The sequence below is a fragment of the Perissodus microlepis genome, chromosome 19 (genome assembly GCF_051167445.1).
Source record: "Perissodus microlepis isolate ML-2025 ecotype Zambia chromosome 19, ASM5116744v1, whole genome shotgun sequence".
NCBI lineage: Eukaryota > Metazoa > Chordata > Actinopteri > Cichliformes > Cichlidae > Perissodus > Perissodus microlepis.
In genome coordinates this window covers 6,947,945-7,016,578 of record NC_140479.1, presented here as the reverse complement: position 1 = coordinate 7,016,578, position 68,634 = coordinate 6,947,945, and the positions used below count along the sequence as shown (strand labels likewise).

Below are 68,634 nucleotides of genomic sequence, written 5' to 3'. Positions count from 1 at the left end.
AGCTGCTCGATGGTCTGATATCGCCTTCCTGTGCTGTTTATTATTGTGATTATGGTGAGAAACCAAGCAGGCTTTTAGCACACCAGCTGAAACCTTCAAAGTATTGATTCCTCTGGCAATCTCGTTTTTAAACCAGTAGCTATTAAAATATTTGTAGAAATGTGTACTCTCTTTATCAGTCTAAATCCTTGTCAGAATGACTTTCCTTCAAAATCTTCATATTCCTTCATAGGCTTGATGCACCTCTCAGTCTAGAGCACATTTTCCTTTGAATTAAATCCATGCAAAGTCATGAGGCTCCAGGCCCTGATGGGTTTCATATTGAGTTTTTTTTTTTTTTTTTTTTTTTAATATTTAATAATAACTGCCTCCTCTCTGGAACATGGTTCCCTGCCTCCTACATTAACCCGTCTCCAGGCCCCTCTTCTGTGGAACCAGCTTCCAGTTTGGATTCAGGAGACAGACACTATCTCTACTTTTAAGATTAGGCTTCAAACTTTCCTTTTTGCTAAAGCATATAGTTAGGGCTGGACCAGGTGACCCTGAATCCTCCCTTAGTTATGCTGCAATAGACATACGCTGCTGGGTCACAGCAGATGGCTCCGCCCCTCCCTGAGCCTGGTTCTGCCGGCGGTTTCTTCCTGTTAAAAGGGAGTTTTTCCTTCCCACTGTCACCAAAGGGCTTACTCATAGGGGATCATATGATTGTTGGGTTTTTCTCAATATTATTGTACACTGTAAAATCTAATATTGTGCTTAATTAACAAATATTAAGTAGACTGAAGTAAGTTACCAGTACTATTCATTCAAAAAGCTGTTCAACTCAATTTATTTGATTTGTCTTAAATCGGAAAAACTTAGTAAGCTGGAAATGTTGCTTTTCCGTGGTTGAATGTAACTAAGTACATTTACTCTATACTGTACTTAGGGTTAGGTATACAACTCACAGGTCGCCTGCTTTACTCGAGTGTTTGGATTCTCTTTATGTTACTTTTGGAGTTTTATATATAAAACATTCAAATTACTCACCCAGGTGTGGATATAAGTATAACTAAAATGGTTAACTAGTTCATCAATTTTTGATTTGGTTTTTGTTTTTAGACAAAACAAAGAACTAGATTGAGAGACGGCATCTGAGGTCATACAAATGGCCTGAAAATGTCAATAGCACCAGATGAAATGGTCATTTTATTTTGTTTTATCTCATTTTGTGTAAGTAAATACAAACAACCACAGTTTCCTCTGCATTTATTCAAATCCCACAAACTGACTGCACAGTCTATAGTGAAGCCTGCAAGTTTTTGGACAGTGAAATTTTCTTTGCTGCCCAAATTATTCTGCAGATCATCAGAATGAAAAGTTAGTGGCCACGTTTGCAGAGCCCCTTTTAAAAATATGCTTTGATGACATTATTGTGTGTCAGGTGGTGCTCAGAACTATCGAGACTCACAAACAGGGCGTTGAATGTCACCTCTCCGGGGGGGGGGGGGGGGGGGGGGGGGGGAGCCTGAGCCATGCATGAGGTTGAGAGATACTCACCTGAGTTGATAGCTGAGTTCTTAACTAATCACCACCTGGTGGTGAGTTGGACAGACCTGGCAGGCTGCGAGATGGTTGGTGCCATGGTGGTAATCATCATCAAGCTGAAGAGGGGTCCTTACAGGCTTGGTCAGCCATCAGGTGGTGCCATCCAGCTCTCACAGCATTTCACAGCTGAGTGTGCAGCGGCGGGAATGAGAATCACCACCTCCAAATCTGTGGTCCTCAGCCAGAAAAGGCAGAAAAGGGTGCAGTGCCCACTATGGATCACCTAGATCATTCAGGCCGTAACGCCTGGACTGGAAACAAGCCATCCTTTAAATATTACAGCATACCAACAAATGTGTTGTTTGATCTAGAGACTGCACTTGTGGCTGAACAATAAATACCTTTGATATTGATTATATCAGTAATGTAACTACAACAGAAAGTCATGGAAAGCCGAAACTTAGTTTAGAATAATTAAATATGAGACTATGTTTCTGTCATGGCCTCCTTGGCTGACCTAGTTTCAGGCCACATGGTGGCTGTGTCCAAATTCAGGGGAAGGATGCTTCAAATGCCGTATTTGTAGACAATGACGTCACAGCGACGCGACAAAGGTTTAAAATTCAAAGAGTCCTTCAAAAGTGGCGACAAATACCTTCTTCATTTCCCCGAATTTGAAGGATGGGTCCGGTGTATCCTTCGTGTCCTACCATAGGACCACGGGACCATAGGACCTATAGGAGTTTTTTTTTCCTGATAGCAATGGTGGTCGAAGCGGGAGAGGAAAACACTTTCAAATGTAAGTATCTGAAAATCTGGTGGTACAAAAGTTAAATTGTTATAGTGTTGTGTTTTTAAGCTTTGGGCATCTGCATAGACACTTTTTTTAAAAATCAAAATAACCCTAAACCAGCTTGTATCGTGGGTCCCACAGTTTTTTCAGGTTTTGCTGCTTACATACAGCTAATTTTGATTTTTGCAAATTAACCTTTTGGTGATATGTTTTAGGGAACAAAAACCAAATGGCTCTATTTATTATAGAGCCGTTTAGGCTCTATAATAAATAGGATTTAGGGATTAACATAGTTGCCATGGTTTCCACTCTTATCTTATTTGTTGTGTGTGACAGGAAAATTCTGGAGAAGAATTCTGGAGAAGGGGAAAGTCAACCCCTTGCAGGCCAGAAAGAAATGGGACAACTTAAGAAAACAAACAAACAAAGTATGTATGTGTGTTATCAAGAAGATAATTCATAAGAACACAGGTTAATAAATGTGCAATTACTAAGAGTTGTTGTGGTGTTTTTACTTGCCTGCTGTCATTTTTGATTTCCTCTGCCGTTAGGATTGCAAGTATCCAGACTCAGGAGAGGGGGTCAGTGGGAAGCCCACTGCTGGGTTAGGGTTAGGGTAACCCTTGCCCTCATGGATGAGGTGATAGGACAGAGGCATTCCATTAAGCCTCCTGTCCTAATTTCCTCTCTCCCTGAGGACACTCCAGGGCCAAGCACAGCAGTGGGTGACTAAAACGAAAGCAATGGCTGTATCCCAATTCAGGGTCTGCAGCCTTAAAGTACGCAGCCTCAACGATCCTCAAGGGCCGCGTACTTAAAGACCGCTAAGGCCGGAAGTGCGAGGCTTGTGAAATGGGACGGTCTAGCCTTCGTTGCGCTGCCCAGGTTGCCTAGCAACCATGATACTAAATCATACAGCTTTGTTTGACAGAAATGAAGGAGAAAATCTTTTGTTCATTTGCTTGTTTGTTTCTACATGAGCTTTGATCATTCTCTGTAAGATTAAGCTCAGCTATTGAACAGCGTATATTTTAAAGTAAAGGCTTTAAAACCAAGTTAGTACAAACGTCACTAATGTTACATAACTTTGCCGACATGTGGCCAACAGTAATGTTTTAATGTTCTTCGTTATTAAACATTTGCACATAAATAAGTGACATAATATTCAGTACTTACTTAAAGTTTACTCTTCGGGCGCCCCTCATCCGCCGTTTTTTTTCGGCAAAATTATCCACACCCACCGCCGCGCTATGCATTCTAGGATATGTTGGGCCACGAAGTCTACACCGCCACATCCTTAAAATTCAGGGAAATGAAGGACGCATTTGAGGACCGTATTTCGAGCAGCCTTTGAATTGGGACAGCCTTCGTCGCGTTGCTGTGACGTAATCGGCCTTAAAATGCAGCCTTTAAGGCTGCAGACCCTGAATTGGGATACAGCCATAGAGGAAGAGTGTCAGCCACCCACAACCTTGGCCCACGCACCTGGTTTAATCACCCACCTGCCACAGATCTGCCTGATTGCCTGAGCCACTATTTAACATGGTGGTTCAGTGGACTTCTTGGCTGGATTGTTGAGTAACTCTTGTCCTCAAGCAGAAGAGGAGGGCCTTCAAATCCAGAGACAAAGAGGAGTTGAAAAGGGTGCAGAGAGAGTTGAGGGGACTGATAAGGAATGGGAAGGACAGCTACAAGCAGAAGATGGAGAACCAGCTTCAACAAAACAACGTTGGTGAAGTCTGGAGAGGCCTCAGAACCATCTCGGGCCACAAACAGCAGAACTCTCTGCCTGGGAGGGATGTGAGATGGGCAAATGAACTGAATCATTTCTTCAACCGATTTGATTCAGCCATGAGGCAGTCTGCAACATCGGCTGCAGACTCACCCACCCCCACTGCTGCTGTTCCACCTCTGACACCTCAGACACTTCACACCTCCTCTATTCACCCTGCTCACTCCTCCCCACCCCCAACAACAGCATCCAATACACACTCAACACAAGGCTCCAGCCTGTCTCTCTCAACCACCCAGGTTAGGAGGGAACTGAGGAGGATTAATGGCAAGAAGGCAGCGGGCCCAGATGGCATCAGCTCGAGGGTCGTCAGGTCCTGCGCGGACCAACTGTGTGGGGTGATGGAGCACCTCTTCAACCTGAGCCTGAGGCTGGGAAGAGTCCCACAGCTCTGGAAAACCTCCTGTGTTGTACCAGTGCCAAAGACTTCACGCCTCAAGGACCTCAACAGCTACAGGCCGGTGGCTCTGACATCCCACCTGATGAAGACCCTGGAGCAGTTGGTCCTGGCTCAGCTTCGGCGCCTAATAAGCTCATCACTGGACCCACTTCAGTTTGCCTACCAGCCTGGCATTGGAGCGGATGATGCCGTCATTCACCTCCTACATCGTTCCCTCGCTCACCTGAAGACCGCTGGAAGCACTGTGAGAATCATGTTCTTTGATTTCTCCAGTGCCTTCAACACTATTCTTCCCTCGGTTCTGAAGGACAAGCTGGAGAACTCTGGAGTGGACCATCACCTCACTACCTGGATTTTGGACTACCTCACCGACCGACCACAGTATGTGAGGACTCAGGGCTGTGTGTCGGACAGGGTCGTCTGCAGTACGGGGGCCCCACAGGGAACGGTTCTGGCTCCGTTCCTCTTCACCATCTACACTGCAGACTTCTCCCACAATTCCACCCAGTGCTTCCTGCAGAAGTTCTCTGATGACTCTGCAATTGTCGGCCTCATCACTGATGGGGACGACAAGGAGTACAGAGGACTGACCAAAGACTTTGTGGACTGGTGCCAGCTGAACTACCTCCAGATCAACGCCAGTAAAACCAAGGAACTGGTGGTAGACTTCCGCAGGCACAAGCATTCTCCACTGCAACCACTGAACATCCAAGGTATGGACATTGAGGCTGTGGACAGCTACAGGTACCTTGGTGTTCATCTGAACAACAGACTGGACTGGACTCATAATTCAGACGCCCTCTACAGGAAAGGGCAGAGCAGGCTGTACCTGCTGCGGAGACTCAGGTCGTTTGGAGTGGAGGGCCCACTCCTGAAGACCTTCTATGACTCTGTGGTGGCTTCTGCTATCTTTTATGGTGTGGTCTGCTGGGGCGGCAGCATCTCTGCCGGGGACAGGAAGAGACTGAACAGGCTGATCCGAAGGGCCAGCTCTGTTCTAGGATGCCCTCTGGACCCAGTGGAGGTGGTGAGTGACAGGAGAATGGCGGCTAAGCTGTCATCACTGTTGGACAACATCTCCCACCCCATGCAGCAGACTGTGACAGCACTGAGCAGCTCCTTCAGTGGGAGACTGCGGCACCCACGGTGTGGGACGGAGAGATTTCGCAGGTCTTTCCTCCCCACTGCTGTCAGACTCCACAATAAAGACTTTAACTGATCAAACACACACATCCACACATGTGCAATAACACTAAGTGCAATAATCTTTTCTGTCATCGTTGTATTTTTACTCAGTTGTATATAGCATTTGTATTTGTATTCTATTTTTATCTTATTGTATATTTATTTTATTTTATTCTACTGTATATAGTATTTTATTTTTATTCTATTCTGTACAGTTGTGTACTGTATTTATTCTTATTGTATCCTAATTTTTGCCTCATAACTTTTGCACTGTCCACTTCCTGCTGTGACAAAACAAATTTCCCACGTGTGGGACTAATAAAGGTTATCTTATCTTATCTTTCTTATCTTGTCAGTACAGCCCGGTTAGCCTCTGGTTCCAGTGTGAAGTACTAGTCTGTTCTAACTGCGTTTCCTTGTCCTCCTGGACCCGTTCCTGTTTCCTGAGTCTGGCAGTGAGGTGTCGAAGAGGACTTGAAAGTGGAGAGTGAGGAGCGGATGTGTGTAGTGTGTTTTGGAGCCGTTCCCCTTCCATCCCTGGAAATCCCAGCCCCATACATTGTATACACTTTCACCTTTGAACCCATAAGAAAAAAACATCATGTGATTTAGTCACATTTAATTTGTGTGTAAACAAAATTTTAAAAAGTTAGCACCAATTGTTTTCTTAATTTAGTAGAACTTGAAGAGTTTCTTCAGTGGGTAAACAATTAATATATCTCTCAGAAAATTCATGTTATTCGTAGTACTGTGCACTTGCAATGAATAAGTTGTCCAACCTTAGGTTACTTTGTTCTGGGAACCAGTTAGATGTTACAGTGTAGGGATTTTACCTTACAGCATAAAGCACCTTGAGACAAATGTTGTTGTCATTTGATGCTATATAAATACAATTGAACCGACTTGAACAAAGACAAATATGCTACTACTACTTGTGAAAAAAGACCCTACTTCCTGTACCTGCTATATATATATATCTTGTATCTTCTTAATCGTGGCTAAAGTGTTAGCAGCTCATTTTGAGATGGTTCTTCCTGGACTTCTCTCACAGGAACAAAACTGCTTCATTAAAGGGCTTCATCTGGTTTTCAGTGTTCACACACTGCTGTCCTGTCTGAATTAGTTGTTTCGCTAAAACTAGAGAAAGCATTTGATTGTGTTGAGTGGAATTATCTCTTTGTTGTGTTGAACAGTGTTGAATGAGGTTGTGGGAAGTTGTTTAGCTGTTTCTTTATGCACATGACCTTCTTCTATGTGCATCCCACCAATCGTGTCTCTTTTGTAGAGGTTCGGTTTTATTTGCTCTGGCTTTAAGATTAATCTTGTCAAAAGCAAATGTGTTCCTGTTAATCCTTGAGCTCTAGCACTCAAACAAAATCATTTCCCTTTCAACCTTCAAACTTCCCGTTCTTTATTCTTTCAGTTTGGTTCCCTTAGTTGCCCAGATTAGAGTGTGTTGTATGGGACAGGTGATCATTTCCTGATAACATTTACATTTACAATAATTTACCCAGAAGTGGGGAGTAGACTTCATCACAGTAGATGTCTTTCTGAAAGTGCTGTAACTAATTCAGATTCAGATTCAGAAGACTTTATTTATCCCCGAGGGGCAAATGAGAAGTTTAAGAATATAATCCACCCACTGTTATCATCTTCAATGCCCGGTACCAACACAGAGCAGAGCAGCTATCTGAACACTACTCCAACAGAGGTCGATTATCTTGTTAATAATTTTACCTCCTCACTACGTACGACTCTGGATACTGTAGCTCCGGTGAAAACTAAGGTCTCAAATCAGAAGTACCTGACTCCGTGGTATAATTCTCAAACACGCAGCCTAAAGCAGATGACTCGTAAGCTGGAGAGGAAATGGCGTGTCACAAATTTAGAGGATCATCATTTAGCCTGGAGAAATAGTTTGTTGCTTTATAAGAAAGCCCTCCGCAAAGCCAGAACATCGCCAACTGAACTGCACCAAAGAGCAGCTCGAATCATCCCTCGGACAGAACGGAACAACGCTCGACACTATGTTCTGTTGTGAATAAACATGAATTAATGAGGTTTATGTTCTTTACAAAATTCTTTTTAATTATTTTTTTAATGATTCAGTGATAATAGTTTGCATTGTTTCGCCGATGCACAAACTAACAGAAACGTGCAGGAGATCCTTCACAGCACTAACATCAATGGAATATATGAAGGAAGTTTAAGGAAATGATATGAATACTCTGATCTGTCGCTGTGCCCCACACAGTGGAAAAGTACTGAATAGAATAGACTATAAATATCCTTTATTGTCCCTCATTGACAATGGTTAAAACAGCTGCTGGGAGGAAGGACCTGCGACCCTGCTACGTGCACCGTAGATGCACCGTGGTACTTTCCCCAGCTCCAGGTTCCTGGTGGACATGTATCCCATGATGCCACACAACACAACCACCTTAGGAGCCTGGAGCTGATGCCATGCTTCTTCCTGCAGATGTTTTCTCCATCCCTGATCTTCCTTCTTCAGCTCTCAGCTCCTACCTTATTTGATCTAATGGTTCTTTCTTCTCCTTTATTTTAGGGTTGATTCGGGGATTGTTATTGGAGAAACACCGTACCTTCAAGAGGGCGCAGTGTTGTCCACACAGAACTTAATGTTGTTTGTGATGCTGTCAGTGTCCTCCCATGAGGAGCACAGAGATCTCCCCAGACAGTGGAGCTGAAGCAGTCCCTCAGACCATCGCTGGTTTACCCACAGGCTCGAGATGAACCAGGCTGTGATCTGAGCCCCCCAGAGTCTCTGGTGTGGTAGGTAATGTGTTGGGTGAAGGTGAGCAGAGCACAGGACTAAGAGATATAATTCAAATCGGCAGATTGGAAAAGGCCTGGGGATGCTGTGTTTGGAGTCTGCTGGTAACAGATAACATCGCAGGCTGTTGCTGCATTTAGCAGAGGGTCGGACATACAAACAGCATGTGGTAGATAATACGGCCTCACTCTAACAGCTAGCAGCTCAGTGACGGGTCTGTCCCTTCTCCTTCGGTTTGCTGACGCAGGATCTGCGACTCTTCCTCCTCAGCTCACAGGGAACATCAGACCGCTCAGTGACATGCAGCACCACAGAGCTACGGAGACCGAATGGCACATCCCTGGTGTAAGTAACAGGAGAGTGGCTGCTCACAGTCTCCAAGCACAAGAACCATTAAAAAAACTACGTTGTCCACAAAAAGATCTGCTCCTTGTGTGTGAACGCAAACCGGAAGAAACAGAAACACACAGCACGTCAATGCCACTTGTTCCTTGTTCCAAGTTTTCGAGTTTCATGTAGTGTTTAGTCTTCCCGGGCGATCGTGGCTCGAGAGTTGGGAGTTCGTCTTGTAATCGGAAGGTTGCCGGTTCGAGCCCCGGCTCCGACAGTCTCGGTCGTTGTGTCCTTGGGCAAGACACTTCATGTTGCCTGCTGGTGGTGGTCAGAGGGCCCGGTGGCGCCAGTGTCCGACAGCCTCGCCTCTGTCAGTGCGCCCCAGGGTGGCTGTGGCTACAATGTAGCTGCCATCACCAGTGTGTGAATGTGTGTGTGAATGGGTGGATGACTGGATGTGTAAAGTGCTTTGGGGTCCTTAGGGACTAGTAAAGCGCTATACAAATACAGGCCATTTACCATTCCCAGTTTAGGTTTTGTTAGCTCTGTGTAGTCGCTCTTTGCTTTTGTTTATTCTTCAGTTCCACCATAATAAAGGTGTCTGCATTTGGGTCTTCATTTTCATCTCCACACGATCTGCCTTTGCAAATCGTGACAGTCATAAAAACTGAGTACTGAGTAGGAGCTGCTCCCTCAAGTCCGAGGACTTCATCCTCCATTGGAAAAGGGTGGAGCGCTCAGTTCAGGTCATGGACAAGTTGCTGCCTAAAGTGGAGGAGTTTAAGTACCTCAGGGTCTTGTTCACGAGTGAGGGGAGGGAAGAGCAAGAGATAACAAGTGACTCTTGATTTACCTGTCATTCTACGTCCCTACCCTCACCTAATGTCTAGGTCAGGAGTCAGCAACCTTTAACACCCAAAGAACCACTTGGACCCGGTTTCCACGCAAAAGAAAACACTGGGAGCCGCAAATACTTTTTTAAATTTAAAATGAAGATAACACTGCATATATTGTTTTTTACCTTTATGCTTTGTGTGAACAACTAAAGTAAGTAAGTAAAGTTTATTTATTAAGAGCTTTTCACAGACAGGCAGTCACAAAGCGCTGTACACAAATATTAAAATAAACAATACAATCAATAGACATTATACACAATGTAAAAGATCAAATGTAAATAATGTAAAGAATATAAAATACGTAGATCAACAAAAGGCTTGTTTGAACAGAAAAGTTTTTAACTGCTTTTTAAAAGAATCCACGGAGCAACTGAGGCGTGTTGCTTAAATCCATGAAGTGCTACAGAGAAAATTACATTTTATTTATGTAATTAACACATTTTGAACTCTTAAAGAAATATAACAAAAGGAAAGACGCTGAACTAAAAATGATCCAGCAAACAAAAACTGTTGTGAGCCTCCACCCTTAAATCGCCTTTGGGCTTTTGGAGCCTTGACCTGACTTGTAAAAAATAATTGGAAAAAAGCACTTTGCTGCTAAAAATGAAAAATAGATATTTGCAAAATTCTGCCTAAATATGTATTTTACCTGGTTAATGTGTGTGGCGGGGCGTGGTCTGCAGCGCTGCTGCAGGGGAGGCGGACGCACCCGCAATCACGCCTCGCCGCCTTGACGTCTGTGCTCTCTCTGCTGTTGTGTTGGTGTGTGTCGGGCTGTGAGCTGAAAATCTACAGCCGGCTGTATGTGTACAGCAACCGTGGGTGAAAAGCGGTCGATAAAGAGATGCTGAAAAGCGTGTTCATGCAAACATCGTCGGGTCTGCCGTGATATGTTTACAACGGGACTTCTGCTCCTGAACCTCTGCGCACAGCGTCTGCGTCAGGACTGTCGTCTGTGAGGCGTGAGCGGTGTTTGTTTTTAACATAGTTCACGGTGGAGCTGCTGACATAATGTGGATCCGAAGATCCATAACTGGCCTACCTGGGGTCGAAAGTCTCAATAAGTGCACGGCGTTTTGGCGGGTACACCGGCTTCCGCGAGTGTGACGCTTATTTTGAGCGATGAAAAAATAATAAGATATAATTTTTATTTTTGTATGTCAATATCACAATAATCTTCCAATGTAGAACTACAGGGAGTGCAGAATTATTAGGCAAATGAGTATTTTGTCCACTTCATCCTCTTCATGCATGTTGTCTTACTCCAAGCTGTATAGGCTCGAAAGCCTACTACCAATTAAGCATATTAGGTGATGTGCATCTCTGTAATGAGAAGGGGTGTGGTCTAATGACATCAACACCCTATATCAGGTGTGCATAATTATTAGGCAACGTCCTTTCCTTTGGCAAAATGGGTCAAAAGAAGGACTTGACGGGCTCAGAAAAGTCAAAAATAGTGAGATATCTTGCAGAGGGATGCAGCAGTCTCAAAATTGCAAAGCTTCTGAAGCGTGATCATCGAACAATCAAGCGTTTCATTCAAAATAGTCAACAGGGTCGCAAGAAGCGTGTGGAAAAACCAAGGCGCAAAATAACTGCCCATGAACTGAGAAAAGTCAAGCGTGCAGCTGCCAAGATGCCACTTGCCACCAGTTTGGCCATATTTCAGAGCTGCAACATCACTGGAGTGCCCAAAAGCACAAGGTGTGCAATACTCAGAGACATCGCCAAGGTAAGAAAGGCTGAAAGACGACCACCACTGAACAAGACACACAAGCTGAAACGTCAAGACTGGGCCAAGAAATATCTCAAGACTGGTTTTTCTAAGGTTTTATGGACTGATGAAATGAGAGTGAGTCTTGATGGGCCAGATGGATGGACCCGTGGCTGGATTGGTAAAGGGCAGAGAGCTCCAGTCCGACTCAGACGCCAGCAAGGTGGAGGTGGAGTACTGGTTTGGGCTGGTATCATCAAAGATGAGCTTGTGGGGCCTTTTCGGGTTGAGGATGGAGTCAAGCTCAACTCCCAGTCCTACTGCCAGTTTCTGGAAGACACCTTCTTCAAGCAGTGGTACAGGAAGAAGTCTGCATCCTTCAAGAAAAACATGATTTTCATGCAGGACAAGGCTCCATCACACGCGTCCAAGTACTCCACAGCGTGGCTGGCAAGAAAGGGTATAAAAGAAGAAAAACTAATGACATGGCCTCCTTGTTCACCTGATCTGAACCCCATTGAGAACCTGTGGTCCATCATCAAATGTGAGATTTACAAGGAGGGAAAACAGTACACCTCTCTGAACAGTGTCTGGGAGGCTGTGGTTGCTGCTGCACGCAATGTTGATGGTGAACAGATCAAAACACTGACAGAATCCATGGATGGCAGGCTTTTGAGTGTCCTTGCAAACAAAGGTGGCTATATTGGTCGCAGATTTGTTTTTGTTTTGTTTTTGAATGTCAGAAACGTATATTTGTGAATGTGGAGATGTTATATTGGTTTCACTGGAAAAAATAAATAATTGAAATGAGTATATATTTGTTTTTTGTTAAGATGCCTAATAATTATGCACAGTAATAGTCACCTGCACACACAGATATCCCCCTAAAATAGCTAAAACTAAAAACAAACTAAAAACTACTTCCAAAAACATTCAGCTTTGATATTAATGAGTTTTTTGGGTTCATTGAGAACATGGTTGTTGTTCAATAATAAAATTATTCCTCAAAAATACAACTTGCCTAATAATTCTGCACTCCCTGTACAAGTTAAAAAAAAAGAACTAAACACAAATGAGATACACTTCAGCTAAATACTTCTAATTTATTTTCCCAAACCACCCGGACCCGCAAAATAAAGACTAAAGAGCCGCATGCGGCTCCGGAGCCGCGGGTTGCCGACCCCTGGTCTAGGTAGTGCCCAAAAGAATGAGTTTACAGATACAAGCAGCAGAAGTCAGCTTTCTCTGAAGGGTGGCTGGCCTCTTCTGTGGAGATAGGTTGGGCCGCTATTCCTCTGGATCGAAAGTGGCCAGTTGAGAAGGTTGGTTGCACCTGGGTGCCTCCTGGGAGGTGTTTCCAAATGAGGCCCCAGGGCAGATCCAGGATATGCTAGAGAGATGAAATCTCTCAGCTGGCCTGGGAACACCGCACTGACACATACAGCCAATCGGATCCTATCCACATATGAATTACTTTTATATTACATATAACATGGCAATCAGCCCAAACTCCAGATTTACACAGTCAAGGACTCTCTTCCATAAAGGCAGTACCATTAACTTAGCTATGAACTTAGCAATGATGTTAAACTGCAGCAGCTCAGCTGTAAAAATGGGAATATCTGATCTTACACCCAACACTGTGCATCACACACACATTACAGCACGTGTGTTTTCAGCATGTCAGAGGTAAACGGCTCACTATCAGAGCTCCAGGTAACAGGCTCTGAGACGAGTTCCTGGGAGAGGAGGCATCTTTTTGGGGCAGACGGGCTCCACCTCAACACCTGGGGACGCCGTTTGCTGTCCGCCAATTTGGCATTTGGCGTACAGCACTCCCGCATACGGCCCTGTCATTACCCCAAACCGACATTACCTGCTGATCTGTCCGCCACTGACTGATGTCCCCCTGGTCCCAGCTCCTATATTTGTTCCACTTTTAACAGTAATACACAAAACTCTGGACTCGGACCTCTCTCTTCCACAGCCAACACAATACCCGTCATAATCACAAACAGAGAGCAACAGAATCATCATAAATCCAGTAACTCCAAAAACATTAATAACCTCCGGCCTCTTCAAAAATGTCAACATCCATTGAACTCTACTGTCAGATATCCACCAGACTCGATCAGTATGGCACTTTTAAATGTCCGCTCCCTGTTGAACAAGTCTTTTATTATTAATGATTTAATTTTAGATAATAAACTTGACTGTTTATTTTTAACTGAAACATGGCTGGGTTCGGATGCACCAGTTGTTCTCACTGAGGCCTCCCCACTAAATTTTAATTTCTCTTTTTCTATTAGAAGTGGTGGGACTGCATCTTTAGCCAACAACACACTCACCACCAAACACATTTTATTTAATCATTTTACCACTTTTGAATTCCATGCTATTGTTTTTAGCAGCCCTCCAGTTTTATCTGTCACAGTTTACAGACCACCTAAAGACAGTGCTGCTTTTATCAAGGAATTCTCTGAATTTTTAACAAACATACATTCAAAATATAACATGATAATTTTAACCGGTGATTTTAACCTGCACATAGATAATCCTTCTGACCCTGCAGCAAAAGAATTCTTAAACATTCTTCACTGTTTGGATTTTACCTGCACGTCACGCAGCCGACTCACAACAGAGGACACACTCTGGACCTGGTCATCACCCATGAGCTGTCCACCAGCGTGTGTCCTCTGTTGTTGACTTGGCTGTCTCTGACCACTACTGTGTGTCTTTTAACATCACCGGTTTTATTCAGCGGGAGACCTCGGCGCGAACTGTGAGGAGGCGCTATCTAACCTCTGAAGTGGCTGCAAATTTTACCAGGGTTTTAGACGAATGCCCCCCTGTGATTTTACCTGCACCCTGTGATTTGATTTTTAATCATTTTAACAGCAAACTGAAGAAAAGCCTTGACTCCGTTGCTCCACTCACCACCAAAAAGATTAACGTAAAACATGCATCACCCTGGAGAAATGAAGAAGTCAAAAAACTCAAAAGAAATTGCAGGACAGCAGAAAGGAAATGGAGGAAAAATACAAATGCAACCAACCATCAAATATTTTGCGAGCAACTTAAAATGTACAATAATACATTAAGGAATTCAAGAAATTCATACTTTGCCAAACTAATCAGTAATAACAAAAATAATCCCAAGGTCCTCTTTTCCACCATAGATCATTTATTTAACCCTGATTTTAACAGCTCCCAAAGAACCCCACAGACTCGCTCTGTGAGCAGTTTGCAGACCACTTCAGGGGAAAAATCAGTGCCATCAGATCTGATATTTTATCTTCTCGCGATATGACTTTAAACACATCTGAGGACTCGATTGTACCTGAGGAGACACAGGACAGCTTTGTCCTGGTTAACGCTGAGAACCTTAAGAAAGTTTTCTCCACAGTGAGACCCACCACATGTCTTTTAGATCCAATCCCCTTTTTAAAACACTTTATGGATTTTTTGAAGCTGAGCTTTTACACATGATGAATTGCTCTCTTCAGTTGGGTGTCTTCCCTGCTGCCTTTAAAACGGCGGTGGTGAGGCCCCTTCTGAAGAAGAGCAATTTGGATTGTAATGATTTTAATAACTACAGACCTGTATCCAACTCACCATTTTTAAGTAAAATCTTAGAAAAACTTGTTTTTACTCAGATTAATGATTTTCTGAATGATAGACAGATCCTGGAGATATTCCAGTCTGGATTTAGGGTGAACCACAGCACAGAGACGGCTCCCTAAAGGTTTTAAATGATCTTAGATGTAACTGGGACGCCCAAAAGCTCTCAGTCCTGGTGCTACTGGATCTAAGCGCAGCCTGTGATACAGTAGACCACGCTATTCTTTTAAACAGACTGAAACACATGGTGGGCCTCTCTGGTGCTGTACACAACTGGTTCACTTTCTGTCTCTCAGACAGAACTTTTATGGTGAGTATGGATACATGCTCCTCTAAGATCCATAGAATGACATGTGGTGTGCCTCAAGGGTCGGTTTTAGACCCTGTACTTTTTAATTTGTATATGCTCCCTCTCGGCGGTGTCATCAGGAGGCACGGAGTGAACTTTCACAGTTACGCTGATGACACTCAGCTGTACATCTCCGTGTCCTGATGACACCAGACCAATGGATGCCCTTTTTAACTGTATTCTAGATATAAGATCTTGGATGGCAGAAAACTTTTTACAGCTTAACCAGGACAAGACTGAAGTTTTAATCATCGGTCCTGAGGCTCAGAGAGAGAAACTCTTGTCTAAATTACAGGCATCTTCACTATGCCCTTCACTACAAGTGAAAAACCTGGGTGTTATTTTTGACTCTGAGCTTGGTTTTATCCCACATATTAAACATGTAACCAAAATTGGATTTTATCATCTAAAAAATATAGCCAGAGTCCGCCCTATTCTCTCTCGGGCCAACACGAAGATGCTGATGCGTGCTTTTATTACCAGTCGCATTGATTACTGCCCTGCTCTCTGGTCTCCCCAAAAAGAATATTTCACCTTTACAACTTTTACAAAACTCTGCAGCTCGTGTGCTGACGAAGACCAGAGGGCGGGCCCACATTACACCGGTTTTAGAATCGCTGCATTGGCTCCCCGTGTGTTTCAGGATCGATTTTAAAGTTCTTTTATTGATTTTTAAATGTCTTAATGGTCTGGGGCCTTCTTATCTCTCACATCTGCTTTTACCATATGAACCCTCGCGGACCCTGAGGTCCTCTGGTACTGGCCTTTTGACTGTTCCCAAAGTCAGGACACATACTCACGGAGAGGCAGCTTTTCAGTGGTATGGTCCTCGTCTGTGGAACAGCCTGCCGGAGGAGCTCAGGGCCGCAGAGAACGTACATGTTTTTAAGAACAGGCTCAAAACCAACCTTTTTAATTATGTATGTATCCATGATCGTTTATGTTAATGAGAGTGTGGGGAGTGAGTTGGAGGGCAGGGTGGGGTGGGCTGCTTTTAACCATGTAAAGCACTTTGTGCTACATCTTTGTATGAAAAGTGCTTTATAAATAAAGATTGATTGATTGATTACCTGCTCTTCTTCCTCTGCTCTTCTTTTTGGCCCTAAACACAGATGAAGTCACCTGGACACCAAAGGTCACATGAACAAATGTAATCCTTCTCTTCTCCTTTTGTTTATATGTAGAAAAAGGAAAAACTTAATAAAAAGTAGATCAAAAACTGAAGAAAACTCTGATCCACATATGAACATTACCTGATGCTGCTGAAGTGATGCAGAGCCCCGGCAGCGTGTCCGTGTCGTCGGGTGAACGATCCACGCTCTGTACATTTATATTTTAAAAAGTTGATTCAGGATTTAATGAATCGGTATTGCGTTTTTCAAACTAAATTCGATTTGAATCGGGAAATCGATTTTTTAAACCCACCCCTAGTTTGGTCACACAGGAGGAGCCTCACTCACATGCCCACTTTCCCATCAGGACATGGAGTAACACTGAGGAGGAGTCACAGTGGGAGTCACTCAGTCTGAACTTTGACCTTCAGGTCGATCTGTTTCTGAAATCTGGAAGAAGCGAGGAATGAAAGACACGTTTGGTGATCTCCACACCACGAGGTGGCGGTAAACCCCTCCGCTTCTGCCAACACCAAAGAAGAAGAAGGAGCAGGGGGAGAAGAGGAGGAAGGGGTCGCGGTGCGCGCTCAGTCGACGGAAGATGGCGGACACAGAAGGTGAGCACGAGGCTCGTCTCTTCCAAACTTTCAGCTTTTAGTTTTAATCAGAATCAAATTCACGTAAGAGACCGGACAGAACCAGAACCTCCGCGCCTGCGCACATCCGCTCGCTACGGGCAGCCTCTTCGACTGAGCAGAACTGCGTTTAAAAAGCGGGAAACACGTTTTCCAGAAAAAACCGCCTTTTGATCGTAAATGTTCTGAGTCTGTTTGTTGGGTTTAAGGTTCGGATGATCTGGGGACCGGTTCGAGCTCAGGTACACGTGACAGTGTGTGTCTGCGTGCGTGCAAGCGGCGTGTGTGCAGCACGTGTGCAAGTGCAAACTGAGTTTACCTGTTCAGGTGGATCGTGTGTTGATAGGATCTGATCAGTGAGCTGGATCGGATCAATCCGCGGATTTTAATCGATCTGCAGGTTTGGTTGAGCTGCTGGGAGGTCTCGGTGCCGACTGAGCTGGGTTTGAATCAGTTTCAGTCAGTCTCAGCTGGGATCGATCACTGATTGATTATTATGATTATTACGATTGGGTCCAGTTCACTGCATCGATCTGCGGCCGCGTTAAACATCCTGATTATTAATCGCCTGATTACTGATAAGTTGAGCAATTGAGCAAGGCCTGTTAGCTCGGTGTATTAGCCACTTCATGCTAACAACCACGTGTGGCAGGGAGGCCACGTGGTTGTGCAGCTGCGCACGAGGGAGAGAAGAATGAGCCGATTTAACCTGTGAAATAATTACAGTTCGTGTCGTCACCATTTTGGCACCAGATGATTTTTTTTCCCCACCTTTTGTGTTAGATCATCTTAAAGCAGGTCAAAGACAGAAGTCTGCCTGCAGACTGAGCATGCTCATTGTCACCCTGATGTCAGGTTTGTTGGTTTTTCAGCAACGTCAGTGAAGAAGAAGAAGAAAGTGAAGAGAGTCAGTGAAGAAGATCTTGGGGTGAGTCAGAAGGTCAGAGGTCGCCGTTTCAGCGCCTGGCACTGTGAAGTGTGTGAACAAACTTCTTGTTTTTGTTGTTCAGGAAGTCCAGCAGAGCGGGGACTTCTTCATCCGCCCAGAGTCCAAAGTCGCCTCATTGGACACGTCGCAATGGCCGCTGCTGCTAAAGGTAGGTCACCTGAGTCTGCCTGTTATTGTCACCATACTACTTCCTGTCAAGTCATGGTCGTGTGATGTGATGAACCTGTTTATCCATTCGCTGAGTGCTGCCTTTGAGTCGCAGTCGGTGCTTCTGCTCCCGTTCTGGGGGCGGAGCCTCTCGGTCGGGGTCCTGGCAGCGTCCCGGCGTTCTGCCGGACGACAGACGGAACCTCGCCAAGAGAACGGCGCAACTCGACCGCTGCCAAGACGACTTCCTGTTCTGATCATATGACACTGCAACCCATATCCAAGAGCCTGACAGTGTGCTGTGTTGTTGCTCTTCAAACAGGAAGTGACGTTCTGACGCCAAAGTTGTGTTTTTGTTTTTTTTTTTATCTGCAGAACTTTGATAAGCTGAATATCCGGACGGCGCACTACACGCCGTTACCGAGCGGCAGCAACCCACTGAAGAGGAACATCCACGACTATGTCAGGTACCGCCCCGCCGACACACCTCACCGATACGCCATCCCAGCGCCCCTCTGATTCTACTTGCTGTTTCCTGTCAGGTCAGGCTTCATTAACCTTGACAAACCAGCCAACCCATCATCCCACGAGGTCGTGGCGTGGATCCGGCGGATCCTTCGAGTCGAGAAGACGGGTCACAGCGGCACGCTCGACCCGAAGGTCACGGGCTGCCTTATCGTCTGCATCGACCGAGCCACCCGGTTGGTCAAGTCCCAACAAAGTGCAGGTAATGATTACCACTTCCTGTTGGAGGTGATCATTGTGATGCCACACGTGTTGATCTGACAGCTGATTGGTTCACGTCTGGCAGGTCACACCTTTGCAGCGATCAATTGCTGTGACCAGTTTATGATCAGCTGACAGGAAGTGGTTCACCTCTGATGTAGTCCGGCTCGCCGTCTTTGCCCCTCGCCAAGGCGTGGGCCCAGTAAACTGCCGCCGCCTCACTGCTCTCTGTGTTTATTGCAGGTAAAGAGTACGTGGGAATAGTTCGGCTGCACAACGCCATCGAGAGCGAGCACGTTCTGGCCCGGGTAAGACTTCCTGCCGCCAAGCGCTCGCTCATCGATCTGCTCGAGTATTGATTAGCGTGCTTATCGATCATTAGAAATCTCCTTTTTGATTAAAAACATCCTAATACAGTTTTCCTGAAGCTCTTATTGGCTGGCTGCCAGTCATGTGACCTCCACTGACTGGGATTATATCTGCAGGGGCTGGAGACGCTGACGGGCGCTCTGTTCCAGCGGCCGCCACTGATCGCCGCCGTCAAACGTCAGCTGAGAGTTCGAACGATTTATGAGAGCAAACTCATTGAGTACGACCCCGAGAGGAGGCTTGGTGAGCGAGACGATCATTTGCCGTTTAATCGCTTCACCTGTGTGGGGGCGCAGTGATGTCACAGGTCACGTCTTTCCCGCAGGTATATTCTGGGTGAGCTGTGAGGCGGGGACATACATTCGCACGCTGTGCGTCCACCTGGGGCTGATGCTCGGTGTTGGAGGCCAGATGCAGGAACTGAGGAGGGTCCGGTCAGGGGTCCTGGGAGAGAAGGTGAGCGTCACTTCCTGTGTGATGTCACTGTGGTTTCAAAGTGTTGAGTCCAGGCCCGCTGCTCAGTGCAGGTCTGTCAATTGAACTTTGACACAGAGACGGCGATGGAGAGGTGGCGGACGTGGCGTGTCCAAACCCCGAACCCGAGTATCGCCGACATGTCATCGCAGCACTTAATGATGACATCACTCACCGGATCTCTGTTTCAGGACAATTTGGTGACGATGCACGACGTGCTGGACGCTCAGTGGCAGTTCGACCACAACAAAGACGAGTCGTACCTGCGTCGAGTCATCTTCCCGCTCGAGAAGCTGCTTGTGTCACACAAACGCCTCGTGATGAAGGACAGCGCCGTGAGTCTTCCTTGCCATCCTCCCAGTTTAGAAAACAGCTGTGAATGTTAAAGTGGAGGTCACCTGTTTGGTAAAAGTCAGGCAGACGCTCGCCGTATTTCACCTGTTTGTCAGCGAGATTAACAGTCATTGATGAGCTGCTGAATTTTACCTGCACAGGTGACACTGAAAACATCTGTCTGCAGGTGAACGCCATCTGTTACGGAGCCAAGATCATGCTGCCAGGTGTGCTCAGGTATGAAGACGGCATCGAGGTGAACCAGGATATCGTTGTCATAACAACAAAGGGCGAGGCCATCTGCACAGGTGAGTTAGGTGGTGTGACGCCGTCATGTCCTGGTCAGGTGAAGCCACGTGATGAGTTGAGTAGCTGCAGCAGCTTTCGGGCCGTGATGACTTGCTATCTATCACCCATAACTGATGGCTCCGCCTCTGCTCGATCGAGGTTATCAATTAGCGATGGGATCATTGACCAGTTTGTTTTTGTGCAGCGGTGGCGCTGATGACCACAGCGGTGATATCCACATGTGACCATGGCGTGGTGGCAAAGATCAAGAGGGTGATCATGGAGAGGGACACGTATCCCCGCAAATGGGGCCTGGGACCAAAGGTGCGCCTGACAACACTGATCAGCTGTGAGCGAATAACCCGATCGAGTGTTTAACGAGTTTTTGTTAATCAGGCGAGTCAGAAGAAGATCATGATTCAGAAGGGACTGCTCGACAAACACGGCAAGCCCAACGGCAGCACGCCGGCCGACTGGAAGGACCAGTACGTCGACTACAGGTACGTGCAGGGGCGGGGTCCAAGTGGAGGACAGGTGCACGTTTCTTATTCAGACACAGTAAAAACACTTGATGATTCTGTAGCGTGAGGTAAAGTCGGGCAGGTGAAGCAGACAGTTATCCCTCGCCGAGCTGGCGTGCTCTCCGAGGGAGTCGGTCTGCGACAGCAATGCTCGGGTCTGAGCTCCTTCACTCAGCTTCCCGCTGATCTGCAGCTCGCCTGAGAACAGTCATGTGACGATGTCCACCCCAGCTGTCACTCTTCTGAGTTCAGCGGGAAGTGTTCAAGGTTTTGGTTTGTTTGTTTTTTAAACAGTGTCTCCCAGGCGACCGGGGAGTCGGGCGATGCTTCAACAAAGGTAAACTCGAACAGTAATCACTCAAATCAGGTGTAGTCTGAGCTGATGCTGACCTTTGAGCTCTGATCTGCAGAGGAAGCGGGAGGTGACGGAGAGTGAGGGTGAAACACCACCCAGCACACAGTCTGCAGAGGAGGCAAAGAAAGAGAAGAAAAAGAAGAAAAAGGAGAAGAGGCTGAAGCTGGAGGAGGCGGAGGACACGGGCCCAGAAGCACAGGTGAGTGCGTCTGTGACGTAACTGTGCAGCAGGAAGAAACTCTTAAACGACTGCACAGAAGCTTGTCTGCATTTTTCAACAGTGTGCGTGTGACTCATGTTTTCATCATGGCTTCTTCCTGCAGGTTGTGGAGAGCGCAAAGAAAAAGAAGAAGAAGAAACAAAAGGAAGGTGACACAGAGTAAGGAGTCTCACGTCACCCCTGAGTGCAGATGGTTGTGGGAGTTCGGCATGCAAGCAGAACATAACGTTATTTTGTAAAAATATTTTTTTAACTGTAAATACCTGTTTGTACTTAAGATTAAATGTTTTTTGTTCTGAAACTGAGCTTGAGCTTTTTGTTTTTTTTGGTTTGTTTTTTGAAAATTTGACCTGGGAACAGAAATAAAAGCTTTATCGTATACTTGTATATGTCATTATGTGACTTCAGGACACAGTTGAGAAAATTGTAGCTGGTCTGGTTGTAATCTCATTACATTTCCTCCTGAAATGCAACAACGATTGTAGAGGAGGGGGTGTGGCAGCAACTTTCCACTTCAGCTTATTAATCAAGACAGTGTTTGGATTCATTTGAAAGCCTGACTGAGCTTTTTCCACCTGAGCTCAGAAACCAGTCCTGTTATCCAACTGGCCCTTACTCAGTTTAATTCCTTTTTAATCTGATTTAGTGTTTGTCCCAAATAAATAATTACATTGCCTGACGGTCAGTGCTCTGTTAAGCTGAGCAGTCCTTTAACTAATAATGACTTTCTTCAAAAGTAAAATTTTTACCCTGAGAAAAAAATATTTGAAGAGTTTCAGTCAGGTTTCAGAGCTCAGCACAGCACAGAAACAGCTTTAGTGAAGGTTACAAATGATCTTATGGCCTCTGACAGTGGACTCATCTCTGTGCTGGTCCTGCTAGACCTCGGTGCAGCGTTCGATATTGTCGACTAGCGGTGGGTTTTGTTTATCTATTAAAATCGATTCTAGCTTGGACAACGTGATATCGATTCATTAAAATCCTGAATCGATTTTTAAATTTATTTTTCCTGAAACGCCAGAATCTCAGGTTAAATCTCACAGAATTTCAACAACCACCAAACATTTAAAACAGTAAATGAGAGCAGGAACACGCTTCTGCACAGAGACGTAAACACAAAGCGCCGACGGATCAGAATCAGTGAGATGTCGTCTTTCTTTGGGGCAGGGATAGCTCAGTAGGTAGAGTGGCGGCCCCATGATCAGAAGGTCGGGGGTTCGACTCCACTGAACGGCCACCCTGAGGTACCCCTGAGCAAGGTACCGTCCCTACACACTGCTCCCCGGGCGCTGCATTGGTGGCTGCCCACTGCTTCACTGGGTGAATGGGTTAAATGCAGAGGAACTATTTCCCTATGGGGACTAACACGCACACTTTACTTTTACTTTACTTCTCACCGACGACACAGTCGGGGCTGAAAGCCGACAGCTCGCTGATTCTGATGTTTCGGCGCTGGAATATAACGGGAAAATAACAGGACTGGACTGGGACAAAATATCGGCATTTTGACTAGTGACCGGACCACCATGGTATTATAGGAAAAGTCATAAATCCTTTAAACCCTTTATAATAAGCTTAAACCTACACCACCTTCCCTATTCTGGTATTCTGAACAGTAACACATACCTATAACTAAAAGGGTTGCCAACTCCCAGCAAAAAAAGGAAAGAAAAAAAGTAGGGAACCACTCCCCCACCCTCTGCCTCAAGATGCTTAACTAACAAAACTGATTTAAATTTAATGCACGTATACAACAAATGCACATAAATCTATTATTTTTCTCCAGTAATTAAATAGATTCAACATCTTTCTTCAACAGAATTGCAGACTGCACAGATGGTACCTTAACAAAGTAAAGAATCCTATAACCTACTAGGGTATATACTAACTAGACTTAATATTTACTGAATATAATAATGGATTTCTATACATTTGACATCAGATGAAAACGTTGGTTGAAAGATTCAGATAATTATTTGTTAAAAGTGAGACATTTTAAATGAGAATAAGAAAGAAAAGTATTTCTTTGTGCCCCCCTCTCCCTGTTAATGCCCTACCTGCTCCCCTGGCAACTAGGGCTGCCACGATTAGTCGACTAGTCACGATTACGTCGACTATCAAAATTGTCGACGACTAATTTAATAGTCGACGCGTCGTTTGAAGCTTTGTAAGATCCCAAAAGACGCAGGAATAAGTGGTAGGATTTAAGAGTGTAATAACGGACTGAAACAGAAGATGGCAGCACTGCATGTACAAGGATGCCAGCTGCCGTTAAACCCCGAAGAAGAAGTAGCTGTGTCCCAAAATTCATAGCGCGGCCCTGCTCAGTTTCCAACAATGGCGGCAGCTAGTTGGTTTTAATATTACTCTTATTATTCTTTCTGGGTCACAAAATAAATGTTTAACATATTTTCAGGGAATGTAGCTGTGTGAACCTCAAATATCTGCTCAGTTTATCAAGACACCACATATTTTCAAAAGCGCTTTCGGAAACGTCTGTTACCCACTAGCTCGATAGCGAGCCGGGGGCAAGGCTCACTAGAGCCCGTGAGAACACCGGACTCCCGGCTTCAAACCCACCGCCGTCTTTCGCTACTCAGGTTAAACATGATATATAAGTCACTTAGATAACTTAAAAATGTTATTGTTTGGCTTTTTTCAGTATTGTATTTGTTCCTGAGTAAATCGGTTTGGCTGAGATTAAAGTTATAGTTTTTACACAGCTGAATAAATGTCAAGCAGACAGCTGATTATCAGAAGCGTGAGATGCTCGATAATATACTCTGGTGTCCTGTTATATTTTAGATAGCAAGGAGCAGACGGCTGAGTTTATTAAACTCCATCGAAACAATCTGCAAATGTCATTAAAATTTAATAAACTTTATTTGTCTTTATTTTTAGTTAGCACAAACCTGAAACACTTAAAGCTGTAAGCTAATGATAGTTATATAAGAGCAGATGCTGCTGGTGCAATAAGCTGTACGTTTTACGTTCAACGGATGCATGATCTGATTAGTGACTAATCGCAAAAATAATCGGTGACTAGTCGACTACCAAAATAATCATTTGTGGCAGCCCTACTGGCAACACTTTGCTAGACCCGCCCCTGCGCAGTTACCAGCTGTCAGCTACTTAGAAAAGGATCCTGGTGTTATTTGTCTCTCAGAAACAGTTCATAACTTCCCTTCAACTCATTCATGTCACCTAAAAGGTAAACCTGTTTCTCCATCACCTGTTCAGCTCTGATGATTCAGTAAGGACATCTCCTGGTTTCATCTGCATGTTTCCCTCTCACCACATATCCATACCGACATCATGACCAGCAGCTTTACAGCTGTGGCTCCAGCAAACATCAGCTGATACTAGAAATTAATATTAAATAAATGCTAACAACAGCTGATCAAGCTTAAACGTGCTGCTGTTGTTTAATGCGATCTCCGCTGGTTTCCTCTTTCTGGCGCAGAGAAAAAAGCCGATCAGCTGATCATTGATCAGTTTCATGATTGAATTAGCAACTTTCTAGCTGAAGTAGTACGGGACAAATCCCGTTCCTTTTCACCTTTAAAGTTTGACCTCCTCGGCTGTAATTGGTCCAGCCCAGAGTCGATCATGACCAACTGGCCAATCCACCACTGTTCATTTATACCGTTAAAAAAAGAAAAGGAAGAAAACCCAATCGGCCCATAAAAACGAAAAATCACTAGCGGCCCACTGGGCAAATGAGTTCAAGGACTTAACAACATTACTTCAGTTACATTACACCAACATCTCTGATACATTAGCACTAAGGGAACACTGAATGTATGTCCATCTAAGATTACCACAAAGTAAAAGATCTCTCAGCAACATTATGCAACATTTTAGGCACTATTGCCCCGATCAGATCAGTGAGCTGGGATTTTTCTATTCTAAGCATGAGCTACTGTTACAGCAACAGACATTAATGCTACTGGTGTCCCACACAACAACTCAATGTCCACTATGTGAAGGAGCCAAACACATGCCTGCTCCTCTCATTAACAGAGATAAACTGCTGGCATATTGGTTTTACATCTATACTGTCCAGTCTCTCCTGGTGGACATACAGCAGCATTGTTTAATCTCATTCGAGTCATTGTTGACTTTAGCCATGTTTTCTGAGAGCACTGAAGCTTCTTTCAGCCTCAACTGAGGATACTGGGATGACTAAAAGCAGCCTGACAATTGTCATGATAATAAATACTAGTTAATCTACAGCACCAAATCATCAGCCAGTCACCCGTGACCTCGCCTCTTCACCTCTGAGCTACAACATGGCAGAGCTGCCTCTGTCACCTGATGAATAACAGTGAGACATTCCACATACATGCAGTCACACATGTGCTTCAAATACAGTCATGAACCACCAGGTCATCATCCAATTTCACCTGTGATCCTGTGTCACCATTGCTCTCTGAGCTTTGTGTTGGTTCTTCTGTCACCTGACAAATAGGACATACATGACAATAAGAATAAAATGTGGAGCTGCTTCAGTGTTTCTGTCACTTTGTGCAGATCTTGGCTCATCAGCAATGTTTGTAGCGTGAGTGCGTTTTTACAACAATTTGTGCAAACTGCACTACAAGGTGGATATTTGCTAAATCATGACTACATGATATTTCGTCTCAAAAATGAACCCTATGAATATGTCAGTACCATTACGATGAAATTATTGTGTCACCAACATTTTAACGTTAGACATATAATTTTAACAGCCTCTGTAAACTAATATCCTGGCTTGCTCGAGGCTGCTGTTTTCTGACAGTTTCAATCAAAATTAGAAATGCTGCTCTGAGACTGAGAGAACTAATAGTGCTGCCTGCTGTGCAGTTAGTTTCCCAAACACGTTATTCATGGTTACATACAGTTTCAGACTGATGTGGGCCAAAGCCTAGCATAGCCTGTAACGTTATTGTGACGGACACATTTTATGAGTGAACTTGACTGTAGGCGACTTACAGGTTTCTTTGAAAAACACTTTCTTATATCCAGGTTCTTCCTCTTTGCTGCCGTCCTCCTCGCAGCACAGGTTTGCCGCTGCTAAAACTAAACAGAGCTCCCTGAAAGGCTCAGCCAATCACATTGGCCATATTTGTCACATGACGTAGGACTCCAGTAGAGAACGTAATTTAACTTTTTCTGCTCCGCTGGGTGAATGAGACACTGACAGATCGGTTTTTTCTTTCTATCGGGTTGTTTTTCTTTACTCGAAGAGATCAAATTATTGGTGGGGACAATTCAATAATCGCTGGATCGCTGGTGGGGACATGTCCCTTCCGTCCATGCCAAATCTACGCCCTTGGTTCAGATGTTGATTCATGGTTTTCTTTTGTTTTTGATCTACTGCAGAATATTTTTATAAAATCCCAGGCCAGGAAAATCACCTAGATGTTTTTCTGTGATAAAGTCTCACAAGTGTCAGCATTCTTTTTATAGATATAAAAATATGGAAATGTACTGATGCATGAGCTGAATTATAATATTTCTGTCTGAGGCAAAATTTCCCCGAATCGAATTGTGGATTGAATCGATTCTAGAAATCACTGACGATACCCAGCCCTACTGTCGACCATAATATCCTATTAGAGCACGCTGTGGGTGCTCAGGTACTGCACTGCAGTGGTTTGAATCATATCTATCTAATAGACTCCAATTTATGCATGTAAATGCACACTAAAGTTAATTATGGAGTTCCACAGGGTTCAGTGCTAGGACCAATTCTGTTTACATTATACATGCTTCCCTTAGGCAGCATCATTAGAAGACATAGCATACATTTACACTGCTATGCTGATGACACCCAGCTCTATCTGTCCATGAAGCCAGATAACACACACCAATTAGTTAAACTGCAGGAATGTCTTAAAGACATAAAGACCTGGATGGCCGCTAACTTTCTGCTTCTTAATTCAGATCAAACTGAGGTTATTGTACTCGGCCCTGAAAATCTTAGAAATATGGTATCTAAGCAGATTCTTACTCTGGATGGCATTACCTTGGCCTCCAGTAACGCTGTGAGGAACCTTGGAGTCATTTTTGACCAGGACATGTCCTTCAACGCACATATTAAACAAATATGTAAGACTGCTTACTTTCATTTGCACAACATCTCTAAAGTTAGAAATATCCTGTCTCAGAGTGATGCTGAAAAACTAGTTCATGCATTTATTACTTCCAGGCTGGACGACTGTAATTCATTATTATCAGGAAGTCCTAAAAACTCCCTGAAAAGCCTTCAGTTAATCCAAAATGCTGCAGCAAGAGTCCTGACAGGGACTAGAAAGAGAGAGCAGATTTCTCCTGTTTTGGCTTCCCTTCATTGGCTGCCTGTATATCTTAGAGTTCATTTTAAAATTCTCATGTTTGTTTTTAAATGTTTAAACAGTCTTGCCCCAACTTACCCCTCTGAGCTTCTTTGTCCTTACCCACCCCCCAGGTCTGCTCCTGGAGGTACCCAGGTCCAAGAGGAAGCTCAGAGGGGGCGGGGCCTTCTCTGCCCCAGCACATTAGAGAGGCCCCCTCACTGTCCACTTTTAAAACACATCTTAAAACCCATTTTTACTCCTTGGCTCATGACACAGTCTGACCCTGATTTTATTGTTTTAAATGTAATTCTCATCATCATTTTTATACTATTTTATTATTGTTTTTGCTATTTGTGCTAATTTTATTATTTTAAATGTCATTTTTATTAATCAGCTTATTTTTTATTTCTTAATTTTTTAACATGTTTAATGTATCATTTCTGGCATGTCAAGTGTAAAGCACTTTGTGTTCAGCTTGGGGCTGATCTGAAAGTGCTATATAAATAAATTGCTTGCTTGCTTGCTTGTAGTTGAATGGTAAATGGCCTGCATTTGTATAGCTTTACTCAGTCTCTAAGGACCCCAAAGTGCTTTACACTACATTCAGTCATTCACACATTCACACACTGATGATGGCAGCTACGTTGTAGCCACAGCTGCCCTGGGGCGCACTGACAGAGGCGAGGCTGCCGGACACTAGCGCCACTGGGCCCTCTGACCACCACCAGTAGGCAAACGTGGGGTTAGTATCTTGCCCAAGGATATTTCGCATGCAGCCAGGAGGCAGCCTGGGATCGAACCACCGACCTGATTAGTGGCTGACCTGCTCTGCCACCTGAGCTACAGCCAAGCCAGTTGAACAAAGAATCGACCCTAACTCTCCGGTTAGGTTAATAGACAGAAGATCAATCAGTCTGATTAGTAAATCTGTAAGTAGTTAATTATTGGTTTGTTAAATGGTTGTTTTTAATGTTTTTCAGTCTTGTTTTGTTTTTTTTGTTTAAAATATTTGTTTGGTTTTTGAAGCAGAAAAAAAAATCCAGACAAAATAAATCAAAACAGGAAGAAGTTTTATTTTGACATTTACAGAAAACACGTGTCATTATTCAAAAGATTCAAATATGACATGTGACCTCAGAAAAAGGTTAAAGTTCAAACCGTGAAATAAATCAAATAAAAAACAAACAAACAACTTTTTATTTATCAACCGATTCAAAGTCCCGAAACACATTCAGTGTCTGAAATCAAAGGTTCAATAAAGTGATTGATTACCAAAGCGTTACCCAGAATGCAGCAGTGATAACGGCAGCTGCGGCCGGACCCTCACCATATCATTGAGTGTAACCATGACTACACAGAAGCTTTGAACCGGCTGTGTCCCCTCCCCCTGTGATGATGATGTCGATGAGCTCGTCCTTTCTTTCGTATCGTATCTGTGAGGAAGCCGCAGGTGAAAGAATAAATGAATGGTTCTGTTGGGCCCAGGTGGCTGATCCTGAAAGCCAATTGGATAGTAAGCTGAAGGTGATGCGATGGCCCACCTTTTGTTTTACATCTTGATCGCGGTGGGCAGACTCTCGCTGACTGGTCAGACACAGTGGCAGCTGAGCAGGTCTCCATGTGAGCTGGTGATGACTCTGACTCTGTGATTGGTCAGTCTCTGCAGGTCAGAGGTCAGCCGCAGCAAACGAGGACTCGGCTCAAAGATGACCCGGCTTGGGTCGCTCGGGTCAGGTCTGTAGTACGAATCCAGAACCTCCAGAGTGTCGAGGCGCCGCAGTCGCTGCAGCTGCAGGAAGTCATCGTCGGACACGTGCTGGTGCCTGAAACAGCGACGGCAGGTTACCATGGAAATCATCATGACACTTACAACAGAGACACTGCGTGTGACGTGTCGGGCTCACCTAATCCGCAGCGTTTTCAGATGAGGGAACAGCTGTGGGAGGAGTCTGATGAGGTCGGACGACGAGCTCCAGGGCTCCAGGTGAAGATGCTCAAGCTGCGGTGCCCGGGCGGAGACCACCCGCAGGTCGTTGGGCTGCAGGTCCACACACAGCGTCAGGCTGAGCAGCGAGGTGGGCAGGAAGTCAGCGTACGATGCCAGGGGGTGGCCTCCTATTGAACATGCAGACATAAGAGAGATGCTCAAATAGACAAATACGAAGGGGGGAAACAGACACTCACCGTGGATGCTGAGGTTGGTTAGGTGTGGCAGTGACGTCAGCCACGTCTGCAGATGACAGGTGGGTCCAGGTACGGAGTACAGGTGGAACACTGACAAGCTACGGAGGCGGGACAAAGGCTGCAGCGTTTCCTGTGTCACCACGGCGTCATAATTCAGCAGCTGCAAGTCCAGCAGCTGCAATGCGGCGTCACCTGCAGGACGATAAAACACACCTGAGCCATGTGACGTCTGATCTCACCTGTCTCTGTTCCATCTCAGAGGTGAGGCAGGTCAGCAGGAAGGCAGAACACACCAGTGCCTAACCATCAAGATCAATAATCTAACTATTAAATATCTCAGCAAGCGACTGATCCAGGTGTGCCTACCTGTGTGGTGGGCGGGGCTGAAGAAGTCGTGTGGAAGCGTCCTGTAGGTGATCATGGTCCAGGACAGGTGTGTGAGCTCGCTCAGGTGAGCGAGGACACCGCTGAGGGACGGGACCCTTAGGCTGCCGTCGTGGTGCAGCAGTAGCGAGGTCAGACACGTCAACTGACCAACGGTGGCCAACAGGTGAGAGGCAGAACAGGTGAGCTGCACGTTACAGAGGCTGAGCTGCGTCAGCTGCTGACTCAGAGGAAACAGGAAGTCCAGGTTCCTCAGCGGTATGGAACAGGAAGTGACGGACAGTCGCTGAAGCTGGCGGAACAGTCTGAGATCATCCACGCCCCCTTCTCTCCAGTCATCCAGTCGCAGGCCGCAGAGCGCCGGTAGCCAGGCGTGCAGCTGCTTCAGGTGCTTCCTCTTACCTGAGCGCAGCAGCACGTTGCCCACGTGCCTCTGAGCCAGGCTACGCCAGAACAAGCGGTTGTAGCGTGAGAGGTTCTGCAGCACCACGCTGAAGCCCCTCCACAGGGGGCGGGACTTATCCAGCAGGTGTCTGAAGTATGAGCAGGTGCAGCGCATGCTCAGTTTGTCCCTCCAGGACAGAAAGCTGAACACATTCAGCCACAACTCGGCCGGAAGCTGCAGCGCCATCTCTCACCTCCGATAATCGATCACGGAGCTACCTGAGCAGCGGCCCTGACGTCATCACAGCCGCAACACCGCCTTTTTGATTAGCTGATATCGATCCTTGATCGTGTCTATGGTCAGCTCCGACAGTTCTTCTCACTCTGCCTGCGCCTGCGTGATATTATTGATATCCAGATTTTAAAGATCTCCACAGAAAAAGAGAGTCAGTAAAAGCACGGCAGTCCCAGTGTTAGCGCAGGCGCAGTGACACTTACTTACAACATCCGGTCCCAGTGCTGACGTCACGGCCAGTAAGTTTCAGACGTTATTGCGCATGTCAGAGAATTGAAAAGGCTGCATCGTCAGTCACGTGTAAGAGCAGAAAATCAGTTTAAAGTCAGAACATTGCTTCTCGCGCACAGGTGAGTTTACCTGAGGAGTGCCGAGACCGGAAACCAGACACCCGCGGTCAAAGAAGACGACTGGAAGAAAAACCGCCGAAGAAGAAGCTGAGCGGGTGGAGCTGGTCGGAGCTGATCGATCAGATGGAAGGTGGGTGATTGATAATCGATCCACACGTGACTAACCAGCTGATCGATGGCACGCGCAGCAAAAGGTATCAGCTGACTGGCGGCAGCCTTTCCGTTATTAATCAGCGATCACGCGCTCAGGGTCAGAGCTTAGAGACCAAAACGACAACAAAGAGTGACGTCATATGTATACACCTGAGGTCCCTGTAGGATTTCACCATTGCCTGGAGTCACGTGGACCATAAAGGTGGGCAGCTTGATATCGATTATTGACCAGCAGGAATCATTATCGCTTCAGACCGGCAGCGTTACCATGGTGAAATACCCCCTGACCCGGCTAAAGCCAGGTAAACCCTGAGTTACCTGGATGAGGTGACTTCTGCTGCAGAGCTCGAGTGGATGAGGTCAGTGAAGCCAGACAAGGCAAGAAATCTTGGATATGTTGGACCTGCTTCATGGTGGGTTAGGGTTAGTAACGGTTGACCTTTGACAGCTGAATGATGATGTAATGAGGTGACTTCCTGAAGGCTGCACAGGTTAAAGTAGCATCATGTCTTTGATTGGTCAGTGACGAGCAGCCGCTCATATTTGTTTGTTTTTAATTTGCTTTACTTCATTTTATTAAAATTGTTGACATTTGTATGTTTTTTTTTTTTAAATGACTTTTTTAACAAAAAGTTTAGAAATGTTGTCATGTTCTGAGCTGTGAGATCACAGGAAGTGACAGAGGCCGCTGTGAGGCGGCGAGCTGCACGTTGAGAACCGAGGTTTACGCAGGTTTTATGGAGTGTCTTGTGTCGCCTGCACGCTCTGTCACTAAAACCATCAACAACAAAATCACGTGACTCTGTTCTCAGGTGACATCTCAGTGACGTCAGCAAACAGGAAGTCTGCTGCGATCACAGGAAGTGCGAGAAAGATCAAAGACAACGCTGCCGACTGGCACAACATGATGCTGCGGTGGGACAGGTTGAATGAGGATGGCTTCATGGCGGTGGCGAGCATCATCAACATGAGGCGGTCAGTTTACTGATGATTTCAGGAATGCCAGGTGTTGATCGATCATGTGATTGATCGATCTGAAATCTGTTTTCAGTGCTCAGAGCGATCAGCTGCTGCTCAACAACTCTTCATCGCCTCCACCCTCCTCCTCACCACAGCACATGGGCGGAGCCTCCGAGCTGCAGGACAAATGTCTCAAACTGCAGGAAATCGTTGACAAAATGGTGAAGCTTCAAAAAACTTTATTTACACTTAGTTTCAGAGACAGAAACAAAACACTGGTTCAGAATCCAATCGATAATCAATAATCACACACACACACACACACACACACAGCAGCTCCATCAGTGATCAATAATCTGAGTGCAGAGAGTAAAAGCTCACACAGACCTTTCAAAAGAAAGTGAGAAAACAGCTTTTATTGACCACTGAACAAAAGCTGATCAGTATTGATCTTGACTGAGCATGTGACACAGATTAAGGCTCCTCCTCCTTGGACTGATGTGCACAACTGCTTTACGAAGTTAAACTGAATCTCAGTTTGTTGATTTAAAGTGATGCCATCATCAGGTTCACCTTTTCCCATCTTTCTCTGAGTGAGCTTGATCAGTTAAACCTGAACTCCCAGACAGAGCTAATCAAGCAAGATAATAATCAATAACAGGAATCAGGAAGGAGGCTATCAGTGTTCTGCTGGAGCCTCTGAGCATGCTCATATGACAAGCATTTTACACGTATCATGTGACCAATGAAGGAGCTCTGCTCTGATAGGCTGATCAGGTTTGATTCTGTTCATGAGGACGCGGCGTTTTCAGTGGGAGAAACATTTCGTCACTCTTCCAAGTGACAGAATCAACTTTTTGGGATTCGCTTACCTGGCTCATCGAGCATGCGTCAAGACCTCTTTAACACTGTGTGACATCATTTCTTGTTGCCTGTCAGGCTGCTGTGGTGACGAAGATGGCTCGTCTGATGACATCACAGCGTGGAGTAGAGGATCTGGAGGCGTTTCAGTTTGGAGCCGAAGGAAGAAAAACTCCTCTGTTTCACAGCTGGAGCACCAGCGAGTTCGGTGAGCAGCGTGGCTGACGGAAACTGTGTAGCAGCTAGGACTGGTCAGATGAAGCTTAATCTTAATTTTATGTTTCACTTTAAATCCGATGATTCAGCCACAGTTTACTGATGGAGCTGTGAGATTAGTTGCCCATAGCAACAGCCTCCAGGCAGATCCGCCCTCTACTCAGATTTTATTCAATTGTTTCTGCTGCGGTTTCTGCCCGTTCCATCAGTAACACTAACAAATTCCATTAATTCTGCCATTATAGGATAAAAATGCTTAAATTGTGTCAACAATTATAATCTGATCTCATATCAACTTCACGATCAACGATGGCTGCCTGACAGTCATTGTTAGAGTAAAACACCAAAGTTTCCAACGATAACAGACAAATGTGGCTCAGCTTTCACTCAGCTGCCCACACGCTGAGCAGAGAGGGTTGAAGTAAGAGATGCAGAAGCTGTAAACGATCCAAATAGAGCCACACGGGATGAGCTGGAACCGGATTCGGTCTGAATCTTCGATCCGAATCCATTTTGGATCTGTTCTGGAGCCTGCGATTCCTTGAAGCAGATCCAAACATGTCGAGGCTCAGACTCGGAACCTTTAAAATGTGGTTAGATGACATTCAGGGACTGAAATGTAATCCGATTACCAGGGTTTTAATAGTTTTGCAATTTTCATTAGTTTTTATTTTTATTTAGTTTTGACTTCAGATTTTCAATTTTATATCAGTTTTAATTAGTTTTTACCAATTGTTTGCTAGTTTAGTTTAGTTTTTATTTTTTTGAAAATCCTTAGTTTCAGTTTAGTTTTGATTAGTTTCAGTTATAGTTTTAGTTTTGTTTGCAATAATTAAGTGTAACAAAATCCCAGTTTCACCATATCAGTCATTCTCTTCTGCTCATCCTTGGGTATGTTGCTATTCCAGCTACCATACCCTGCACAGGTCGCCTGTCTGTCGCAGGGCTAACACGCAGAGACAGACAACTCACATTCCCACCTATGGGTTCTTTAAATAAATAAATAAATAAATGAATAAATAAATAAAGGCAGATGAACAACCATTGATACCAGGCAACTATAAAATGTATATCTTGGCCCCAATGAGACTATTAACTCTTGCAGCACCGGGTGTTCGTAATTTTGGTTCAAGTGAATTGATAAACTTTTTGAAGGCAATTGACTCACACAGTTATGTAGATATCCCCGTCCTGTTGTCTCGGGATGCATCACGCTGCCTTGCCTGGGGTTAGCTTCTGTTTCTGGGGATGAGGGTTGAGTGTGCTCCCTTACCTTCTCAAGGTAAGCTAGCTTAGCCTTCTTGTGTGAGCTTTTCAAGTGCACTTTAAGGTTTGTGGGATTTTTTTCCCTTGAGAAATGTCCCTCATAATTTGTCTCTTTCCACTACAAGACACTTGCTTTATCCAAAACACAGTCATATTCAAAGTAATCCCAGATTGGACTCTGGCGCTTTCTCCCGACTTTTCCTGACATGATTCTGCGCGAGGACGGAGCAGCGACACAGACGACTCGACCAACGTACTGCCACCTGCTGGCATAATGAGACACAGCAAGAAATAAATCTGGAAACTAAACTTCATTTTCACCCTTGACTCTTGTATGACACGCACACATCAATGAAAACTAAACACATTTTTGCTATAAATTCAGTTAATTTTAGTTCGTTTTTCTTTTTTTGTTTTTATTTCCGTTAACGAAAATGTTTTTTCACTTCTAGTTTTCGTTAGTTTTCGTTAACGATAATAACCCTGCCGATTACAATCAGACTGTCTGCAGCAGCTTTGAAACGTCACGGTCTCAGTTTAAGAGTCTAAAAGTCATCTGAGCTCATCTTCACTCAGATATTCTCCAGCGGTGACTATGATAAATGATCGATCGGTGATTAGAGTGTAACACAGTAAACGTTTGCAATGCAGGAAACTGACAGCGTCACTGTCCACAGAGTCACGGAGATGATAGATCTGTGATGTCATCACTGTCTCTGTCCTGATACATTGATTACTGATTGACTGTCAGAGCTTCGTGCTAAACACAAAAATAACAAACTAACATAAATGTGAGACTTCAGCGTTTGTAAAGACTTCTGCAGATTGTCTCCTCTGAGCTCCAACTTCATGAATCTGAGGTCAGTCAGCTGATTCAGGTGTAGCAGGATCGGAGGAGTCAAGCAAAAAACACCTGCCAGCATACGGTTAGGTTCAGTGTTACCATGGTTACTGTCTCATAGTCGACGTTAACTCTCTCTCCCTCATCTCGAGGTTAAAAGACTCAGTTGTAACTGAACCTGCTTCCTGTAACGTGCCCCTGAGTGAGGCAGCACACTACCTGTCCTGTCGTGGAGCTGCATGCTGTGATCCCTTTGGGTGATTGTTTAATTTGTGTTTCAGGTGAAATCTCTCAGGTGCTGCTCGACTCGTTCCGTCAGGAGCTCCTCTTGAAGCAGACAATCCTGCAGGAAGTGGCTCACACGGTGACCTCTGACCTCTGCATGGTCTTTCTGTCCTGCTGGCTCCATCAGCCGTTCATTCCCACGCAGAGCAGACTCAGGCTGGAGGCGTTGCTCCTGGAGACTGGGCACCGCCCACTGTGAGACCATCAGCCCTGTCGGAGATGAAGCACATGAAAGAGTCGCAACAGAGGAACGCCAGCCTGATCAGTGACTCTATTGATCATCCATTAAACCTGATGCAGGTGTGACCCTGGCTCCACCTCGATGAAGGAGACTCACTCAGCCCCTTTTTTGTTTGAGATCACAGGCAATAAACTGATCAATACGTGACCTATCATCAGCACAGCGGAGCTCACCTGTCGCCTCACCTGTACTTGTGTGGCTTAATTCTGATGACATCATTAATATTAAACATCTCCACAAAGAACTTACCCGCTCAAGGGTTTGGTTGCCGTGGCGATGTTATGTTTGAAGCGTTTTTGTTTTTTCTTGTTACATCACGGATTGATGGCAAGTTTGTTCAAACCGGAAGCGACACACCTGGTCAGACTCTGCATGAGCCACCTGTAGCAATGGCGTCTGGGTGCTGAAGCCCACACCCCCCCCTTTATGGATGCGATGTGTTTATGTGCCTGAAATAAAGACGGAGGTCTTTGTACACATGAAAAGTGTACAATAAAGTTGTTTCAAATCTGCTGTGTGTGTTTTAAATTTTCAGTGGAAGCACAAGGTGGACATCCCTGGTTAGAGGGTTGGCAGGTGTGTGCGCGAGAACACAGACGCTTTGAGGTGGGTGGAGTTCAGCTTAGTTTATTGGGAGGAACAGGAAACACTCGAACAGGACAACGTTTTTTCCCTCTGTTCTCGCGTCGGTTCTCCGAATGTTCTCATCCCGTTTGGAGAACGTGTTGTGTGAATTTTATAAAAAGTAATAAAATAGTGCAACTTTTTAAACTTTATCTACATATGAACATCCAACGGATCACTTCACGGTCAACGAGTCCAGACACAAAGTTTACACATTCACAGCCAATCAGAGTGCAGGAAACCAGGGAGGCTGCTGATGACATCATCACAGGTGGCACTAAACGAGCCAATCAGATGCACTGTACAGAGCCCAGCGTCTGCAGAACACGCTACTGCACCTGGATGAAGGTGAAACCACCTGTCGCCATGACGCCATCCCTCTGGTTTCTGAAGTCATGGCGAACATCATCAACAGGAGCTTCAGTCTGAACCAGAAATGACCGGACCTAAGTTTCCAGGTACGGTCTGGGGTCAGGTTAACGGAATTGTTCGTCCTGTTGTCCTCAGCAGGGCGGAGTCAGAGCAGGCGCCCCCTGCAGGCGGCAGTGTTTACTACAGCTGTAAAGTCCAGCAGAAACCTGAGGGGGGCGCCGAAAGTGCAGGATGGTGTCAGGTACGTCTGTCTGCAGCACTGCCTCACTCCACCTTAAAAGTCAGCGTGGTACAGACCAGGTGCTGGTTCCGGTCCAGGTGTTTACTGGGGGGCTTTGGCTCCGTCGGACGCCTCAATGCCCAGCAGGGCCTGGACCGCCTCCAGCGGCACGCCCTCCGGGGTCTGAATGTGCATGGTGGTTCCATCTGGCCCGTTAACGATCACAATCCCGTCTGAGCCCGGTTCTGCCAGCTGCACCGTCAGCCCCTCCGTCTGGATGTAGATCTCCTCGCCCTCCTGCACCTCTTTGGTCTCCGAGGGGCCCAACTCAGGGTGGGAGGGGCTTAGAGTCTGGATCAGGCTGGATTCAGGCTTGATGACAGATCCGGGTGTAGGGGCGGGCTCAGATGACTTTGTGTCCGTGGGGTCACTGGGACCTGAACCCAGAGCTTTCTCCAGCTCCGTCACCTGGGGTCCGATGTCTGTAGAGCTTGACGCCTGTTCCTGGTGGACGTCATGGTCCTCACCTGGGGTTACTTCCATAGGGGTGTCAGGGGGCGGGGCCTGTGAGGAGCTGTGAGAAACACATTGCAGTGCAGTGAGACAGGAGCGCTTTCCAGAAGTGACCTCACCTGAACTCGATTTTCTAGAAATGGCCGAGTAAAAATACATTCGCCACATTACGGAAACCCTGACCTCACAGGTGACCTGTGATCACATCGTCACCTCAGGGCGTGGCTACCACGCACATGTACTCAGCAAACAGGAGGTAGAGACAGCTCACCTGGAGGAGTCAGCAGAGACTGTCAACAGTCTGGTTCCCTCTGGAATCACGAGAGGAGCGACAGAGACCGAGCAGGACTTCAGAGAGGTCACAGAGGTCACCGCAGTCCCACCTGGTCGGACGACATGCAGAGAGATTAAGAAAGCACAGATAGATGTTTTATCTGCAATTTAGCTGTAGATTAGGACATTCCAGCCATACCTGTTTTTGGCGTCTCGAGGCCATTGTGATGCACGGGGACGCTGTTCTCCATCTTGAACCTCTTGGATGGCGGCAGCATCTTAGAGTTCTGGGAAGGAGACTGATGCGGATCAGAACCGTACCTCTAATCTTCAGGTAAACCTCAGTGAGAAGCTGTGGTCGACCTCATTGTCAGCTACGACTCTAAAGCTGTGATTGGCTGCTTAGACTGACCGCCCGACCATGCGGGGACGTAGGCTTATCTTGTTATAACAACTTGGATGCAGGTGTGCTTACCTCCATGTATCGCACGTTCTTATTTGTTGAACTGGAGCCAGGAGACGCTCCAGGAACCACCTTCATCCTGTTCACCTCGTCCAGGATCCCTAGAGACCTGGCCACCTGAAACACAGCACGGTCTGGGTCACCTGTACGCCGCAGGGTCCACTTGTAACTAGAGATGGACCGATCCGATATTACGTATCGGTATCGGTCCGATACTGACCTAAATTACTGGATCGGATATCGGCGAGAAATAAAAAATGTAATCCGATCCATTAAATATCAAAAAAGCACCTCACAAAACTTGCTACACGGCGTAACTCGGCTCATAACCGTAGCATGTAGCAGCAGTATGCATCACGTGATAGAGTGGCTGTGTGTATTTGTAGCCTCGCTAGCAATCTGGCATTTCATCTCCGAGGAAGTTTTCCCAGAGAGAAGTAAAGCAAATGTGTAAGTTCATCTCTGAATGTTTGTAAAGCATTCCCACGTTAAGCTTAACAACCGATATATGGAGCGACTGCCTCTCTCTCTCCCTCTCCTGCTGCTACTTCAGTCGTGAAACTGATCAGTGATTAGCTGATCGGCTTTTCTGTCGCGACTCCGTCTCTCTTCTTTGTTTTTGTCTCACTTTGCACCAGAAAGAGGAAACCAGCGGCTGAACAACAGCAGCACGTTTAAGCTTGATAAGCTGTTGTTAGAATTTATTTAACATTACTTTCTACACCAGGATCTTTTTCTACGTAGCTGACGGCTGGTAACTGTGCAGTAATTATCTGACTCTTACACCCAAAGTTTTAATCTGATGTAAAATGTATAGAAGTCCATTACTGTATATAGTAACTGTTAAGTCTAATATACCCTAGTAAGCTATACTACTTTTTCCTTTGGGAAGGTACCATCTGTGCAGTTCTGTTGAAGAAAGATGTTGAATCTATTTAATTATTCTTGAAAAATAATTTATTTCTGTGCATTTTTCCACACTGCATCAAATTAAATTTGATTACATCGATTAAGCAACATGAGGTGGGGGGTGGGGGGTGGTTCCCTATTTTATTTTTGCTGGGAGTTTGCAATCCTATTAGTTAGGTTGCTTAATATTTCTGCTAAGTACTCTTTAAAATACCAGAATAGGGAGGATGGAGCAGGTTTAACTTTATTAGATTGATCAGTGTTGCTGATCTATGAAATATTTTGGGCGCAGTGTATTTTTTACATACAGGTATAACAGAATAGCTTTAGTGTTGTTGTTTATTTAAACTTGAGTATGAACTTATACAAAATGCAGTAAGATATTAAAAAAAATGTTTTATTGATTAAAAAAAACACTATATCGGATTCATATCGGTATCGGCAGATATCCAAATTTATGATATCGGTATCGGACATAAAAAAGTGGTATCGTGCCATCACTACTTGTAACAGGCGTTCTGATGTCAGCATGGGCCTCACCTCGATGTTCCTGATTTCCAGGGGCGTGGCTCCACCCTGCGGGCTGCTGATGTAATCCTGGGCGGCCTGCCTCACCTGAGCCTGCAGGGACTCGAACTCACGGTAAATGTCTGGGAAATGAGTTCGACCCGGACCGCCGCGCTCCACCTGGAACAGCCAGGGCACATGATACACTGCAATAGCTGCACATCATTTATAGAGAAAATAAGAGTCAGTGTGATGAGAGAGCAGCTCAGTTTAAACTGTCAGGATATTTATTTATCACAGCTGTTTGTAATAACATGCTCCACTGTCTTGTGTTCACATAATTTGCTCTGGCATTAATAAAGTATTCTGATTCTGAGCCCCTGATGATGTCACAGATCCCGGCAGGTGTGGATAAAGGTTTGTCCTTCGTGTGTGCGTACCTTTGCCAGCATTAGCTCCCACAGACTCATCACTTTGGTCAGACGAGGAAGAACGATGTCCATCAGCTCCTCATCCTCGCACTGCTCCACCACCTGTGAGCGACGTGATAGGACACTCAGGTGTTAGCACATTAGGTGACTACACATAAATCAATATTTTTGAAGACCTTTACTCTGAAAGGAGCTGCTTCCTCCACCTTACCTCCTCTAGACGCTCTCGTCTTCTCTCTACCTGCTGCTCTGCTGTTACCATGGTAACACCCAACTTCGGAGGTCGACCACGACGACCTCTCCTACTCACGAGGCCCACAGTCACCTGCGAAAAATGAGCAATCAGATTCACCTGAGTGCTAACAGAGCAGGACGAGGTTTCTGTGCAAACTACTGTACAGGTGAACTCACCTGGACAAGTGACAGATGTAGTCAAAGCTCTAATAAGAGTTGAACAAAGGTCTATTTACAGCAAAGCATCCCCGACAGCGCGTGAGGTCGCATATTGTGCCGTTTGTCCCATCGCAGACACCGTACACAGAATGATTACTGTGTTTTGCCATTTTGTAGGACGATACTACTTTGTTGCTTTTATTTTGAAGGCAACATTTATCCTTTTTCAATTCAAGTGTGTCTGTGCGTGCATGAATGCAGCTTTACTGTAAATGTGTCAGAGCCCATGTTTCTGAGAAATGTGAGTTTTCTGAAAGATGAAAGTACTTTTTAGTTTGAATTAGAGCTGGGCGATAGAACGATCACGATATGTATTGCGAAATAACTTTTTCTCGACAGAAAAATGTAACTATTGCGATAGGCCTCATCTCTCTTGTCCTCTTAAAAAAAAAAAAGAACAGCCAATCCACATTAAGTAGTGCAGAGCCGAACCAATCACAGCTGCAGCGTCACGTGACTTGTTACGTACAGCACAAGTGCCAAGCCGCACATGTGTATTTGTTTGGGAAGCAGCCAGCCGCCGTGCCGCCCAGGTAATGGAGGAAACGAGTGTGGCGACTAGAGAAAAATCAACCGAGAGCGTGACCAAAGGTTACCGAAGAGAAAACAGATGATGGAGAGATTGTCGAACGGTAGAGCCACAGAAGTTCTGTAGTGTGAAGGTATTTCGGCTATTTCTGTCTGACAAAAAACAGAGCAGCGCGCACTGTAAATGTGCCGAAAGCAAGTCTGGAAATACAATAAAGTGGTGCATGCTCAATCTCTGACTGGAAGCGCTAATTCGTCATTCGGCTTTTGTCAGACTAAAGTAACTGTTAAAACTGTTTGAAAAGCTAAACTATACAACAAGGAGTCAAAGGAGCTTGCAAAGAAAAGCGTCTGGACTTCTTTAAGTTACTTGAAGACGTTTCACCTCTCCTTTTCTTTGCAAGCTCCTTTGACTACGATGACCTGGATGACTGAGAACCTTCACAGACATATACAACAAGGAGAGATTGAGAATTTCCTTTTAGTTCTCAGATTATTTGATATTGACAAAAGTTAGTCAATTTTGTCTGTTCTTCTGTAAAACAAACTAAGATTTATTTGAGAATTAATATTTTGTTTCTAAGTGGAATTGACAATTTAGTAGCCTGTTTTGTTTGTTCTATTTTGAAACTTAAACGCTTTAGCGGCTGCCTTTTGTGTAGTTTGCAATATTTGCCTTTATTTATCTGAAAAAGTCTCATGTTCCTTAAGTACATCTACCCTGTTGAACTTATTATGGGAAATAAATATTTAAATCAAAACAAGCTGCTGATTATTTCACATTTTACTTGTGAGCAACGGCACATTTAAATCTTACAAATATAGTTATTTGGCTTATATTGTGATATATATCGTTATCGCCTGAAATGAAAAAACATATCGTGATCTGAAAAAATCTTATATCGCCCAGCTCTAGTTTGAATTGGGATAAAGCACACCTGGATCACCAGGTGAAGTGACATAGGAGCAGGCAGCAGTGCACTCTCTGCCAGGTGAGTGAAGTGAAGCGGGTTACAAAACAGCAGTTGTTTGTGCCAGGAGTAAAAATGAACTGAGTCACAGCTGGAGTTTTGTTCTTCACTCAAAGAGGAAGAAGCTTCTGCTTCTCAGTGTCACCTGTGTGCTCTCCACTGCAGACATTGAGCCCAACTGTAAGGTTGCAGGGAGCAAATTTCTCTCCCTGAACAAGAACAAAGAGCTGAAAAGCTGAAGTCCTTCAACTACAACAGAACAGCGACGGCACTTTCACAGTCTGGGAACGATGACGACCGGCTAGCTGTAACATGAACTCTCACCGGCAGCCGTTCATCACTTTCATACTCCATGAGCAATCTCACCTTAGGAGGCGGCCCCAGTGAGCGTCCCCGCCCTCGTCCCCGACCCCTGCCTCGCCCTCGTCCTCGGGGACGGCCGGGGCCCCGATGATGGAGGCCTCTGAGTCCTACAGCTGCTGCTGGACCCCCCTCCACCTGCAGACGGACAACAGTCAGCTTACTGTCGACAGCTGTTATTATCCTGAATGTTTGAGCTGCAGAAAGGGCTAACCAGCCATAATTAGCTGGTTAGTTAACAGCTTATTAACTGTACACAGACAATAAGAAAATAAACTGTAGGATGACAGATCTCTGCTGTGATTGGTGGATGATTTCTCACTTTATTTGTTGCCGTGGCAGCAGGTTTGTCATCCTTATTTTTCTCCTCCTCCTCCTCATTGACGCCGACTGTTGCCGTTTCCTCTGATTGGCTGTTGTCTGGAAGGGGGTGCGGTGTGTTCCCCGGTGGGTCGCCGGGTGGCTCTGGCTCCCCGTGGGTCGGGTTCAGTTTGTAGTGGCGGTTCAGGCCGCCAGCACCGATGTAGGCCTTGTCGCAGGTCTGGCAGCGGTGGGACCGAGACTTGTGGCTGTAGGTGAGGGAGCTGCCGGGCGTGGCGCCATCCTTCCTGCTGCCCTCGCCGTCCTCCTCCTCCACGCTCATGTCAGAGTAGTCGTCTGAGTCGGACTGGTGACTTTCGGCGAGGTCCTCTGTCTTTATGAACTTGTAGTCTTTGGCTTTGTACTTCGGTGGTCTGGAGACCCGCCCGGACCGGGTTTGGACCTTCATTGCTTTTTTCTCCCTCTTCTTTGCCTTCTTCTCCTTCTCTTTTTGCTCACTTCTGTCCTTAGTGGGAGGGGCTGTAGAGGGCATGGCCACCGTGACACATTGTGCAGCAGGCGCGGCGGTCTGTACTGGGACTGCCGTGACTGTGACAGGTGGTTTAATGGGACTTTTACGGGCAGCAGCCATCGTGCCATTAGCAGGTGTTTTAATTAATGGAAAGCTAACAGTTTTAGCCACAGTAGTGGGTGGAGTCTTAATTATTGAAGGGATTGGGGTCTTAACAGTGGGTGCCGTGGACACTCTGATTGGTGTTGCCGTGGGTTTCTGACCTACGCTGGAGGCAACTGATGCCGTCTGGCCTGTCAGCTTGTGGACCAATGGTAGCAGTGAGCCGACCACGGGGGCGGGGCTCTGTAGCAGCAGCTGGATGGGCGGGTCGCCAGGATTCTGCTGCAGGAAGAACTGCTGACCCTCCTGACCAACCACGGGCTGGATGTGGATAATCTGAGTGCTGCTCACGCTGCCATTGGCTGACAGCTTCACTTGCGGCTGAGTGACCGACTTCTGCTGGGTGGCGGAACCAGGCTTCACTTCCTGTTTGGGAGGCACCTGGATCTGGATCCTAACGGGCTCCGACTGAAAGGACAGACACACAAAAAGTAGATCAAAACACACGATGGGTGTGATTATTCAGAGATTTGTTACCGTGGCAACATTAAGATCACAAACTGAGTCGATGAAGTTGGTTTAAGGATTCCTGAAGAGTGTATGGATAATGAAAATGGACTGATGAGTTCTTATGTCAGTGCGAAGCATTTAAAAGTTCTAAGGGCTCCAAATGTGAAAATTCACAATCAAACCCGTTTTTTATGTTTCTGAACCTGAAGTTGAAAAACTAACCGTGTGGTTAAGTAAACAGCAGGTAAACATGTTCAGAAACATGGAGACGGCAGCCCACTGCGAGCTGCTGCTGTCACGCCTCACCTGCATCACCTGTCCAGGCCCCAATCGAGTTGGACTTTCTCAGCATGGATCTTCCTCCATGTAGCTCTTCATTTGCAATTCCACTCCCATCACACTGCTTTCTGCTTTCCAACTTCCCTCTGTCACTGATATTTCAGATCTCATCTGTAATTCAAAACCTTCTCCTTGTCAGCGAGACCCCATTCCTACAGTTCTGGTCAAGGCCTGTCTACCCTCTTTGCTTCCCCTCATACAGTGATGTCAATACGTATTTGATCACCCTGTGATTTTGCAAGTTCTCTTACTTTCAGCATAGGTGCATTTCCATTGTGAGAGACAGAATCTAAAAAGAAAAATCCAAAAATCACATTGTATGATTTTTGAACAATTTATTTGTGAATTACTGTGTCACGTATTTGATCACTTGCTTATCAGCCAGATTTCTGACCCTCAAAGACCTCTTATTTTGCTTTCAAATAGTCCAGCTACACTCATAGCGCGGCTCAGCCAAACTCCAGTTTGCGGCAATGGCGGCCGCCACTAAGTTTTAAAATTAATCATCTACAGGGTGGGCCATTTATATGGATACACCGTAATAACATGGGAATGGTTGGTGATATTAAAGTCCTGTTTGTGGCACATTAGCATATGTGAGGGGGCAAACTCCTCAAGATGGGTGGTGACCATGGTGGCCATTTAGAAGTCGGCCATCTTGGATACAACTTTTGTTTTTTCAATAAGAGGCCATGTGACACATCAAACTTATTGGTAATGTCACAAGAAAAACAATGGTGTGCTTGGTTTCAACGTAACTTTATTCTTTCATGAGTTATTTACAAGTTTCTCTTTGTTCACAGCCATTGACATGTCGAAGAGGTTAACACGTGAGGAGCGGATCGAAATTGTGTTGATATCTGGTGAACGCAGTAACCGGGTCATTGCAGCAGATTTCAATGCAAGACACCCTATGAGACCACCCATCTCCCATGCTACAGTTAGCAAACTGCTTGCTAAGTTTCGTGAAACTGGTTCAGTGTTGGATTTGCCAAAATGTGGACGCAAGAAAACTGTCACTAATGCAGAAACATCAGTGGCTGTCCTAGCTTCATTCAGCAAGAACCCACAGCGTAGCACTCGCCGCATGTCACTGGAGAGTGGCATTAGTCAAACATCCCTTCGGTGGATATTAGCTACTCACAAATGGCACCCTTACAAACTCCAGCTACTGCAGCATCTCAACGAGGATGACCCAGATCGGCGCACAGAATTTGCAGAATGGGCAAAACAAAAATTGGAACAGGACCCTCAGTTCACGCAGAAGATTTTGTTCAGTGATGAGGCAAACTTTTATGTGAATGGTGAAGTTAACAAACAAAACCACCAGTATTGGTCTGACACTAACCCACATTGGATGGATCCCTCCAAGACTGTTGGACCAACAAAAGTGATGGTTTGGTGTGGTATATGGGGTACAACGATAGTGGGTCCATTCTTCATCAATGGAAACCTCAAGGCCACTGGATATTTGAAATTGCTACATGAAGATGTGTTTCCCTCTTTATGCACTGAAGCTGGCACGTTCCCTGAGTTTTTCCAGCAAGATGGTGCACCACCACATTATGGGTGCCAGGTCCGAGCATTCCTAGATGAACAGTTTCCTGGAAAGTGGATTGGTCGTCGTGAGCCAGTTGAATGGCCCCCAAGGTCTCCCGATCTGACCCCCTTAGACTTTTATCTTTGGGGTCATCTGAAGGCAATTGTCTATGATGTGAAGATACGAGATGTGCAGCACCTGAAACTACGGATACTGGATGCCTGTGCTGGCATTCCTCCTGCGGTGTTGCTGTCAGTGTGTGAAGAGCGGGAGAAGAGGGTTGCATTGACAATCCAACACAATGGGCAGCACATTGAACACATTTTATAAGTGGTCAGAAACTTGTAAATAACTCATGAAAGAATAAAGTTACATTGAAACCAAGCACACCATTGTTTTTCTTGTGACATTACCAATAAGTTTGATGTGTCACATGGCCCTCTTCCTATTGAAAAAACAAAAGTTGTATCCAAGATGGCCGACTTCTAAATGGCCACCGTGGTCACCACCCATCTTGAGGAGTTTGCCCCCTCACATATACTAATGTGCCACAAACAGGACTTTAATATTACGGTGTATCCATATAAATGGCCCACCCTGTATTCTTAACTTACCACTGGAACTGTTCCTGTTTCCTTCAAAGTTGCTGCCATCATCCCAATATTGAAAAAAAAACAACAAAAAAAAAAACAAAACAGGTCTAGACCTCAATAATTTTGACAATTTTTGTCCTATTTCCAATCTACCATTCCTCTCAAAAATTCTCAAGAAGATAGTTGCCACAACTCCACTCACACTTAACTAACAATAATCTGTATGAATAGTTCCAGTCTGGTTTTCTGGTTTAATCATGATTCTGCTCTCCCCCCATCCTCCCTCACCCTCTGTTTAGCCGAACTAAATTCATGGTTCTCTTCTAATCTTCTTAAACTCAACAGTAACAAATCCGAGCTTGTCTTGGTCGGCTCTAAATCAACATTATCCAGAAACAACAGTTTCACTATTACAATCAATACTCAATCAAAAAATAAAACTCGCCGGTCTCCATTTCTTCCTCTGTGAAAAGCTTGGGTGTCATCCTCAACAGTACTCTATCTTTCAATACACACATCAATAATGTCACTCGGTCTGCATATTTTCAATTGTGCAACATTAATCGTCTCCGTCCTTTTCTCTCCCCACATGCCGCTGCCATTCTTGTCCATAGCCTTGCTTCTTTTTGGTCTTACTCAAAAATCCATCCACAAGCTCCAATGGGTCCAGAACTCTGCTGCCCGTATTATCATCAGGATCCCTTCTATCCATCACATCACTCCTGTCTTGCAGCAGCTTCATTGGCTCCCGGTCAAATATCGCATCAATTTCAAAATGCTTCTGTATACATTTAAGGCTATTCGACATCTCTCCCTCTCTCTTATTTGGTTCAGATCACCATTCCATCTTGGTGTCTTAGATCTTCTTCTTCTCTCTCTGTCCCCTCTCCCCATCTTGCCACCATGGGGATCAGGGCTTTCAGCTGCTCGACTCTGGAACTCCCTTCCTCCTGATATAAGAAATATCACTTCATTCTCTCTTTTTAAGTCTAGACTCAAAACTCACTTGTTCAAAACAGCTCATCCCACATAACACTCTGCTATTTCAAATGTGTTTTATGTCTTATGCTCTTATGATTGTGTAAATTGCTTGCTTTTATTATTCTGCTGTGTACAGTGTCCTTGAGTGCTCTGAAAGGCGCTTTCAAATAAAATGTAGTATTATCATTATTTTTATTATTATGTGACCCACCTTTTTCTGGATCAAGGGGATCGAGCTTCCCGTCTGCATGGCCACCTGCTGGGCCACGCTCTTCAGCTGCTGGGAGGCGTTGTTCGGGCCTTTCAGGTTCTGCTGGGAGACCTGGATCTGCTGCTTTGGGACCTGCTGCTGTGACACCTGGACCTGCTGCTGCTGGGACTTGGTGACCTGGTTGATGACCTGCTGCAGCTGACTCGGATCCAGAGCTGCGCTGTGAGCCGGTTTGATCAGCTGGCCCTGCTGGAGCAGCTGGGCCGCCTCGGTGTCGGAAACCTGGACCACCTGCTGCTTGGTGAGCTGCTCCAGCAGCGCCTGCTGCTCCTCTGCCGTCAGCCCGGAGCTCTCCACCAGGCTGCCGTCTGGCTGCACGTACAGGATGGTGGTGTTAGACAGGTCGGTGAACTCCGTGGCCACCAGAATGCTCTGCTCCTCCGGCTGGCTCGGCAGTAGCTCCGCCAGCTGAGCCCCGGACGCCACCGGTACACTGTGGCCCGGCTGGTCGCCCTCCGTGCCGGACACGGGCTTCAGATTGCCGCTCTGGTTGCCGGCCACCGCTACGTTCTCCCCGGGCTTGCTGCTGTGAGTAGCGGGGGTTGCTGGTGAGCCGTCCCCGGGCTGGGCGCTCAGGGCGGTGGGGGGCTGATCCGCGGCCCCCGACGACTCCGGGGCTGTTATTGTTCTGTCACCCTCGCTGTCCGCCATTTTGGCTGTGAGGTTGGAGTCAGTGCAGACACTCGGGGGATCAAAGCAACCGGATCGATCGATCGATTACACCGAATAAATACTGATTTATGGACGCTGTGTGTGCACGAAGCAGAAACGCTCCGCGGGGATGAAGGACGACATTAACGGGAGCAGTGATACTGGGAGCGCTGACGGTTAGCGGGGGGAGATTTGAACTAGCCTAGCTTAGCCCGAGCAGGAGCGGGAGCGCGCATTTCCCGGAGCGGATCCAGTGTTTCACCGTGAAAAGATCCGGCGTGGGTCATCTTTAAAAAAGTTTAAAATCACTTTAAAAGTGTGTAAAGTCACAGCCGAGTTTAGTTCACTGAAGATTAATAGAAAACAAAATCGCATTTACATTAAAGATACCCTAAGCGTTTTAAAATAAAGACATTTTGACGAAAAGCTGTTTGTGAGCAAACAGCACATTATGATTGATTAGAGTTTTGTATACCGGATATTTCTCTAATTTCATCTTTATATTGATTTACTTTTATAAATGTATCTCCAGAAAACACACACACAAAATCAAGTTAAATTAATCCAGTCATTCATTTTTCACCAGTTTTACTCGTCTGTTCCAGTTAAAAATATTTGTTAATCTGATCCAGTTTCCTTGTTTTCCAGTCAGCTGTCGTCGAGTTTCCGTTTCCGGTCATTAAATTCTGAATGTTTATGTTTATTTATTAATTATAAGGCGGGAGATGGAGTTTTATCGGTGGAGTTTAGGTTTTACCCAGAATAAACAAACAAACACCTAAAATAAAAATAAAAACCGGAAGCTGAGGGGAGCCGCAGCGTCTTGATGCTTGTGACCAGCAGGTGGCGCAGTTTGCGGACGGCCTCGCTGGAAGCAGTCACGCAGGGCGATGTCACCTGTCCGATCCCCAACATCCAGCTGCACCAAAAACACCTGGATCAACATCTGCGCGGCCTCGTTCGCGGGCAGCTTTCGGTGAGATGTCACGATCTCCTTCACGCGCCGGTGTTAGCCAGCGTGCTAACAGCGTTCGACACTGATGCTAGCCCGGACACTTATGTGTAAACAACGCGGTGACTGTTTGTTTTTGTTTATTTAATTATTTCTTTGTTTGTTCACTTCGTTTTGGGGATATTTATTCTCAGTTGTCACCTTCCACAGAAGCTTACCGAGCTAACATCAGCCTTTTGCAGCGTCAAACCAAACTCCGTTCAGTAAACGGCCATTTTTAAGATCTGCTGAGTTTGGAACACAAGAACAGAAGCTTAAGGGAAACCAAGACTTTCCATAACATCCAGCAAACGGTTCTGCTTTATTTGGCACAAGTCTGCTCCACCGAACAGGCTTTAAATCCGGTTAAATTTCAACGTTTGTTCAGGCTGGTCGCTTTCAAACTGCAGATTCACCTTTATTGTTATTTTAATGAAAACTAGAATGACGTCGCTGATGTAGCTGCCAGATGTCGAACCGCAAACATGTTTCTGGCGTAAAGGCTCATTGATAATTGATCAGGAATAGGGACCTTCATGGCGTCCACGCCGAACTCCACTTAACAAACGGAGATTTTACTGTGAATCCGCCTCAGCGAAAATTAGATCAGTGTTCAGCAGCACCGTTTGAGCTTGGCTAGCGTTTTTTTTAATTCGGTGTCTGTTTGATCCACTGAGCTGCCGTACTATCGGTAAATCTCAGGCGTTCACGTGCTTCAGGGCGCCGCCCTCGCAGACTGGTGAAGGGTTAAAGATTAAAACCCTGACGGTAGTGAGAGACTTCCTGGCGTTCCCAGAACAGCCGGAAGGTTCTAAACAGATATTCACTGAACTCTTTGGTTCAGGCTCCTGCAGGTGATGAGCAGGTTTTTCACCTGTCCTCAGGTGTATTTCTGTGTTGTTGTTTTTTTGCTAGGATCAGCTGAGTTCACCTCGGCAGTAACATGGCTGCTCAGCTGGCCCCGCAGTCTGTCCTGAGGGAGTTCTGCCCACTCTACTACCTGCTGAATGCCATCCCAGCCAAGGTATGTACCTGTCGAGGTGTGGATGATGATGATGGTGTCAGAGATGAAGCTGAGGGGTCCCCTGTTTCCCTGCAGGTGCAGCGGGGCTTCAGGTCAGTCCTGGTTTACCTGACAGCTTTGGACAGTAGCAGTGACTTCCTGGCTGTGGGCAGCAGCATTGGTATGCTCTACCTGTACTGCCGCCGGCTCGCACACCTGAACAAATACAGCTTAGAGGTGAGAGGTCTTTTCCTACAATACTTAGATACTAAGTGTTGGGGAGGTTTATGTGGACTTGTGTCAGACAGGCAATGGCACACAGGTGATGTCAGATAGCTGGCAGGTTAAATAAAGACAGAAATTATATTTGGATACTTTAAACGGGTACCTTTGCATCTGGATGATGCGCTCAGACTTTCATTAACTCATGTTTACACTGATGCAGGTGTGCTCAGACAGGTGACAATCATCTCCTGCAGTCATGTGATCAGTGATGCATTCAGGTTTAGGTGTTACAGGTTACATTTGGTTCAACCTCAGACTCTCCTGGAGCCACCTGTGAGAGCTTGAAAAGGTTTTAACAGGAGTGAGACGCACCGAGACAGATCACATGATCATAAAACATGTTGCAGTGCATGGTGAGATGTTTGTTCACCACAGATAGGACAGGTAACAAGTTCACACCTGGAAGACCGAGAGACAGGAGACTGCTTTTGACCTGTGTGTGTGTGTGTGTGTGTGTGTGTGTAACAGGGGAAGTATGATGCAATCACAGCTGTGAAGCTGCTCAGCTGCTTTGATGACCTGGTTGCTGTAGGAACCTCTTCAGGACGGGTTGCAGTCTTTCAGCTGGTATCTCCGCTTCCTGGTCGCAACAAACAGGTAAGAAGATTGATTGACAATGAACGCTGTTGTTACCCCCTCTGCCTCTGTGCACCCGTGTCACACACACACACACAGCTGTCTGTCTCTGTGCAGCTGCGGCGTTTCGATGTTGTCGGCCTCCATAAAGGCTCTGTCACAGCGTTGGCGTGGAGCACAAACGGGATGAAGCTTTTCTCCGGTGACGATAAAGGACGAGTTGTGTTCACCTCTCTGGACCTGGACCAGGTAAATACCCACACTGCCTCCGTCCTGTCCATTGTAACACACCCGCCCTTACACCGTGTGTGTGCGTCTGTGCAGGGGGTCTGTAAGCCTGTGTTGCTGCTGGAGGAGTCCTCAGGTGTGGTTCAGATGGAGTATAGTCACCAGGTGCTGCTGGTATCAACGCAGCAGAGATCCCTGCTATACTGCACACAGAAACAGGAAGTGCTACAGCTGGGCACCAAGCCCCGCAAGAGGTAACCCCAGACCCCACCTATCCCCATCCCCTTACCCCATCCTCATCTCACCTCCTGTTGCAGATGTGTGTCGTATTTTGAAAGAAATTTTTACACGTTGCCATAGCGACCAGAGAGCATTAAGTGGCAGAGAGGAGGGTGTCAGTGTTGTTGGCGCATTTCAGGAGGATGCTGCTAATAAAGTTACACAATTACACAGTGAATTTGTGTTTATTATTATATTTACAAAATGCCACAGTTTTTGTCTTGGTCGTGTCATTTTATTTTCTTATATTTGTCCGCCACACCTTAAAGGCCCGTCTGTGAAAATATTGTCTGACATTAAACCGGTCTGTGGCCCAAAAAAGTTTGGGGACCGCTGTTGTAAGGTAAAGACCCTAAAATTTTACCGGTTACTGATTTAGTGGTACTCGTCTATATTATCTATACCTGTGCTCACTGGTGATACTCGTACACAGAAGCATCACTTGTACCTGTACTGATACTGTGGAATTTGTGTGCTGTTACAGCAGTGGACGGTTCGGAGCCTGTTTCCTACCTGCTCTCTGTAAACAGAGTGACCTTCAGGTGTTTGCTGCTCGACCTGGACTCAGACTGTGGAGGTCTGACATCAGAGGACAGGTGGAGGACACCCGGCTGCTCAAGCCCCTCTTTAACTCACAGGTACACTGGGAACACCAACACATACCTATACATATACACTGAAATTGATACACCTGTGTTAGTAACAGACCTGTTTTCTGTACACCTGCCTGACTCAGATACCTCAGTTTGAGTTGTTTCCTCGTCCTGACCCGATCGGAGGGTACCGTCCAGCAGACCGCCAGCTCGGGCTGCTTAGTTGTTTCCTGAAAGAGGGCTGGATCCTCAGTTGGAATGAGTACAGCATCTATGTCCTGGACTGTCTGAACCAGGTACTTCTGATTGAACGATGTGATCTTTAAGATAACGTGGGGTATGATTATTCATGACATTAAGGCTTTTAAATTAAATTCTGGACCAAACAGGGAGCAAGTAAAAGAGAAGCCAGTATGGGAAAAAATATGGGGGATAGGGTTTTTGAGGCAGTGTTAATTTTCACAATAAATTTGGACTTAGTTTCAGTCTTAATTTAGGCATCTAAATTTTTTTCGTTTTAGTCTATTTTCAGTTGACTAAATATCATAAGGTTATCGTAGACTAGAGGTTAAGTAATCTGACCAAAATATAAAATGTAAAAGTGTGTTGTGTTTTTACCGGCGACGGTTGCTCCACACGGTTTACAAACCCTCTTCTTTTACTTCACGTCAAATGTGTACTCTGGAATTGTGGGCGTCACATGACCAATATAGCAGCTTAACAGACAAGTTCTGAAAACCGCGTGCTACTTTTTTCAAAGCAGCTCCATCTCTTAATAAGGACACAATACTGGTATGTCAACACCTTCGGCAGTAACACAGAGCCAAAGTTTTACTTGTCCACAAAGTAGCCCAAATACTAACATGGATAGCACAAACAAAGGCACTGTGCGGTCAAACTTTAGAACAAAGTTCAATAATATCAATATCACTATTGAAATTGCAAAGGCTTTGACTGCACTGGAAAGTGACAGAGATAAGATGTAATGACCATATGCAGCACTGGGGCTGTGCGATATGACCAAAATCTCATATCCCGATATGAGACATATATCACAAAATGGTGCATTTTCTGTAAATTCAGTGAATTTCGGCATGAAACGATATATTTTTAGATATAAGTTGTAACGGCCACCATTTCCTTTGTAAGTATTTGTTACATGGCGTGCTGCAGGGAAAAGCCTGTTCTAACGTTTGAGTCTAAGGTTTATTTTGAGCACCTGACGACTCTTTTTTGCTTCTCTTTCGTAAACTCTCTCCATACTCTGTTACGTAACTGAAGAAGCTTCTCGGATGAGAGGTGAAACGGCTTCAAGCCACTTAGAGGAGTCCAGACGCTTTTCTTTCCAAGCTGCTTAGACTACAATGACCTGGATGACTGAGAACCTTCAAACACATATTGCCGTACATTTTGTGAGGAACACCCTTCAACTGGTGCGGCAGTATGAAAAGGAATCATGGAAACTAGCGGATTATAGGAACCATCTCTGTTTCAACCTAAGATGCAGACAAAGTTGTTCCTAAGGGTTTACGCCTTGGATCCATGGTCAGGGGACATAGTTGATTTTTAGGGGGAGCATAAAATCAACTTCTAAGTGAAAGGATAAGACAGGTCCATTTCACTATAGATGACCTCCAGAACAAGATTAGCCAGACTCTGCAGGAACTGAAAACCCTCTGCTATTTTAGAAAAGGTTTACAAGTTTGTGGACAAGGCTCAGCGGGCCCAACACTCTAAAAGAAAAGAGAGACAACGCAGGAAATTCCACACTTTGCTTTCTAAAACATACACTCCTCAGTCAGAACCTACACAACACAGTGAAGAACACACACCGGAAAACACACACACAGGAAAAATGGGTGAAGAACTTTTCAGACTGTAATCTCACTGAACCTGAAAAGAGAGTATTAGCCAAAGGACTCAATTTTGCCATTTCTCCACAACAGCTGCCCATAGTGGACCTCATCACCAGAGATGGGCAGTAACGCGTTACAAGTAACGCGTTACTGTAATCCGATTACTTTTTTCAAGTAACGAGTAAAGTAAGGGATTACTATTGCAAAAACGGTAATTAGATTACCGTTACTTTCCCGTAGGAACGCTGCGTTACTGCGTTACTAAAACCGTGATTTTTTTTGCGAGAACGTCTCATGACAGTGACGTAAGCAAGTGCGACGTTGGTGACAACAGCTGTGTGCAGATCAACAATGGATAATATATCGAGTACAGGAGAGAGTGTGAGCGTGCAGCGTTTAAAGCGTTTAAAGCGTGGAAGTACTGACCTTATTTTGAGTTTGATTCCATAAAAAGTGACAAAAACATTAGCGTCCGTTGTGCGTGGGAAGAAAACTTCTTTTTTACAGCGAAAAAAACCCCCTAAACTTCCAAGCAAGCACCCAGTGCGCTACGACGTAATGGGAAATTCACAGAGAAACTCGCGGATTCTTCCACTGACCGCCGCGGCACACCTGCACCAGGGTAAACCTCCGCGTACCGCACTCCTGCTTTACAGGTGAAAACAGAGCAAAAGGACCGCTAGTCTTTGATTTTATTTATTTTCTGCTGTGTTTTACTTGCATCTATTTGAAAGAGTGAGTGTAAACACAAAAAAAAATATATGTGCTGGAATGTGCAGAAAATAGGTTTAAATGTTAAACAAATTTCTTCAGAGAAAGTTGCATATAATTAAATTTTTGCTTGATGCATACAGTTAAAAGATTAAAACTAATAAAACAAGTTTTAAAAAGGGACTCCTCAGTGACAACAACACCTACGAAGCCTTAAAGCGAGACCCCACAAGCAGCTACAAAAAGAAAGTTATAGCTTGTCTTCAAGACCTTGAAAAGGACAAAATCACTGACCGCCTTACATATCACCGCCTTTACCCAGGGGATGCCATACCCTGCATTTACAGACTTCCTAAAATCCACAAGGAAGGGGTCCCACTCAGACGCATAGTCAGTAGCATAAACTCAGCCACTTACAACATTGCAAAACACCTTGCTACCATCCTAGCCACATCACATCAAGAACTCCACCGACTTCACCGACAAGGTCCTGAAACTTACCCTGGATCCAGATGAAACCATGGTGTCCTCTCTTCACTTGCATACCCACCACGGAGGCCGTGGAGACTGTCAGAAAACGACTACAAGAAGACAGCTCCTTGGAAGACAGGACCAACTTCACACCCGATCAGATCTGCTCACTGTTAGACCTCTGCCTCACCACAACATACTTCAAATACAACGAAGGCTTCTACAGACAAAAACATGGCTGTGCCATGGGCTCCCCCGTGTCACCTATTGTAGCCAACCTTTACATGGAGGAAGTGGAAAGGAAGGCTCTTGGCTCTTTCAAAGGAAGAGTACCCAGCCACTGGTACAGATATGTAGACGACACCTGGGTCAAAATCAAGACACAAGAAGTGGAATCCTTCACTGCGCACATTAACGCTGTGGATAAAAACATCAAGTTCACCAGGAAGACACAAAGGATAACTGTTTGCCTTTCGTGGACTGCGCTGTGCACATTGAAGAGAACGGCAAACTCAACATCAAAGTTTACCGGAAGCCCACACACACGGACCAGTACCTCCTCTTTGACTCCCATCACCCTTTGGAACACAAACTTGGAGTAATTAGGACCCTACACCACCGGGCAGAACATGTTCCCTCTAAGCCTGAAGGAAAAAAGAAGGAACACACACATGTAAAGGAAGCACTCAAAACGTGCGGCTATCCTAATTGGGCGTTTATAAAGTCAGCAAGATGCACAGAAAAGAAGATCAGACACCAGCGAGGGAGGATAAGAAAGACAAACACAAAAACATTGCAGCCGGTGTATCGGAAAAACTCAGGAGCATCTTCTCCAAGCACAACATCCCAGCAACACACTCAGAGAGAAACTGGTTCATCACAAAGACAAAACTCCAAAACACAAACTTAACAATGTAGTGTATGCTGTACAGTGCAGCGAGGAATGCCCAGACCTCTACATTGGAGAGACCAAACAGCCACTTCACAAGCGCATGGCACAACATAGAAGAGCCACCTCCACAGGACAAGACTCTGCAGTCCATCTGCATCTTAAGGTCAAAGGTCACTCTTTGAGGATGCCAATGTTCACATTTTGGACAGAGAGGACAGATGGTTTGAAAGAGGAGTGAAAGAAGCATCTATGTCCACTGTGAGCGACCATCTTTGAACAGAGGCGGGGGTTTACGACACCAACTGTCTGCCATCTATAATCCAGTTTTGAGTTCCCTCCCCAGACGCCTTAACGCCCACTCACATCCTGGGCCATCTGACCTCAGAAAATCACATGATAGGGTGGGGCCAGGTTTCACAATAAGCTCACCTTTGATTAGGTAGAGGATCATCAGGGGGTCCTTTTGTCCCTCTGTGGGGGGGAAACTCCCACAGGGCTTAAATCTGGGACTCCCCACCATTTGACCTTAGAACTGAAGAAGCTTCTCGGATGAGAGGTGAAACGTCTTCAAGTAACTTAAAGAAGTCCAGACGCTTTTCTTTCCAAGCTCCTTAGACAACATCCATCTTAAAAAGTAGCATCTTAATAACATTTCCCATATTTCTGAACTGCTTTGTGTTTTGGATTAATTTTGCATAAATCTGAATCTTCTGAGCGTTTTGTGAATGTTGTTTAAATTTCTAACTGATCTGTGTTCTTAAGGTGATCATTGGAGCTTTGGAGAGCAGCGGAGACATTGTGTCTGTCTCCTGCTGTGACAACGAGATCTTCGTCCTGAAAGGAGATCGTGACATCATCCGCCTGTCCAATAGCCCCGAGGGTCTTGCCTCCAACTGTGAGCAACTCCAGCACTACCAGTATAATATCACAGGAGCATAATACTGCCACTACTACTACTAAAAGCCCATTGCCAGTATAATCTCACCAATTCTCTTTTTCACATACCCTCGTTCTGTCTGTCAGTGTTGGACCTCTCTGTCTGTCTGTCCTCACCCTTGACCACACCCACCATCCTCCGATCAGTCGGATCAGTGGAAATTGCTCAGCCAATCAGAACCATGGCCATCATTACAGAGGGAGGGGGAAGAGAGGATGGCGAAGGAGGGGAGGGCGGACAGGAGAAAGCAGAGGAAGAAGAGGAGGGAGGAGTGGAGGAAGTGGAGGAGGCAGAGGAGGAGCAGCAACTGGAGGTATGGCTGCTGCTGTGGTTTACCTGGATTCCTGGGACAGCCTGCAGTAACCATACCTGTCCTTTTTGTTAGGGTAACCAGGTGTGTTTGGTCGTAATTCCAGGTTACTGAGCTTGGCCAGCTGTCCGGTTTGTTCGCAAGTAGCTCTCGAAGCCGCAGCAGTTCCGTCACTTCATGGGATGGTGTCCATGGAAACGCTCCAGCGAGTGGTTCTTGCGAGCTGACATCCAGACGTTACAGCACCCCCCTGGGTCAGGAGCAGATGCAACAGGAGCTGGTGGTAAAGCCCATCAGAGTGAAGAAGAAAAAGAGGCGACGACAAGGCAAGTGTGACTCCTCCCACTCTGTAAAGCGTTTTACCACTTTATGACCAATGTGACTCTGTGACGAGTACACAGAGCAACAGTTTGAACAGGAGACCAGACAGACAGGTGAGTGTGTGATTCTGACCTGTCTCTCTCTCCTCAGACAGCGGCGGTGCGACCCGCCTCTCTGAGAGCAGCTGTTCAGACTCCATGTTTGTAGTTCAGGACGGGAGTGTCAGTGACGGAGGAAGTGGAACTCCTCTGAGCGACCGGGCCTCCCTCGTTGGAGTGGATTTTCAGAACGAGAACTCTCCAGAACACCACCCAAATCAGGGCCCCTGGGAGACGAGAGTCTCAGAGAGAGGCATGAAGGAAGAAGAGGAGGTGGAGGCTTCTTCCCACCAGACTGGGTGAATATCTGACGATGGTGTTGTTCTGTCTGATCTGCACCACCTGCTGACCGGATTTTCTCTTCCTCCTGTTTCAGCTCCCTGTTCCTCCCAGGCCTGGAGAACCAGCCGGACCCTGGTGCTGAGGTCGTACCCCCAACACCTGATGTGGATCTGCTGCTGGAGTGCACCTTCTCCTACATGCAGAACACTGAGGAAGCAGAGGAGTTGCCAGATCGTCAGCCGGTGGAGGCTGACGAGTTTCTTAGCCCTCTGATTGGGCTGGAGGAGGAGGTGTGTCTAAGCTGAAGGTTCTGACAAACATTCATGAACATGTGACTTGTGTGTAAATACAGCTGCTGTTACAGCTGAGGCCCACCTACATTTCCAGGGATCACACCTGCTCAGTCATCCCCTGTGTTTTGGCAAGATGTATCAGTAAGAGTTTCTATTAGTAATGGTATCAGTATCAATAAAGTCTTAACAGGTCAGGGTTTGAGCCTGAAACTCGTCTGTGGATCTGCGTGTTTAGCACAGGTGAAGTTAATTTTCCCTCTGTGCATTTAGGACGATGTCCTGGCGCCCTCTGCTGGTATGGCAGACCAAATGTTCCACTCTACCGTGTCCAATTTGGACAGGAAGCCCAGTTTGTCCAGCGATGAAGACGATGACATTTACAGCCACACGCTGCCCCCTGCTGGTAATGCTGTGGACACCCTCACCTGCCTGACCAATCCAACGGAGAATTCTCAAGACCAGGATGGCCAGGAGAGAGACCGGCTAAAACCTGACCAGGTTAGACAGAAACCTGACTAGGTGAGACTTACACCTGTGCAGAGAATCCTTCATGTCTCCTACGAATGTGTCTTTTAGTTGGCGGAAAGCTGGATGGGGTACTCAGGACCAGGATGTGGGATACTGAGCCTGCAGGTGACGGACAGGTAGGCTCTCTTGATCCCTCAGGTGATGAGTAGGTGAGTGCAGATGTGTGACAGGTGTTCCTTTTCAGGTATGTGTGGTGTCTGGACTTTAAAGGCGGGCTGTTCTGCAGCCCTCTGCCTGAAACTGGACTCACTTGGCAGCGCTTTGAGGATAACGTCCACCAGATGGCATTATCGCCTTCAGGTAAGCGATAATGTCTTTACTTGCTGATGTCATTGTTGTTTTATAGTGAGTATACTGTTACCTGTGTAGGTGAATTATTTCCATATTACCTGTCTAACCCTGCAGGTAACCTGTTGTGGAAGGTGGAGCAGAAGAGCCTGACGGCGTTCGCGTGTGCTAAGTTTTCGGCGAAAGGAAAACGTCACTGGTACAAAGCTGTGGAGCAGGCGGCATTCGTCGCTCTGAGTGATGACTCTGCCTGGATCATCAGGACCAATGGGGATCTCTTCCTGCAGACAGGTAACTATGCACCTGTACAAATGGCTCTGCCTGAATGTCACAGTAAACTCTTTGGTTTTACAGAACGTGTGAGCTTCCTGTCAGCTGATCCTTCAGAGGTCTGTGTTGGTGGATTAGTCTTCATGATGTCGCTGCAAACTTTTTTTTTAAAACAAAGCAGTTGAGACACAAATATTATTCCACTTGCAACGTCATCAGTCACCTGAGTGCCTGAGCAGGTGTTCTCACCTCCTCTGATTGCAGGAAGTTCTAAACTCACTGAGAGGAAAAACGTGATTCTCTCTTTCTTCTTTTTTTTTTCCAACATCCATAACTTTATGTAAACACATGCGGCTGTAAAGTGTGTGACCAGCAGAGTGCGCCTTGCCATAGAGGTTTCACCTGCCTCCAGCTCTGCTGTCAGGAGAGACTAGGATTAAACAAAATCAAACCCAGATCAATAAAACCGGTTCTGAGGAGAGCTCTGCTCACTGTGACTGCTGAACATCAGTAAGGTCAGAGCTCCTCCTCTCCACCACACATGATCGATCTGCTCGACCCCATGACCATCGGTCATAAAACCGAACCAACGAAAAGCCACCGATCAGGCTGCTCTTAACCAACCAGCCCGAGAGCTTAAACCAGGCTGACCCTTTACATCAGATAAGCTCTGTAATGAAACTCTTACACTGTGTGTCTCAGGTCTGAGCGTGGAGCGGCCCTGCGCTCGCTCCATCAAGGTGGAGACCCCCTGCGTGTTCAGCCAGGTGTGTGTGCGGGCAGGTGTGGTGTGGGCCCTGAGCGAGCACCAAGCTTTATTCTACCGAGAAGGCCTGAACAGCTACTGCAGTGAGGGTGAGGGCTGGAAGTACGACACCATCAGGTACTGTTACCGCAATACTATCATAGGTCTGCAGTACTACTGGAATACTACTCTATTACTGCAGCAAGGGTAGAAAGTATAACATAATCATGGATAGAGATGGGAATTCTGGTTCCATTATCAATTTCATCGACTGTCATTGGCTCCAATTTGACACTCATCACCATCTCTAAGCAGCATATCAAAAACATGACATTAATGCATATTAATGACATGCTGTCAAATGTTTGTCGGAGGTGTTTCCGCTCTTTGTTGTGATCAGCGTTGGGGTCATTACTCAAAAAAGTCATTTTTTAAAGTAATGCAGTATGTTACTTAACTACTTCCAAGAGGAAGTCATTCTTTACACTATTCGTTACATTACTATGGCATTTCTCTGTAAAACAACCTGAAACACATTGTTAAACAGTAATTATGAGACAATATAAACTTCAAGCTACAGCCCCACACACCAACACAAATATCTGTCCTAATGAGGACACACATGTTTCTCTTAGTATTTGGGTATGAACATAAAGCCGACAGCACAAAGAGACGTGAAAGTGATTCATGTAGGCTCTTTACCTGACAATATAAAGTGAGTTGAGGCAACTGTTGTTTGGAGTTTTATAAATATACAAATTGAAAAAAACGAGGCTGCAGCCTGACCGTTTGTTACCTGATGAAGTTCAGCAGCAGCTGGCTTCACTGCAGCTCACAGTGCGTGGCTGGGGTCAGCTGTTACTCAGGCTTAGCCAAGAACCCAAAGTGACGCTAACTTAGTGTTAGCATGCTATCTATGCAGTTGTGTTAGCAGCATTACACAGTTGCTTCAGTCCTGGATGCAGATTTCCATTTTACCATTGCCATCTCATCCTTTTGTGCAATAAAAACAAGAGTTATGTCCATATGCGCGGGGGACACTCCCCGCTATTTTCCTCCTCCGAGAACTCAAACCAGCTGATTGTAGTACACGAGCTGATAACCCTGATCAACAGGCAAGCTGACTAACGATTACAAGGAATTGAACTACTTAATCTTGTACTACTACTACTACTACTACTACAGTAATACTATGACATTTGCATCAGATGACAGCAGTCAACTTGAGGCACTTTACACATTACACACAGTAAACACTAAAATATTAGAGAAGAAACGGAGCAACAATCAACGCCTACGAGCAGCACTTGGTGACAGCGGAGAGGAAGAACTCCCATTTAACAGGAAGAGACCTCTGACAGAGCTGTTGGATGTGAGAAGGATTTTGAATCTATTTTTGGACCCGGTGAAGAGAAGCTGGTGTGGGAGAAACACGGTCTTTCTGGAAGCGGTGTGAACTAGCAGCACAGGTACACACCATCAGGTACACTCCTCACCACCTGTGTATGTGTGTGTGTCACAGTGAGGCTCAGGGTCTGGAGCTGATGTGCGTTGCCCTGGGAGACGGTGGGACGGCATGGGCTCTGGATGCCAGCGGCAGCCTGTGGTTTCGGACTGGCGTGTGTTCGTCCAGACCGCAGGGCGAGGACGATCACTGGTGGCAGGTGAGCCTTAGCGTCTGTACGACAGACTGTATGTTAACAATGACAGCCAAAGAGGTTTCCATCACTAGGGTCTCTGTTGGAGGCATTCTGGTTCAGCCCGTGTCTCTCCTTCAGATCAGCATCTCGGACTACGTGGTCTTCGATCAGGGCAGTCTGTTCCAGACCCTGCTGCAGGCCACGCAGAGTGTTGCCACGGTAACCAGAGCACCCATGGAGCGCGTTGTGGCCTTCCTGTCACAGTACTCCCAGTGCCAGCCAAGCCTGGTCAGCGCCAATGCCAGCGGAATCTGGGTGGCCTCGGGCCAGAACCAGCTTCACCTAGCACGTGGCAGCCTCGTGGGTTAGTAAAGTCCAGTAGAGTCCAGTAAGCTCTAGCTGGCTCTAGGCTGATTTGTCTTTTCGTCTCAGGAACTTTCTGGCAGAACGTAGTTCCCAGAGGAACCGTCTCTGCCACCAGGTGGACCTTCATCACATCTTCAGCGGTGCCTCACAGAGAAGGTAACACAGCTGGACACACCCATACCTGAGCCCTGTACCAAGCATAACCCTACCCCGTGTCACCTGATTTTCAGGTACCTTCCTGTGGCTGGCTCAGAGCAGGAAGGACTTGTTCTGCGTTTGGGATCAGGATGGAGAGCTCCGCCCCTCGTCAGTCCTTTTACCACCTGAGGTAAACACACCTGCCACCTGTCTGTGTCTTAAGGGTTACCTGTGTCTTCATCTCATGGCATGCTGTGTGCGCTCAGGTGGAGCTGACTCACCTGTCCGCCTGCCGGGACGCTCTGTGGGGGCTAGACACGCACGGCCGGGTCAGCATTCGGACTCTGTCCCCGTCCTGCCCTGCCGGACTGCATTGGACCCCCCTGGACCTGAGCCAACTCGGTGCGTAACTGAACTCACTCTGATACTTCTGTGTGCGAGTGGGCGAGCCCATCAGATCAAAGCTCAAAACTCATTGGCTGATGAGTTGTGACTGCCAAGCTGTAATTTAAAACAAACAAAACGTGTCAGTGGGGGCGTCCAAATTCATGGGCTGCATCCTCCTGAGGCCGCATTTGTAGACCGATTACGTCACAGCGACGCGACGAAGGCGTAGACTCGTAGACTCCTCCGAATCCGGCCGACAAATGCGTCCTCCTTTTCCCCAGATTTGAAAGATGGGTCGGGCGTGTCCTTTGTTGCCCACCATATCCCAGAATTCATAGCGTGGCCCAGCCAGTTCCAGTTTTCAACAATGGCAGGCGTTGTAATATACTCTTATTACTCTTACTGGGTCACAAAATAAACTTTTAAGATATTTTCGCAATGTAGCTGTGTAAACTTCAAATATCTGCTCGGTTTATCAAGATATCGCGTATTTGCAAAAGTGCTCCGACGTTTTCGGCGACGTCTGTTACCCACCAGCTCGACAGCTAGCCAGGGCGATAACAGCAAACTCCCCGCACATCGTTTTCAAACCCCCCGCGCACTTTCACTACTCAGGTTAAACATGAGTCACTTAGATAACTTAAAAATGTTATTTGGCTTTTTTCAGTGTTTTATTCGTTCCTGAGTAAATCGGTTTGGCTGAGATTATAGTTCTAGTTTTCACACAGCTGAATAAACAGAAAACTGATTAATCAGAAGTGTGAGACGGTCGAGTTTACTCCAGTGTCCTGTTATATTTTAGACAGCAAGGAGCAGACGGCCGAGTTTATTAAACTCCACCGAGACAGCGGTGACGCTAATCTGAAACCTACACCGTCCAATTTCACAGCCGTTTACTTCCGGCCTACCCGACCTTCTGAGGACCCGGCCCACGTAGAATGTGAAGGACGGGTCCGCAAGAGATGCAGCCTCTATTATATAACAAACCTAAAAACAGGAAGCAGCGACACACTTCCTGTTCCTTTATTCACGTTTTTGTTTCATGTTTTTTGCATTTCTTCTCAACAAGGAGACCTTATTTGTGACAAATGAGTGAACATTAACGTGATTTTAAAAACTGCTGTGAAAGGGATCAGCAAGAAACACGCACACACACGCACACACACAGCAGCTGTGTTTCTGTGTCACACTGACAGTTGGAACTTGTGTAACAGGGCGGCACTTCATAGGTCAGTGTGTGTGTCTGTGAGTGTGCGTCACACTGCGACCTGTCTCAGATGTCCAGTCTGTTTTTAGCCCACTGACCTTCTCACTATCTCAGGTCACATGACTGGCGTCCTCTCTGGAGTCAGCGGTCTCTTGTAACGTTTCAGTTTCACGCAGAGAAAAACACAGCGACTTCAGACGGGTGTTGGTTGCTAAAACAACAGTTACTGTTTGTTTTGAAGCTGGGAGAAAGTCATTTAGCTCCTCCCACCAGCTCACACAGATCCAATGAGAATCTTATTTACAAAGAACACATGATGGCACACACTTTGTGTTGTCACATGTTCTTTCTTTATTAAAAAATGATAAACTCGTGTGTGTGTGTGTGTGTGTGTGTGTGTGTGTGATCACAAATGAGTGATTTAACTGAACTATCAGTTTGTCAAGCCTTCCCGTGTCTGGTCAGGTTTCCAGTGTTGAGTCAAAGCCACAGGCTTCCCTCCTGTGCAGCACAGTGGTTAGCACTGCTGCCTCACAGCAAGAAGGTCCCGAGTTCAATTCCACCACCAGGCTTTCTGTGTGCAGTTTGCATGTTCTCCCTGTGTTTGTGTGGGTTCTTTCCGGGTACCCCCGGCTTCCTCCCACACTCCAAGAACACGCAGTTAGTGGGGCTAGGTTAAGTGGTAATACTAAATTGCCCATGGGTGTAAGTGTGAATGGTTATCTGTCAACAGACAACAGCCTGGCGACCTGTCCATGGTGCCCCCCCGACCCCAAGAAAGGATCAAAATGTTCTACTGTTACTTTGAAAAATAAAAAGGGTTTTCAGGTCGTGTTTAATCTGTGCTCCTTGGTCAGGCTCAGACCAAACTGCTCTGTTTTTCGTATGAGTCCAGGAGAAGGTTTCAATGTTTACCTTTGTCACGATGAGCTCAGGTAAGACGTCACCTGTGTGTTACAGGAAGTGTGCGTCTGGTGAGCGTGAGCTGTGGCAGTCAGAATGTCTGGGCCGTGGACAGCCGAGGAGTCGTTTACTTCAGAGTCGGGACGCAGCCGCTCAATCCCAGCATGATGCTGCCGGCCTGGATCCAGATCGAACCACCTGTACAGGTAACATCGAACCACAGGTAAACCCGCCTAACTTCAGCAGGGTCATTTTCAGGTGCTTTGAATACTAAGTGCTTGTATCAATATGGGTGAATGAGCCGAGTCGTATAAAGTGTGTAGAGTAGAAAAGCTCTTCATAAGAAGTCTGTGAAGGTTCTCAGTCGCCCAGGTCATCGTAGTCTATGGAGCTCAGAAAGACAAATGTCTGTACTTCATTCATTCGACCTCAGTAAGTCACATGATAGGGTGGGGCTAGGTCTCACAGTGGTTCACCAGAAACCATGGCTGATTGTGACCCACACCTGTTTTGACAGCTTGGCTCGTGTGATTAGGTAGAGCAGCGGTCTCCAACCTTTTTTGCGCCACGGACCGGTTTATGCCCGACAATATTTTCACGGACCGGCCTTTAAGGTGTCACGGATAAATACAACAAAATAAAACTAGTACCGGTACCGAAAAAAAGAAGATTTATTCATAACACACGTGAAAAGACCCAGGAAAACCGAGTTAACGACCAAAACGATAACAAAATAACGCTGAAAACCGATAAAAACCCTGAAAACTATACATTTCACACCTGAGACTCTACTCTCGCGGCCTGGTACCAAACGACTCACGGACCGGTACCGGTCCGAGGCCCGGGGGTTGGGGACCGCTGAGGTAGAGGATCAATAGTTGGTCCATGACCCTTTTGGGGGGACACTCCCATAGGGCTTAGCATCTGGACTGCACCAGTTGCTCTCAGTAGTCAAGAAACTTCTCAGATGAAACGTCTTCAAGAAACTTGAAGAAATCCAGACACTTTTCTTTCAAAGCTCCTTCGACTCTACGTAAGAAGTCCATTTACCATTCGTTTAAACCTCTCTCACGCCTCGTTCTCTCCACCTGTAATTTTCCCTTTATTAACTTCCTGTTTCCTGAAGGTAAAGCCTCAGAAGCAGTGACACTTGTCCAGGTGACTGTGATGTCTTGTCTTTGCAGCCGATCGGAGTGCAGCTGATGAGCATTCAGACGAGTCCTAATGACAGGCTCCTCTGGGCGCTCGACAACAGAGGAAGCGTTTTCGTCAGGACCGGGCTCAGCGACGAGATGCCCGTTGGGACAGACTGGGAGCTGGTTCCAGGTACTCACCTGTGTGACGTCATCACCCGCCTACACCTGTCTGTCTGTGAGTGTGTCTCACTGTGTGTGTGTGTAGGTCTGGCTGTGAGTCAGCTAGTCCTCAGCTGTCGGACTGCGTGGGTTCGTTGCGTAAACGGAGATCTGGCTCGCCGCTACGGCGTCTCTGAACGAAACCCAGCCGGAGATTACTGGAAGAAGATCCCTGGGAATGCCAGCTGGTTCACTGGTAAGACTGGTTTATTCTGTTTTATACTGGTGCACCGATACTTGACACAGCTGTGTCTCAGGTGTGTTTCTCCCTCTCTGCAGTCACTCCAGAGGATGAGTTGTGGGCAGTGACTCAACTTGGCGGATTGTCCCATCGGCTGACGAAACTCCTCCCACAGACGACCCTCAGACCCCCCCCCTCAAGCCCTGCTCTTGGAGGGGATGATGTTGATGACGAATGGGAGCTCATCTAACCTGTGACATCACAGCGTTGCCTGACAGTGCTGTGACACATCAGTGACAGCACTTCCTCTTCCTTAGGGACAGACAGGATGTGACATCACATCTGGGCTTCCTGTGATGGCTGCCACTCAGGTAGGCCAGGTCGTTGCTGGGAAATGAAGTGAATGTTTTATTTAGGTTTTAACAGGAAGCACTTTAACTGCAGAAGGGAGGGGCAGGGTGCCCCCTGAGATCAGTCCTGATTGGATCTATTCTACTTGGTTCTTTTTTAACTTATTCTAATGGGGTCATTGTAAATAGAGATGTTAAAGGGATGTGTCACTGACTTGAAGCGGCTCCACTTTCTTCCTCTGAGGCTCATTAAAAGTCGTAGTTACCATGGTATAGACAGAAGCTCCGCCCACTAACGCAGCAGCATGAAAACAAGTAAAAATCCTCCGGAGACTGAATCAAAAACAGAAATCGGGACTCTAATGGACAGCAGTGTCGTTCTGGTGTTGGCCCAGGTGTCTAGTGGACCTTTAAGCACCGCCTGATTGTCTCTGACAGTGTTGCCATGGGATCTTAAGCAGCTGTGATGTCATCCTGTGTAGACTGATTGGACAGAGTCAGTGTAAACTCACCTGTTGTGTTTCATCCATTAACTTAATAAACACATTTAAACACTGATGCAGCGTCAGCTTATTCAATGGTTATTGATTGGATTGACAGAATTTCAAGGAAAAACGAATAGATGTTTTCTGCCTTCATGTTTCAGCTGATATCAACAAACCAGCAAACTCTCCAACAAACAGTCTAAGCCAGGGGTCGGCAACCCTGGGCACGTGTGCCACAGCTGGCACGCTAAGGGTTAGCTGATGGCACGACATGCAGTGAATTAATCTGAGAAGGTGCATTAAAAAATAAATAGCCGGGGCCGGTGGTACACATTGCAGATTAGCTCGCGTAGACACATTAGTTTTGCCGCTTCTTACTGATGGTATCTTACTTAACCCCAACTACCAGATTCAACTTGTAATTGGCTAAAAATAACTTAGCCTACCGGTGAGAGGGACGTTGCTAGCTGGCAGCTTTTTCAAGCGATGTTGAAATTTCCACATTCCAACACTTCAAATGCTTCAGGAGCTGTCGGCTCAGCATCAGCACCGCGAGAAATACACGGATACATCCGAAGACTTCGGGCCGAATTCACAATGTGTTTTTGGGACTTTCAGGTGTTTGGACCAATGTTTTCTTTTCTGATCAAACCATAAAGCTTTAATGAGCAGCTGGATTGTCTCGCATTAACTGGCTGGACACAGAGGACATCGAAATGCAGCTGATTGAACTGAAAAGCTCGACTCTGTGGGGTCAAAGTTTGCAGAACTACAAACGCAGCTGGAATCCACAGCTGTGTGTGTTCATGGAGCTGCATGTTCACCTGCTGGACATCACTACCTGACAAGTTTAACTGTCTTCAGAACATTGCAGAGGCCTTATTGACAGTATTTGGCTCTACATATCTGTGTGAGCAGATTTTCTCTCACATGAGTCCTCAGGTAG

The 68,634-nt window shown here is 46.0% G+C and overlaps 5 protein-coding genes and 1 non-coding gene across 14 annotated transcripts; 4 read left to right on the top strand and 2 right to left on the bottom strand.

The window, feature by feature from the left end:
- Window positions 1–17,029: 17,029 nt before the first annotated feature.
- Window positions 17,030–21,838, top strand: dkc1 (dyskeratosis congenita 1, dyskerin). Of its 2 annotated transcripts, XM_084915225.1 has the most exons (15): window positions 17,030–17,133; window positions 18,024–18,079; window positions 18,162–18,248; window positions 18,623–18,714; window positions 18,790–18,974; window positions 19,217–19,281; window positions 19,459–19,585; window positions 19,668–19,798; window positions 20,008–20,151; window positions 20,337–20,457; window positions 20,643–20,761; window positions 20,834–20,937; window positions 21,253–21,295; window positions 21,369–21,512; window positions 21,637–21,838. In XM_084915225.1, exons 1-15 carry the CDS (start codon window positions 17,118–17,120, stop codon window positions 21,694–21,696), a joined length of 1,494 nt encoding a protein of 497 aa, XP_084771351.1. In that variant the 5' UTR covers window positions 17,030–17,117; the 3' UTR covers window positions 21,697–21,838. The 2 variants fall into 2 exon arrangements, with proteins under 2 accessions (XP_084771351.1, XP_084771352.1); XM_084915226.1 differs by lacking the exons at window positions 17,030–17,133; window positions 18,024–18,079; window positions 18,162–18,248 and having other exon boundaries at window positions 18,625–18,714; window positions 18,795–18,974.
- On the top strand, window positions 20,501–20,577 carry LOC146365282 (small nucleolar RNA SNORD83). The gene has a single exon (XR_014798776.1). It is a non-coding gene; the product is annotated as a small nucleolar RNA SNORD83 (small nucleolar RNA).
- Window positions 21,839–28,909: 7,071 nt separating the features above from the next.
- Window positions 28,910–31,307, bottom strand: LOC146365280 (uncharacterized). 3 transcript variants are annotated; one of them, XM_084915457.1, is made up of 4 exons: window positions 30,407–31,307; window positions 29,761–30,232; window positions 29,398–29,679; window positions 28,910–29,289 (listed from the first exon to the last, which is right to left on the bottom strand). In XM_084915457.1, the coding sequence occupies exons 1-3, from the start codon at window positions 31,053–31,055 to the stop codon at window positions 29,445–29,447; spliced, it is 1,356 nt and encodes a 451-aa protein (XP_084771583.1). In that variant the 5' UTR covers window positions 31,056–31,307; the 3' UTR covers window positions 28,910–29,289; window positions 29,398–29,444. The 3 variants fall into 3 exon arrangements, with proteins under 3 accessions (XP_084771583.1, XP_084771584.1, XP_084771582.1); XM_084915458.1 differs by having other exon boundaries at window positions 28,910–29,679; window positions 29,761–29,971; window positions 30,041–30,232; window positions 30,407–31,305; XM_084915456.1 differs by having other exon boundaries at window positions 28,910–29,679.
- A 51-nt stretch (window positions 31,308–31,358) lies between these two features.
- cinp (cyclin dependent kinase 2 interacting protein) lies at window positions 31,359–36,789 on the top strand. Of its 4 annotated transcripts, none has more exons than XM_084915460.1 (5): window positions 31,359–32,019; window positions 32,419–32,581; window positions 32,658–32,787; window positions 33,506–33,635; window positions 36,032–36,789. In XM_084915460.1, exons 1-5 carry the CDS (start codon window positions 32,001–32,003, stop codon window positions 36,232–36,234), a joined length of 645 nt encoding a protein of 214 aa, XP_084771586.1. In that variant the 5' UTR covers window positions 31,359–32,000; the 3' UTR covers window positions 36,235–36,789. The 4 variants fall into 4 exon arrangements, with proteins under 4 accessions (XP_084771586.1, XP_084771588.1, XP_084771590.1 ...); XM_084915462.1 differs by having other exon boundaries at window positions 31,361–31,583; XM_084915464.1 differs by having other exon boundaries at window positions 31,361–31,808.
- Window positions 36,790–36,887: 98 nt separating this feature from the next.
- znf839 (zinc finger protein 839) lies at window positions 36,888–49,365 on the bottom strand. The gene is made up of 10 exons (XM_084915455.1): window positions 48,009–49,365; window positions 43,223–44,302; window positions 42,907–43,038; window positions 40,800–40,913; window positions 40,598–40,690; window positions 40,191–40,337; window positions 38,754–38,858; window positions 38,478–38,565; window positions 38,277–38,388; window positions 36,888–38,066 (listed from the first exon to the last, which is right to left on the bottom strand). The coding sequence occupies exons 1-10, from the start codon at window positions 48,717–48,719 to the stop codon at window positions 37,595–37,597; spliced, it is 3,054 nt and encodes a 1,017-aa protein (XP_084771581.1). The 5' UTR covers window positions 48,720–49,365; the 3' UTR covers window positions 36,888–37,594.
- A 107-nt stretch (window positions 49,366–49,472) lies between these two features.
- On the top strand, window positions 49,473–67,761 carry tecpr2 (tectonin beta-propeller repeat containing 2). Of its 3 annotated transcripts, none has more exons than XM_084915454.1 (27): window positions 49,473–49,695; window positions 50,626–50,734; window positions 50,810–50,950; window positions 51,467–51,595; window positions 51,692–51,823; window positions 51,899–52,056; window positions 52,566–52,719; window positions 52,818–52,970; window positions 57,367–57,499; window positions 57,628–57,854; window positions 57,958–58,177; window positions 58,323–58,569; window positions 58,647–58,842; window positions 59,116–59,343; window positions 59,422–59,489; window positions 59,558–59,673; window positions 59,779–59,952; window positions 60,634–60,814; window positions 62,199–62,340; window positions 62,455–62,680; window positions 62,749–62,838; window positions 62,913–63,010; window positions 63,087–63,222; window positions 65,375–65,523; window positions 66,502–66,643; window positions 66,719–66,868; window positions 66,952–67,761. In XM_084915454.1, exons 2-27 carry the CDS (start codon window positions 50,654–50,656, stop codon window positions 67,101–67,103), a joined length of 4,023 nt encoding a protein of 1,340 aa, XP_084771580.1. In that variant the 5' UTR covers window positions 49,473–49,695; window positions 50,626–50,653; the 3' UTR covers window positions 67,104–67,761. The 3 variants fall into 3 exon arrangements, with proteins under 3 accessions (XP_084771580.1, XP_084771577.1, XP_084771579.1); XM_084915451.1 differs by having other exon boundaries at window positions 51,674–51,823; XM_084915453.1 differs by having other exon boundaries at window positions 51,674–51,823; window positions 57,958–58,181; window positions 58,327–58,569.
- The last annotated feature ends 873 nt before the right edge of the window (window positions 67,762–68,634 follow it).

Bases quoted from the DNA above. Each gene is read 5' to 3' on its own strand.
- znf839 (XM_084915455.1), bottom strand. From the start codon at position 48,719: ATGGCGGACAGCGAGGGTGACAGAACAATAACAGCCCCGGAGTCGTCG. The intron at 38,566-38,753 runs GTAAGCACACCT...TCTCCTTCCCAG, and splicing joins AGAACGTGCGATACATGGAG to AACTCTAAGATGCTGCCGCC. The intron at 38,389-38,477 runs GTATGGCTGGAA...TCGTCCGACCAG, and splicing joins CCTCGAGACGCCAAAAACAG to GTGGGACTGCGGTGACCTCT.
- LOC146365280 (XM_084915456.1), bottom strand. From the start codon at position 31,055: ATGGCGCTGCAGCTTCCGGCCGAGTTGTGGCTGAATGTGTTCAGCTTT. The intron at 30,233-30,406 runs GTAGGCACACCT...ATCGTCCTGCAG, and splicing joins CAGCCCCGCCCACCACACAG to GTGACGCCGCATTGCAGCTG. The intron at 29,680-29,760 runs GTGAGCCCGACA...TCGCTGTTTCAG, and splicing joins CTGAAAACGCTGCGGATTAG to GCACCAGCACGTGTCCGACG.
- tecpr2 (XM_084915451.1), top strand. From the start codon at position 50,654: ATGGCTGCTCAGCTGGCCCCGCAGTCTGTCCTGAGGGAGTTCTGCCCA. The intron at 51,824-51,898 runs GTAAATACCCAC...GCGTCTGTGCAG, and splicing joins CCTCTCTGGACCTGGACCAG to GGGGTCTGTAAGCCTGTGTT. The intron at 59,490-59,557 runs GTAGGCTCTCTT...GTTCCTTTTCAG, and splicing joins AGCCTGCAGGTGACGGACAG to GTATGTGTGGTGTCTGGACT.
- cinp (XM_084915460.1), top strand. The intron at 32,788-33,505 runs GTGAAGCTTCAA...GTTGCCTGTCAG, and splicing joins AGGAAATCGTTGACAAAATG to GCTGCTGTGGTGACGAAGAT. The intron at 33,636-36,031 runs GTGAGCAGCGTG...TTTGTGTTTCAG, and splicing joins CTGGAGCACCAGCGAGTTCG to GTGAAATCTCTCAGGTGCTG.
- dkc1 (XM_084915225.1), top strand. The intron at 18,975-19,216 runs GTAATGATTACC...TGTTTATTGCAG, and splicing joins CAAGTCCCAACAAAGTGCAG to GTAAAGAGTACGTGGGAATA. The intron at 21,296-21,368 runs GTAAACTCGAAC...TCTGATCTGCAG, and splicing joins CGGGCGATGCTTCAACAAAG to AGGAAGCGGGAGGTGACGGA.